Source organism: Gossypium raimondii, chromosome 7 (assembly GCF_025698545.1).
Source record: "Gossypium raimondii isolate GPD5lz chromosome 7, ASM2569854v1, whole genome shotgun sequence".
NCBI classification, from domain to species: Eukaryota; Viridiplantae; Streptophyta; class Magnoliopsida; order Malvales; family Malvaceae; genus Gossypium; species Gossypium raimondii.
This window is the reverse complement of record NC_068571.1, coordinates 27,918,908-27,990,996: the sequence shown is the minus strand read 5'-3', so window position 1 is coordinate 27,990,996 and position 72,089 is coordinate 27,918,908. Positions and strand designations below refer to the sequence as shown.

The 72,089-nt window shown below is 32.0% G+C and overlaps 1 protein-coding gene across 1 annotated transcript; it reads left to right on the top strand.

The window, feature by feature from the left end:
• Positions 1 to 45,942: 45,942 nt before the first annotated feature.
• LOC105797736 (uncharacterized) lies at positions 45,943 to 47,107 on the top strand. Its single transcript, XM_052633199.1, has 3 exons — positions 45,943 to 46,064; positions 46,182 to 46,307; positions 46,602 to 47,107. The coding sequence occupies exons 1-3, from the start codon at positions 46,003 to 46,005 to the stop codon at positions 46,882 to 46,884; spliced, it is 471 nt and encodes a 156-aa protein (XP_052489159.1). The 5' UTR covers positions 45,943 to 46,002; the 3' UTR covers positions 46,885 to 47,107.
• Positions 47,108 to 72,089: the final 24,982 nt, after the last annotated feature.

Sequence of the window (72,089 nt, the reverse complement as noted above, 5' to 3'; positions counted from 1 at the left end):
AGTCTCCATTAACACAATTCATTTTCAAATTTCAACTAAATTCAAGCCAAAAACAAAACCCACTAGGTATTAAAAGACCAACATAAGTTCTTAACTCCTACATTAGCATTTTCGATATTAAATTTGTTACAAAATTATTAATATTCAACAAACCTTGCGATATTTTATCGAAATTTCATGAAATTTAATATCAAAAATTTCGAGACATTACAAAGTTATATAAGCATAAATACAATTAACACTAGTATAGTCATGGAATAAATTTATGACCATTTGAGTACTTAATTATTCATTCCCTTCCAATCAATTATATTTAATCATATATATTCTAAAGTACGGTTTAATAGCAAAAATGGTAACAAGCTTTGCTGCCATAGTTTACCAAATCCTGACTATTATGTCTTACTTTCTTTTTTATTGTGCTTCCCTTCCAAAGTAAAAATGTCTCCTTTTTGTTTTGTTGAAACCCTAGCCCTCCAAGGGATGTATGACCACTGTCGTCATCTTCTCTGACCCAAATAATGGCACCGAAATGTGGCTCTTATTCCTCTTTCACCTTATCATGTCAAGTTTTGCTAAAAAACCTCAAAATTTAGAGATCTTCAAACGAGATACGAAGAAACGATGCTTCCATAAGTCATATCTTCCATCTAATGAACCTAACTTCAAACTATGTTTCTCTTTTCTCTTTTATTGGGTTTTTTATTCTTAGTTTGCTTCTTATATATTCAATTTTGTTTGGGGGTTAAGGCATGGGTCTTGAATGACTTTTCTTTTACAAATTTAGGTTAGATGGGGGATAATAGTGGCTATGGGTGAAGTGTTTGGTTGGGTTTGTGGATTGGTATTTGAGGGTAGGTTTATGGTTAAAAGGTTAAAAGTTAAAAATGATGGGATTGATTCAATGGTGCAAATGTTATTGAAAGATTTACGTAGTTGATATTATAGTAAAGCGAAGTTAGAAATAGGATAACAGAGGTGGCTATGATGGTGTTAAATAGGTAGAGATGGTATGGTGACTAGATTGTTTAGAGGGTTTTGATGATGTCCGGTACTGGTGGTGCACAAAGATCCGACAATGAGTTAACTAAGAACAACATACTATTTTTTTCTTTGAAAATTCCAATTACTAGCCCCCATTCTCTATTGCAAGTGTTGTTTTATCCCATTCTTTGAAAGTAATTGGTATGAGGTGCGGTAATTTTGTAATCTTTATGTAGTTGGCCAAAGAGTATTGCAACAATGGTGTCATTGGGGTGGCTGGTGAGATAACCACTTGCCCTAAATAGATAAAAGGAACCAAATTATATAACATAGGAAACTAATGATTTTTTTGTAATATTTGATTTTTTTAATTTTGTAAAATGTAGTAATATTTTAATACATTTAATCATATAAACCTAAAATTATATAAATTTAAAATTAAATGGCTAAAATTGAAGTTTTTATTTCATATTGAAATAAAATAAAATGAATTGAAATTTGAATCAAGTTTTAAAAATTTTAAAATTTCAATCCATTAAATTTACTAAATTTGTTTTAATTCTTATTTAATAAAACCTTCATATTATGTATTTTTTCCTAAAATGTGACAATTCTTTGTTGTACAAGTATATAAACCTTTTGTTGCTATTTTATAAAATAATATTTTTCATACTAAAATCAATTTTTTTAAAATTGTAATACAATATCATTTTTAAACGAAAATTGGTAAAAAAATTTACAAATTTATAAGTGTTTCTCATTATTTTATAAAATAATATTTTAATTGATAGTACAACTAAACTCATACATTGCATAGGTATGCAAATTAGTTAGACTATAAATATTTATAATATTTAAAGAATACTGATAAACAGAAAACCATACATTATTAAAACACCTTATCTGAAACTTATTTCTCAACAAAAGTTGGTAACAAAAATTTTAATAATAAAGATTGAAATTATAAGTAGTGACGATTTGTTTTACGAATTTGTTATATATAATCAATTAAATTATTATTTTTATAAATAAAAATTATTATAATAGATTTAATGTCAAAATTATCACCATTAAAGTAGTAATAGAATATATTTAATGAAAATTTCAGTAACAAATTTTTAAAAACAAACCACTAAAAAGGGGCAAAACACTAAAAAAAGCCCTTTTTTTTTAAATTTACCGAAATAGGCTGGTTTTTTAATTATTTACCGGAATGGGCCGTTTTCCCCGAAATCGCGTCCACGTCAGCGCGATGTCGGGAACGTGATAGTCATCGCGCCCACGCCGCCAGGTCGCTACCGACGTGGACGCGATGACACCCAAGATGAACAAGACTTCAACGGTCAAAAATTTGACCGCTGCCCCCCAACGGCCGAAATTTTAAACTATAAAAGCCCCCTACCTCTTATTTTTTCACAAACAAATCCTATCTCAATTTCATTCAAAATTCTCTCAAAGTCCTTCAAAATTCTCTCAATTTCCTTCCAAAATTCTCTTAAACTCTCAATTCCTTCCAAAATCCTCACAATTTCCTTCAAAAATCTCTAAACTCCATATTAAATTTCTTTTCCATTCAATTTCATTTTCTTTAAAGAAAATTTTAAATTTTTATTTTTTAAAATAATTTTAAAATTTTAATATTTTTCTGCAATGGCGAATCATTGATTCGTCTTGATAGGAATCACATATCGGTGGAGCAAATGAAAATGGTAAGTATTAAATTTAAATTTTAAATTTTATTTAAGATAATTTTATTTATGTATTTTTAGATAAATATTAATTTATTTTTTGTTATAATAGTCTGAAGATCGGGTATTGGAATGCAATATTCGGAATATGCATGGTCCTCCATCACCGTTAGTAGAGAACTACTGCGGGAAGCGGGATTTTGGCACGTGGCGACAGAGGTCGGGATGCAAGTTGGAGCCGAAACTGATCAGTGCACTCATCGAGAGGTGGAGACCCGAGACGCACACATTTCATCTTCCATGTGGAGAGTGCACTATCACTCTAGAAGATGTCCATCTGCATTTGGGATTGCCGGTGGACGGGCACCCAGTCACCGGGTCTGCCCAATCTAGCAACTGGGAGGCGTGTGTTACGAGCTTTTGGGCGCTGTACCGAATAAAATGGATGGAGGTAAGGTGGAGATGGGCTGGTTACGTGCCACCTTCCCCGATCTTAATAAAAATTCAATCGAAATTGAAAGAATTCGATATTCCCGATCATACATTCTTCAAATAATTGGAGGCTATCTGATGGCCGACACGTTACGGAGCCGTGTACATCTAAGGTGGCTGCTAAAACTCGTTGATTTAGAGCAACCGGTGAATTTAGTTGGGGGTCTGCCATCTTGGCAACATTATATCATGAGATGTGCGGGGCGACGAAACCGAGGAGAGCAAAAATCGGAGGTTGCTCGTCACTCATCGCAATCATGGGCACGGTTTCGCTTTCCATTTCTACGTCCTCGAGTGAACCACCCATATACATTCCCACTCGTGTCGAGGTAAATTTTATATTACATTTTGAAATTGTTATGTAGATTTTGTAAGAATAAAAGTATGCTAAAAATTTATTTAATTAGGTGGAACCATCCGGCAAGTTATCGTGGATTACCGACTGAACTTGAAGATATACGGCTTCTATTGGAGCAACGGTCGGAAGCAGAAGTAAGTATTATTGCAAATAGATATTTCCATACATTCGCTAGTGGATTAATATTTAGTATTTAGTATTTAGTATTTAGTATTATGTATATATGTAATATTTCTATCATGTTCATGTAGTTTCAATAGACACCATACGAGGATCCGGCAGTCCGGGCAGTAATCCCGGAAGAGTTTTTACAAAATCCGAACGCTTGGCACGTGAAAGTGGTGTTGATCAACTATGCAACCGTGGAGCCCCACCAGATAGACAGAGTCCTACGACAGTTTGGATGTAGACAATCGCGCAACCGGTGTGGTAGATCTGGAAACTCTAACGCATCATCAGCTGATAGATCGACATTATGCATGTGGGCTGGAGGTGAGTATGCTCTGAATCGTGGATCTTCTTCATCATCTGCACTCCTATCACCATCTTCACCTTCTGTTGGAATAGGCTCCGGTTCGGAAAATAATCCCACCTCTGCACCATCCGGCCCGGGCTCTCGAGGTGGATCCACATCGGACTCATCTTCTAACCCACAATCATCTGCAGCGTACGAGGTCCCCTCACCGGTTGATGTCGTAGGTAGTACGTCATCCCTTCTTCTGGGCATTTGATAACGTCCCCAATTGGATGTAGATTGCCATCCACTAGAACTTGATGCAGTTCCCCATCTCGTATTTCCAGCGTCAAACGTCGAGCCACCGACGTACATGTCCCATCCACCGACAGAGTGTCTTGGTGGGGATGTACATTCGACACCGCTACCGAACATGGGCTGTTCCGTATTTTGTAACCCGCTAACCGAGTGTCGGCCAGGGGTCGTGTATACATCTCGAACACCGGACGGAAGTACATCAGTTGGCGACGTAAATTGTACATATAACTCAATATAAGTTGCTCCGCTAGCAAGATGAGTTTGCACCATTGCCTCCAAGCTACGAGCACCTGTTATGTCGAACGAGTCATATGTCACCGGATCAACAGAAGAACAAAATCGATACGTGATTGACAGAACTTTCATTGGCGTCGTTCCGAAGATTTTACGCCTAATTCTTTTACGAAGTTCTGTCAAATCTATGTTTTCGCTAAATGACAGTCGCACCGTATTCTCTGACAAAAAAACAACACCATTCTCGGTGTGGCAAACCTCACCATCGTAGTAAATAACAGCACTAATACGTTCACTCATTTTGAAACTCTAACTTTCTTAGCCTCTCTAAAATGTTTCTGCTATGACTCATGCATTCTAAGAACATTTTCCACCTAATTTATAGCCTCATTTAAACTTTATCAGAGCAAAATCGCGTCCACGAGGGCACAATTTTACACTATTTGCTCGTAAACGTCAAAAAAATTATTTCCTACATGACTAATCAGAGCAAAATCGCGCCCACGGTAGCGATTTCACAATTCTTCTTATATAGCATCCCGGTATCGCCGATTTTACACTATTTGCTCAGAAACGTCAAAAAAAAATTATTTCCTACATGACCAACTGTTGCGAAATCGCGTCCACGAGGGCGCGATTTCACAATTTCTTCTCATATAGCATCCCGGTTTCAGCGATTTTATACTATTTCTCAGAAAACGTCAAAAAAAATTATTTCTTACATGACCAACTGTGCTGAAATGGCGTCCACGAGGGCACGATTTCACAATTTCTTCTCTGATAGCATCCTGGTAGAAGCGATTTTATACTATTTGACCAGAAACGTCAACTCGAAATAATTTTTTTCGGGACCCTTAAACCTTAAAAAAGCCTGCACCCTAAACGAAATAATTTTTTTCGGCACCCCTAAACCCTAAAAAAGCTTGCACCCTAAACGAAATACTTTTTTTCGGGACCCCTAAACCCTAAAAAAGCTTGCACCCTAAACCCTAAAACCCAAAAAACCCAATGTGAAATCAACGTCAAAATCGCGCCCCGGAAAACGCACTACGTGACAGGTCATCGCGTCCACGTCAGCGCGACATAATTTTAGTGTTTTGCCCACTAAAAAGTATATGATTTAGTTTATAGTTTTAAAAGCTTTAAGAATTATAATGCATGGAGGCAGTTATGAGTGGCTCACACAGTGTGTCATTGTAGTAGCACTGTTACAAACAACATAATTTGTTATTTTTGGAGTTAGCAATTTTTTGTAATAAAATTCTTTAGCTTAAATCATATTAATGTTGTAAAAATATGATAGCCTATCTATAAAAAGCCATCCATTTGAAACATATAACTTAAAGAGTAGATCAGATCAGATATAGCAATTAAATCCCTTGAAGTAAAGTGATTGGATCAGCATGGCATTGAAAACATATTTCCAATGATCCGACATTAGCTTGGACTTTTGTACATGCTATTTTAGTTTCTTTTTTATAAGGTAATTGATAATAATTGATCTAGTATGTTAGCAAGTCTTAAACTCTTATATATTTGAAAAGATCGCTTGTGTAGGTTTTGTATCGCAAGTTATTAATGTTTATATGTTCATTGAGAAACTTGTAATTGAGAGCGCATTGAGGTTGTAAACAAGTTTATTTTTTAGTTTACAGCTTAAATTTTCACAGGCTGTGAAAACTTAAAGGTAAGTAATTTAGATCTTTAGGTACAAAAGTGAGGTTGCTATACTAGGGTGTAATAAGACTTAAATCAGTTGTATTGGGATTAAAGATAGTGGATTATCTTACTTATCTACACTCCATAGATGTAAGGAAATCAAACTACGTAAACACAACAATTGTGTTTTTCTTTATTCTTGTTATAATGCCTTTTTCAATAAGCACTGTAGCCAACACTTCCATTTGCACGATCAGTTTTCTTTGCAATTAATGCATGCATTTTACCTATTATTCGACTTACAAGGTTACTCATATGAGTTAAAAATTTAAAAGAAAATATTAAAAATAACAAAATTAAAGTAAACGAGTTTTAAAATTTTCATTTCTAAAACAACTATTCACAAAAAGCTATTTAGTTATCTTTTAGTATCAGAACTCAAAAATAATTAATTCAGTAAACAACAAATTATCTAAGGAGATTTTGGTTTAAGGAATCTAAGATACTGATGGTAATCTTCCATTTTGGACTCACATTTTCATATTTGGATAAAAGAATTACCTTAAACCAAGAATGTAATATTGTTAATCTTGTCAAGGTTTGATAATATGAAGTAATCTTAATACCACTCTTCTTTAGGTAATATTATATTACTCTAATATGTGATATTTGTAACAAATTTACTTTCTATTTTAATGAGTTGTATTCATTTTATATAAACCAAAATGAAATAATAATAAAAATAATGAACTAAATTCTCTAGTTTTTTTTTATATAATTGTAACATCTCAAACCCGACCTAGACGTTACTATCGAATTTTGAAAATTACATTGGCCACCGAAATGACCTAGTAAACAATCAGTGTTCGTAAAACAGTCTTTTTAAAACATTTGCTAATTTTAGAAGAAAACTTAGTGTGTTATCAAAGGTACAATCTCTTTCAAAAACCGATTAATTTCAATGATTACTTGCAAAAGTTGATTCCCCATTTCTATATGTTTTCCAAATCTCATTTACAAAGTAGTGCAACGGAAAAGTGATATTTGTCATAGTTTTGATTTTAAGACCAAATTTCATGCATCTTTAATTAAATTCCAAAATTTAATAACCTATCTAATTTAAATGTCATGCATGCTGAGGTTAACCCAAAAATTAAAAAATACCATGCCACAGTTCGAATAAAACAATACAGTTCTCAAATAACAAAAATAATAAATAATAAGCCTAAAATAATTTTATATATATAAAAAAGGAGACGAGCCTTCTGAATGTCGAGTCTGCGTTCGAACATTGCGAGTTATCTGAAAGGATGGAAATTAAAGGGGAGTGAGCTTAAGAAGCTCAATGTGAGTCCTATCACAAAAAAAATTAGTGCATGACAATAAACAAAACATATGAAATAACAACTCACAGAATAATCACATCGAATAGCAAATCAGAGTATCAATTTTTTAGATTAACTCATCAATATAATATCTCAAAATTCACAATTTTGCATGTAAATGCTTATGAATGACAATGCAATTTCAATTTATCAGAAAATTCCCTACCTAACTCCGCTACACACCATAGTAAGATTCCCCAAAACTCATCCATTCATTCCTGCATACCACGTTGTGGATAAACCATCAATATTTTAATATAAAAAGTTTGTAGACAAACTGCCAGTAAGTTTGTGGATGAACCATCAGTGTCTGCAGATTATTAAACTACCAGTACTTCCTCTGTTCATATCGTCCCACCCCATTCAATGCAATATGTCATGTTTGTAATAGAACAATATAGAACAATAGTCATGCTTAACATGTATTAGGTTCAACAGTAACAGTAGGTATGTTGAACATGCAATTAGTAATAGAGTTGAAGAAATTAAAGTACCAGTTTATAAAAAATACAGTGGCAATAGGCATGTATCATTCACATATCATGCATATAATAATAATTCAGTCAATCAGATCAAAATTCCAAAATATACATAATATCAGGAACTCAATTGAGTGAAATAAAACTCTAAAATTAGTTTAGGGACTATACAGAGGAAGACCGTGTGAGAAGGCGAAGACCGTGTGGGATGGGTACATGACCATGTGGCTAGGCTGTGTGGTTCATGGACTAGCCTAGGATTTATAGGGCACATGGTCCTGTGGTCCACACGACTGTGTGGGAAACTGTGTGGCCTTGAAATTCACACGATTTTTCATCGATTCACTTGGTAAAGAACACACACCTTTCACCACGGGTTCAATAAATGTTCCCTATGATCAAGTCTGGTTCAGTTCACTTAAATCCAGTCCTTCGAATGAAACATTCACATGACTTAACAATTGGTATTAAGATTTTGGCAAGATTATCAAAGATTTGGCGAGGTCAAAAAATTGATTAATTGAACCAAAAAATTAGCGTAGAATGATGATATTACAAAAATACGAGATCTAACCATTGGAACAAATGATGTTATCGATTCCTAGCAAAGCTAACTGTTTATAATGGTGACAAATCTAAACACCGATAAGAATTAAAAGAATGGAGGAGAGATTCAATAGCAGAAAGAAAAAAGAATTAACAGTATTTAAAAGTTTTGTACAAGAATGAGGGAAAAGAAAAGAAAAAGAATATACAAAGGATAATTATATTAGGATTTTGATAAGGGCAAAGTGAAGACCATTTAGGAAAGAAAATTGATTATATACCTAGGGTTTGCAAACCCTATGGGCGTCATAGGCAATTTACCCAAACATGCCGAATTTAAATGAAAAAATTAAGGGGAATGAGGGGACTCAAACCTAAGCTGGTAAGGAGTATGCTCTACCACCTAACTATTTAGCTTATGTCTCATTTATTGTTTAATCCTAATTCCTAATCGTATATATTTTGATGCATGACTTTACCCTAAGTTGCTAAAAATAAAAATGGAAGAAAGAGAGCTTGAACTTAGGTCTCTAGGGAAGACTCTCTAACACTTAAGCAATAAGAATAATTCGTTTCTTGCTTAATTATTCCTACTCATCCCATTTATTTCGAGGTGTGACAACTCTCACCTCCTTAAAAGAAATTTTATCCTCAAAATTTACCTAGTTCGAACAGATTAGGATACCATTGACAGATCGATTCGGTTCCCACATAGCCTACTCGGTGCCATGGTTCTACCATAGAATCTTAACAAGTGGGATCCTCTTCCTTCTCAGAACCTTTACTTCACGATCTAAAATTTGCATAGGTTCCTCCTTAAAGAACAAATCCGGCCTCACCTAAATCTCTTTGATTGAGATAATATGGGAAGGATCAGATCGATATCGTCTTAACAAGGAGTATAGAATACGCCACGGATATGGTCCAGTTCATAAGGTAATTCTAATTGATATGCCACTAGACCAACTCTATTAAGAATTTTGTAAGGTTTGATGAACCTAAGACTTAATTTGCCTTTTCTGTTTGAACCTCAACACTTTCCTCCATTGAGACACTTTCAAAAAGACTCGATCTCCTATACTATATTCAATTTCCTTTCTCTTTAGGTCCATATACAACTTCTGCCTATTCAAAGCCGCTTTCAATCTATCATGGATTAATCTAATTTTCCCCTTAGACTTCTGTAGTACTTCAAGACCTAAAACTTTTCTTTCACCTAGTTCAGTCAGACACAGTGGTGTTCGACACTTACAACCATACAAGGCTTCATAAAGTGTCACTTGTATACTACACTAGAAGCTATTATTATAGACAAATTCAACTAGAGGCAAGTGTTCCTCCCAACTACCACGGAAGTCGATAATGCAGCCCCTTAACATATAATTTAAGATTTCGATAAACCACTCGGATTGTTCATCAGTCTACAATATTATTTAAAGGTTGAATAAGAGAGAACATTACAAACCAATGTGAGATGTAATTATATTTGTAAGTGTTGTACATAGAGTATGCCCAAATGTAACTTCGATAGGCACTATTACTAAATAAGATGTATTTCTTTAAAAATTTTGTATGTCTTAAGCATGTATAAGTCTGTAATATTAATGTATCACCCGAGATCCAGATCCGATAAATCAAGTTAGATTAAGGGCGTTACATGCACTCTTATAGACCTACTCTTTCACAGCATAACATGCAGAGTCATAAAACTTATCTTGACATGGAGTAATCACTGATAAAATCTGAGATCTCAACTTCAACTTAAAGAAATCTCTTCGGTTCCTCAAGCCTCAAATAACCATAGTTTTGAAGAAATAATAAGAGAACTCCCCTTTTCCAAACTTGAATATCTAGTATTATAATCTAGGTCCTTATTGGAACTTGACAAATAACACATCATTACTGAATTGTCTCATTAAAAGTCTACAACTTCCGAGAAACCTAATTGAGTATCCTATTTTTTTTAACTATCCTGGTTCAAAGTCAGTTGGTTCCTAACCAACTTACCTTGTAACTTAACTTGCACAGTACCACAGTTAACGGGCGCACTATATCCCTAACATGAACTCATACTCTTGATGCCATTTTACTCGATCGCTGGTCTTATTCCAACTAATATAGCCACATAACATGGAACCTTTATTAACTTAACCTCATAACTGTGCACGCCTACTCTATACGTCAAAAGATGCACTTCGGTGAAGCCTACTCTGCCAATCATACTTCCTTAGGACTATACACCAAACCTTGTACCTGCCAGAACTGGGGTGTTCCAATATCTCTGCCACGTGTATCTTTGAGTCCGCAAAAAATGTTGGATCTTGGAATCATCAGGAAATAACATGTAACCATGTGTATGAGTCTTTTTCTAAGTTCATCAAGATGTTTTCATTTTGTAATCTCATTCTTATTCTTTTGTAGCATAATTCAATATCTCCTTTTTATATACTTGACAAACCAAATCTGACTACCAAATTCTCAGTTATACAATTAAAAAATAAAAGAAAAGAAAATTAAGCAATGTTTATCTTGTATGAACTTACTTGGCGGAATGATAACACTCGACGATAGAATCTACTCAACAACTTTCCTTTCCCGCGATCTTCTCTCGACAGATTCAAAACTTGATCATACAATAGCACAAAACTTGGTCGAGCTTTCTTAACTTAACAAAGAAGAAACCTGGTGATGGAGAGGATGAAAGAAAGAAAAAAAATGAGTTTTCTTCCTTCTATCCACTGTATTACGGTATATACATACATCTAATCTAATTATTAATTAAAATTAACATCATTACAAGTAAGGTAAAGCAAACACCTGTTCAGCCACTATCTGGAAAAATGGATAAATTATCATTTTAGTCCCTAATCGATTAACATATTATCACTAGCAAAAAGAAATCCATAATGGTCAATTTTACCACCTTTACAATTTTATCCCTATATTATGCTCAATTCTCTAATCAATCAAATTTTTGAACTAAATTTTTATATAACATTATATTAAACCAATGACTATTAAATATTAATATCTACAGACTTGATCATCAGAGAACGGGGTTCTAAAACTACCATTTTTTGTACCACTAGAAATAGGTTGTTACAAGCAAACCCTTATAAAGATGGGAAATAAGAACAAGGATTAAAGACACCTCTCAAAGGAAGTACAAAATTGCTCACTGACTTACTTGTATCAATAGAAGTCTCCCTAAGTATCAATAAAAGTTTGGTGGATGGCTTAGAATGCTCTCTGACTTACTTCTACTGGTAGAACACCTCCCAAGTATAAGTATAACCAGAGATGTATCAGTAAAAGAGCCCCCCAAGTATAGGTAAAATTCTGGAAAATGCTTGGGGTGCTATTGGACTTGCTTCTACCGATACTTGTCTTATTACACTTGTATCAGAAGAAGTGTTCTAAAGTTGTAAAATTTGTTTTGAATCAAGATTTTTCAAAGGAATTTATAACTTTAACCATTTTGATGAATTTGTGAACACTTGAAAATAATTTTAGAAGTTTATATCAATTGATTGCAAATTTTGACTAAGAGAGAACTTTAAAGTTTGACTTTTTTATATTGAAACATTTGAAAAACTATGGCTAACAAAATAAATACCTAAATGTAAAACTCAATAAATACAATTTTGAGCTTCTATATAAACTAAATTAGAATTAAAAGTAAAAAAAAATATGTTTTAAACATGAATCAAAGTCCAAAACTTGTAATTCCTGCAATAATCTCGTTCACAAAATTATGCTTTCACAATCTTCATTAAAACGATCATAACTTGAGCTCTCGAACTCAAAATAAGGTGATTCAAATTTCGTTCCGAAGCTAAGAGACAACTCTTTCATGTTCAAAAGATATATCAACCCAGAAATGTCTGGATCTCATCAAAAAAATGCATTGCAAGTTACTTAATTTTCTAGACTTGAAAGTTGCCAACTTTAGTGAACTTAATTTAACAAATTTCACTCCATCCGTGCAAATACCAACTACCATAAAAATGATACATCTAGACACACTTTTAGTTGACCTTCCTCTTCATTGAATATCGAATAATCCACATTTTGTTGAATCCATAGATTTCATTCCTATACCTAATAACTAAAAAAAAACAAAAACATATTTATGTTCAACATAATAAAATTAATTTTAAATTAAATATTAATAACAAGTAAATATTAGCTTAAATAATCAGTAAATAGATTTTATCATATCCACGAATATCAGAGCAATATGATTCTCTTCCCACAAAAGAGCTATAATAAGGTTTAGAAATCAAAGGAGAAAAAAGGATAAAATTGTGATTTGCTCCCAAAATTATACCTCATTTCTAAATATGATAATTAAGGTTTTTCTTTTTTTTTCTTTTGCTCTCAGTTTGGTATCCATGATTTCACGTCATCTAATAGATCACCCCACGTGGTTATAGAAAAGTGATGTAGCACTAGTGACCAATAACAAAGTGACATGTGGCATAATATTTTTTTTTGCAAAAAATCAATTTTCTCCATATTTCTTTCATTCAAGAGGATAAAAGAGTTAATAACTAAAAATAATAATATTGCTTAAAGTAAAAATTTGATATTCTAAATGAATGTAAAAATAATAATAATAAATTTAGTTTTTTCCTTATAGTTTTAATGATGTGGAATTCATTAGATTTTCTTTTTTTAATTTTTAAAAATATTATGTCACATATTTTTTTTCATTGATTACTAGTGTCATGTCACTTTTCCATAGCAGTATAGAGTGATTTGTTAAACGACGTAAAATCACAAGTACTAAATTGAGAGTAAAAAGTTAAAAGTATAACATTGAGGAATCAGATATAATTGAGAGGATAAATCATTATTTAACAAAAAAAAAGATTTGAAGAGGTTTTTGGCTTAAGAACTTTACAGTGATGGGAGGCAACTTTTACTTGTGTGAAAAACTATATATAAATATGGGGAGAGGCATTTATAAGCATGGTAAAAGAATCAATGAAAATTTGAGATCCATGGGTTTTAATATTCAGTTAATACATTTATTAAGATTAAGTTTAGGATAAACAGATAAAATTCAAATAAAAAAACTCGATGTATTTGTATGTTAAATACAATTAAAAACTAACCTTAAGCTTTAAATGTAGATAAATTGATTTGTTTTGCAAACGACTCAACAGTAATAAGTGTGAAACCTTTTAATCATTCTATAGTAACTATTTAACTCCAATGGGACAATAAAAACTTGATGGCACAATACAATTAAGAAATTCGACATTTATAAATGTCAAGATGTTCTAAATAAACATATTTTGGGATATGTATGTATTTTGATAATAAATTATATTTTACACAATATTTATTTTATGATTAGGGAGAGTTTAGAAGTGGAGGCTGATAGAAGAAGTTAAGGTGAAAGACTGAGGCGTGGAAGCAGACACCGAAAGAAATATGAGGAGCAACAGAGTAGAAATGATCCTAAATTATGGAATTCTGGTGCAGATCTTTGGTGGTCCCAATCATCCATGGTTGAAAGCTAAGCCATTGAAGCATCTATTTTCCTTTTGGGCTACACTTTGGATGCGTGTGTTTTACCCTACACCCAAAAAGTTGCTTTGTTCTTGCCATTGCCAACGCCAACTAACGAATACTCTTTAGGTTCATACATGCCACATGTTGATCGCTGTTGAGGCTTTATCAATGCCTCGCCTTTCTGCTTAAATATTTCCTCACATTGGAGTGGGCTGAAAATCTTGGAATTAATCGTTGCAATATTAATTATTGTCTTTCAAAAATGTCCTAATTAAAAAATCAATTAAATTTCTAAACAAAATTTAGTAATTACTTAAAATCCTAAAATATAGTTTTCGTGGGAACCCATTTAGTAATGATGTGATAGTTGACATGACAATTTACGTGTAAAAATGATAACATGATATTTAAAGATGGAAAATGATGACATGAAAAGTTTAATTAATTTTGTAAAATGGTATAAAATGAATTTATAGAAATTATAAATAAATTATTAAAATTTATAAATAAATAAATAACTGTAGAAAATTTATAGAAAATTATTAAAACTTATAATTTCTATATCAGTTTTATTTTTAATAATATTTAATAAAATTTTAGTAGTTTATATAATTTTTCTATAATTTTCTAATTTATAATTATTTTTAAAAATTATAATATTTTAATAATTTCTAATAATTTTTAAAAATTGTTTTATAAAAATTTACTACTCCCTTTTCTTTTTCCTCACACATTACATTACATTGTATCTTAATCAATCCTTATTCGCTTCTCTCAAATCACCTCTCCTCGGTCAAAACTATTATTCATTACTCACCTTAAGCCACCAAATATTAAACTTATTGTCAGTCAAACCCCTTACTCAACACCTAATATAATTGTAACACCTCTAACCCTTTATCTGTCGCAGGAACAGGGTTACGGAGCATTACAAACTTTATGGTTAAATACAAAAATTTCATAACATTTAATATACATATCAGGAACCAATCATAAAACACTCATATTCTCCCTTGTATGAGCCATCGAGGCTCAAAATAAGCATTAAAAGTAAATCTGGACTAAACCGGGACTCAGAGAATTTTTCCCAAGATTTCAAATTTTTTCTTAGGTGCAGGGGACACACGTCCGTGTCTTAGGCTATGTGGACATTTAATGTGAGGCACACGGCCATGTCTCAGTCCGCGTCCATGCCCGTGTAACTTTCTGACTTGGATCACACGGCCAAGTCACACGCCCGTGTGCTAGGCCGTGTGAAAAAACCTGGGTATTCTGTTTCTCAATTTTAAAGATACAAGGGACACACGACCAGCCCACACGCCCATGTGCTAGGCCGTGTGTCAGACATGGCTGAGACACGCGCTCATGTCTCTGCCTGTGTGGACGAAAATAGGCCATGTTAAGGCCACTTTTCTCACCCATTCTTGATTTCAACCTACACATCTCAAATTTCATACTCATAGGCCATAACAATGCCTTCAAAACAACCAATTCTTAGTTCTAATATTGTCATATTATCACATATCCAAACATTCTAGTTTACCACCTTAGTCAATTCACTATATACCTATAAGTTAACCATCACATAACTACTCCAAACACATATACCAAACATAATTAAACCATACATAAACAAGTTGATTGGGAATATAAACAAAATGTAATTTTTAACTTTTACACAAACCAATCTAACCTTATACATGCCATATAAATCATAATATATGCTGCAAAAACTACCAGAACAAGTTGGATAATGTGGCTTGATGTGTTGATCTGATCCCCCGACCTCACGATAATCTGGGTTAAATTGTAAAATTTGCAGTAGTTCAGAGACTATTCTGCTAATTTCTCTTTTTCACGATTGTCTACGGACTCTTGATATGAAGCTAAAATATGAAAAACTAGCTTAAGGAGCTCTCTTATGGCTGTTTTTGGCTGGAGATTGATTAAGAAATGTCTAGAAAAATCTTTTAATTGCTATTTTATTTGTTTAATGTTACAAAATTTCCCATTTTGCCCTTTGTTCACGCTAATTTGTTATTTCTTCTACACTTATGCCACCTCAGCCAACCCATTTAGGCTTATTTACTCTTTAAGTCCTCCCTCATTTAACATTTAATCCATTTAATCATTATTTCTTCAATTAACAAGTTTTGCACCTTTTTTCAATTCAGTCCTTTTTAATTAATTAACTATCATAACGTTAAAATTTTCTAACAAAACTTTAATACTACCTTAATGGCACTCCATAAATATTTATAAAAATATTTACAGTTCGGTTTATAAAATTGAGGTCTCGATACCTTGTTTTCTAAATCACTTAACCTAATAAATCCTTATTAAACACAATTTACTAATTCAAATATCTTCTTAAAACCACATTTGACTCATAAATACTAAATAATAAAATTTACGAGCTTACTCGTCAGATTTGGTAGTCCCGCATCACTGTTTCCGACGCCACTGAAAACCAAGCCGTTACAATAATTTTCGAGCACCATCACACTTTAAGTTCTCGTTTCCTCATTACTGAAACTAAAGAACTCAAAACCTCAAAACCTCAAAATAAAAAAAATTATTATTGTTATAATTTTTTATAAGTTTTTAATAATTACATATATATTATTTTTATCATTCTAATAAATTTTATTTATTTTTATAAGTTTTTAATAATTTTTATATAATTTATAAAAAATAATGTTTTTATAGTTATTTCATATTTTTCATAATATTTTATAATGTTAATAAAATTTTATAGTTTTTCTATCATTTTTATAATTTTTAAAATTTATTATAGTATATTAATAATTTTTAGATTTAAATAATTAAAATTAATTAATCTCTTGGTATAAATACAGCTTCAATCGCCACATCATCATTTTTTCTTTGTAAGTTGCCACATCATCATTTGATAGGCTGTTAGGGAATTTAACAGAGAACTATATTTCAATGCTCAATGAATGCTAACTTTGGATTAGAGATTGCAATTTTCGATTAAGCGCTCAAATATTATTTTTAATTAATTTATGAGAATTCTTTTATATTTAAGCCTAAAAACAAAAGTTAAATTGCATTCATCAACTTAATTTATGTTTCAACCAATAAGACTAACATTGATTTTACTTTTGCATACCGCTCAAATAACAAGGTATAATTGTGGTTTTAATTCTTCAATTATGTTTAAATTTGATATTTAGTCTCTATTATGATTACACATAATTTAATTATCTATTTTACAATATTACTAATAGGTCTAAATTAATAAATATAGTAATTACTGCCGTTAAAAGAGCTAATGACTATTAATTGATAAGAATGTTTTTCTTCATAACAATGTTGATAATGTTAATAAATTTATGAAAATCCATATCCCCATTCCATCTGCAATAGTAAAGCATAATTAACCAAAATTGTAACATCCCGTTTTCAATGGTGTCGAAAATTGTGGTTCTGAAACCCCATATTCTGATAATCGAGTTAGTAAACATTATTTGTAACACCCCTAACCCGTATCCGTCGCCGAATTAGGGTTACGAGACATAACCAAACAAACACAACCATTTTTTTTTAAAAAACCAAACTGATCACAAACATGGAAATTAAACCATTTTCTCATGGCTATTTATATTTTACAATCCAAATCTAACCAAAATCATATTCAAACCTATACATGCCATAAGGTCGAGTTCAAAATTTTAACAAAATACCAAAAGAAGTCGATAGTGTGATAGACTATGCTGATGATCCCCGAGCTCTAACGCGTCTCCAAAATCTATAAATCAAATGGACGAAAACAATCAAAGTAAGCTTTCATAGCTTAGTAAGTCTATAGCATATCTAAAATACATATAAAAGAATATATACTTAACTAATACACATAAACAGACATATGTATAGACATTATATGCATATAATCAAGTTACCAACATAATCGTTAACTGCATATACTGATTTCTAGTGTATTTTTCGTTCGCACTTCATCGGATCCATTTATATATAAATTTCCAAATACATATACCAATAACATATTTTTATACTTATCAATTACATGTGCGAATACACTTATACAATTATAATCCACATATGCCGAATGCGTTCATATATATATATATATATATATATATCCAACAATTTCATGACAACCAATATATACACATACTCAATAATCACAAAGATTCAAACGTTTATACACTCATCAAACACATTGAAACAAATGTTCATATATTTGTCCATTACATATAATCAAAAGCATATATATATATATATATATATATATATATATATTTATACCCAATGCATATAATCACTTAATTTAAACAGATTCACTAGCAATTCATCTACTAGGTTTAAAGTCTAATTCAGTTCACCGGCACTTAGCCTGCTAGGCTTATAGCCTGATTTAGTTCACCGGCACTTAGCCTGCTAGGCTTATAGCCTGATTCAGTTCACCGGCACTTAGCCTACTAGGCTTATAGCCTGATTCAATTCACCGGCACTTAGCCTGCTAGACATATAGTCGAATAATTTCACGGCAATAAATCGATTGATCTTGAGCTTTAACAAAAGAATCTCAATTCACGAAGTTGTATCTCTTATTTGTATATAAAATCCACACAAAATTTAGCTCAATATTCATAACTTATATCTTTAAAAACACATGGATAAATATAAATTCCAATCATCAAATCTAACTTAAATAACTCAATAATTCAACCAAAACACATTTATGTATATATAACCTCATACTTTAGATTCCACTTCTAATATCATAAAATTTAACGTATAATATACTAGGTACCTTTAACATTTGAATTCCATATATACCCATACAATTTCATATACCATCTCAATACAGGACCTTATACATGTACATATATGCATATTGAATCTAACCAACATATATTACTCTATACTTATATTCAAACAAGAACATATACCTATATACTCATACATATTCGAATTTAACATATATATATATATATAAATATAATTTCATACTTATACTCAATATAAATATTTATTCATAAGTATATATACTTATTCACTCCAACTTATACAACTATTTTATACTAAATTCACACCTTATTCACACACACATACATATGTTCGAATATATCTCATACCTTTGTAATTTCATACCTAATTTCAATACAACAAATTTTCACTGAGCTCGGTCCAATACAATGGTGTACGACATTTACGACCGTACAAAGCCTCGTAAGGTGCCATTTTGATACTAGATTGAAAGCTATTATTATAAGCAAATTCAATCAAATGTAAGTATCGTTCCCACGTACCTTCAAACTCGAGAATGCAACATCTCAACATCCTCAAGTATCTGAATGATTCGTTCAGATTGACCATCTGTCTGCGGATGGAAAGCTGTGCTAAAATGTAGTTTCGTACCTAAAGCATCTTGTAGTTTCTTCCAAAATCGCGATGTGAATCTCGGATCTCTATCTGAAACAATAGAAATAGGCACACCATGAAATCTCACAATTTGAGAAACATACAATTCAACAAGTTTATCGAGTGGGAAATCCGTGCGAATCGGAATAAAGTGAGCTGATTTTGTCAACCTATCAACAATAACCCAGATTGCATCTTTCTTGCTCAGTGTCAACGGTAAACGGGATACAAAACCCATCGTAACTCGTTCCCATTTCCATTCAGGTATCATGATCGGCTGAAGCAATCCAGATGGTACCTGATGCTCGGCTTTAACTTGCTGACAAATTAAACATTTCGAAACAAAGTCAGAAATGTCTCGTTTCATACCATGCCACCAATAGTGCTGTTTCAGATCATTATACATTTTCGTACTTCCCGAATGAACAGAAAATCGGCTATTATGAGCTTCATTCAAAATCTCCTGTATTAACTTTGAATTTCTCGGAACACATAATCAGTTTCTAAATCTCAAACAATCCTCAGCATCAACTAGAAATTATGAATCAACATTTAAATCACACTGAGCTCGTTTTGCAATTAAATCATCATCAGCTTTCTGAGCTTCACAAATCTGTTGAACAAGTAACGGTTTTGCTTTCAATTTAGCTACTATCGCACCATCATCAAATATAACCATATGTGCATTCATTGCACGCAAAGTAAATAGTGATTTTCGACTTAAGGCATCAGCAACAACATTAGCCTTTCCCGGATGATAGTCAATCACAAGCTCGTAATCTTTTAGCAATTCTAACCATCAGCGCTGTCTCAAATTCAGATCTTTCTGAGTCATCAAGTACTTTAGGCTTTTGTGATCGGAATAAACATGACATTTTTCGCCAAACAAATAGTGGCGCCATATTTTCAACGCAAATACAATAGCTGCCAATTCTAAATCGTGCGTCGGATAGTTCTTTTCATGCGACTTTAACTGTCTCGAGGCATAGGCTACAACTTTGCCTTCCTGTATCAAAACACAGCCCAAACCATTTAAAGATGCATCACTATAGATAACAAACTCTTTACCCGATTCTGGCTGAACTAATATTGGAGCCTCGATCAAAAGAGCTTTCAACTGATCGAAACTTTTCTGGCACTTTTCTGACCACTCAAACTTAACGTCTTTCTGTAGTAGCTTTGTCATCGGGGTTGCAATCATAGAGAATCCTTTTACAAACCGTCTATAATAACCAGCAAGTCCCAGAAAACTTCGAACTTCCAAAACATTTCTCGGAGGTTTCCAATCAAGTATAGCCGAAATCTTGCTCGAATCAACCCGAATGCCTGATGCCGATATAACATGGCCTAAGAAACTGACTTCACGCAACCAAAACTCACATTTACTGAATTTTGCATACAACTGTTTATCTCGCAAAGTTTGTAACACAAGTCTCAGATGTTCAGGATGCTCGGTTTAAATCACGAGTAGATCAAAATGTCATCTATAAATACTACCACAAACCGATCCAGATACTGTCTAAAGATCCAATTCATCAAATCCATAAAAACAGCAGGTGCATTAGTAAGTCCGAAAGGCATAACCAGAAATTCGTAATGTCCGTACCTCGTTCGGAAAGCTGTTTTTGGCACATCAGAGTCCTTAACTCGGAACTGATTATAACCCAATCTCAAATCTATCTTCGAAAACACTAAAGCCCCTTTTAGCTGATCAAACAAATCATCAATACGTGGTAGCGGATACTTATTCTTTATAGTCACCTTATTGAGTTGTCGATAATCAATGCACATTCTCATCGTTCCATCTTTCTTTCTCACAAATAGAACCGGTGCCCCCCAAGGAGAGAAACTCGGTCGTGCAAAACCTTTATCAGTCAACTCTTGCAACTGTGCTTTCAATTCTTTTAATTCGGTCGGTGCCATGCGGTACGGAGCTATCGAAATTGGAGTCGTCCCCGGTACTAACTCAATACCAAACTCTACTTCTCGAATAGGTGGTAAACCCGGTAATTCTTCAGGGAACACATCTGGATACTCACATACAACAGGTACTGATTCAATCTTCTTTTCTATCACTTTACTATCAAGAACATATGCAAGATAAGCTTCACAACCTTTTCTCACATACTTCTGAGCCAACATAGAGGATATCACTGCCGATAACCCATTCAGATCATTAGATTCAATCCGAATAATCTCGTCATTCAGGCATCTTAAATCAATAGTCTTCTTTTTGCAATTAACCACAGCATCGTGTAAAGTCAACCAGTCCATACCCAAAATTATATCGAACTCGTCAAATGGCAACAACATCAAATCAGCCGTAAAACACAAATCTCGAATCATCAACGGACAATTCTTACACACTTTGTCAACCAATACACACCGACCCAGGGGATTTGATACTTTAATTACAAACTCAGTAGACTCAACAGGTAGAGTCTTACTGAAGACTAAGGTCTCACACACATAAGAATGAGTCGAACCAGGATCAATCAATGCAATAACATTAGTATCATAAAGAGTGAAAGTACCAGTAATAACATCTGGAGAAGAAGCCTCCTCTCGAGCTCGGATGGCATATGCTCTGGCAGGTGCACGAGCCTCAGGTCGAACTGTTGTGTCCTTTGTCCCTCTCTGACTACCACTTACATTACTCAAATGCCTTGGCGGTCTACCCCGTACTGACACATTACTCGGTCTGGTATTCTGCACAGTGTTTTGATCAGCTACCATCGGACACTCTCGAATGAAATGATCCTTTGAACCACACTTAAAGCAAGACCGATCATGTAATCTGTAATCTCCAGGATGCCATTTCCCACAATGCTTGCATTTTGATCTATCTTGTCGAACACTACCAACGCTAGCAACTAAAGTAGCTCGTGAACTCACAGGGGGTCGATCTCGATCATGCTTAGGAAACCCTGCAGTAGCTTTAGATCGGCTATGATCCTCTCTAGATTTCCTTGAGGCCGACTGGAACGATTTACTAAATGATCTTTTACGGGAATCTCGAGCTTCATAGTCAGCTTTTCTCTTCTCTTTCCCGAGCTCCTCGGCTTTACAAGCTCGTTCAACAAGTACTACGAACTCATTTATCTCAAGTATGCCCACTAACAGTTTAATATCTTCATTCAGCCCATTTTCAAATCTTTTACACATAATAGCTTTAGTTGAAACACACTCTCGAGCATATCTACTAAGTCTCACAAATTTTCGCTCATATTCTGACACTGTCATCCGACCCTGTTTCAATTCAAGAAATTCCTTACGTTTCTGATCAATGAATCTCTGGCTAATATATTTCTTACGGAACTCAGTCTGAAAGAATTCTCAGGTCATTCGCTCTTTCGGAACCACCGATACTAGTGTATTCCACCAGTGATATGCAGTGTCCCGTAGCAAGGATATGGCACATTTCAAGCACTCGTCAAGGGTGCAAGATAACTCATCAAATACTCGAATAGTATTATCAAGCCAGAATTCAACTCGCTCAGCATCATCATCAGTAGCTCTGAACTCTTCGGCCCCGTGTTTTCGAATTTTATCAACAGGAGGTTTAAGTAATCTCATCGGATCACTTACTTGAGGTATAACAGGAACTGAAGATGGATTAGTCGGGGGTGGAGGTTGTTGTGCAACTGGATTAGTTCGGACATATTGAGTAAACCAGTCATTCATCATTTGGTAGAAGGCTTGTTTAGCTTCTCCCTCCTGGTTACTCGAGGTCGGTCGAGAATCTACCGGCTCTGTCCCTTGTGCGGGAGCAGGTGCTATACTCTCAACATCATCGGCTACGGCTCGATCGGGATCCATTACTATACGAAAACACATTTTTACATATCAGAAGTCTTCACACTATCTCAGTATAAAATATGGCATGTATAGCTAGACTCATACACGCTACGTTAGTCCTAGAATCGACTAAATCGTAGCTCTGATACCAATAAAATGTAACACCCCTAACCCGTATCCATCACCGAATAAGGGTTACGAGGCATAACCAAACAAACACAACCATTTCTTTTTAAAAAAAAAAAACCCAACTGATCACAAACATGGAAATTAAACCATTTTCTCATGGCTATTTATATTTTACAATCCAAATCTAACCAAAATCATATTCAAACCTATACATGCCATAAGATCGAGTTCAAAATTTTAACAAAATACCAAAAGAAGTCGATAGTGTGATAGACTATGCTGATGATCCCCGAGCTCGTAACGCGTCTCCAAAATCTATAAATCAAATGGACAAAAACAATCAAAGTAAGCTTTCATAGCTTAGTAAGTCTATAGCATATCTAAAATACATATAAAGGAATGTATACTTAACTAATACACATAAACAGACATATGTATAGACATTATATGCATATAATCAAGTTACCAACATAATCATTAACTGCATATACTGATTTCTAGTGTATTTTTCGTTCGCACTTCATCGGATCCATTTATATATAAATTTCCAAATACATATACCAATAACATATTTTATACTTATCAATTACAAGTGCCGAATACACTTATACAATTATAATCCACATATGCCGAATGCGTTCATATATATATATCCAACAATTTCATGACAACCAATATATGCACATACTCAATAATCACAAAGATTCAAACGTTTATACACTCATCAAACACATTGAAACAAATGTTCATATATTTGTCCATTACATATAATCAAAAGCATATATATATATATTTATACCCAATGCATATAATCACTTAATTTAAACAGATTCACTAGCAATTCATCTACTAGGTTTAAAGTCTAATTGGTTCACTCAAGACTTAGCCTGCTAGGCTTATAGCCCGATTCAGTTCACCTAAGCACTTAGCCTGCTAGGCTTATAGCCCGATTTAGTTCACCGGCACTTAGCTCGCTAGGCTTATAGCTTTCGATTCAGTTCACCAAGCACTTAGCCTACTAGGCTTATAGCTTCGATTCAATTCACCTAAGCACTTAGCACGCTAGACATATAGTCCGAATAATTTCACGGCAATAAATCCGATTGATCTTGAGCTTTAACAAAGAATCTCAATTCACGAAGTTGTATCTCTTATTTGTATATAAAATCCACACAAAATTCAGCTCAATATTCATAACTTATATCTTTAAAAACACATGGATAAATATAAATTCCAATCATCAAATCTAACTTAAATAACTCAATAATTCAACCAAAACACATTTATGTATATATAACCTCATACTTTAGATTCCACTTCTAATATCATAAAATTTAACTTATAATATACTAGGTACCTTTAACATTTGAATTCCATATATACCCATACAATTTCATATACCATCTCAATACAGGACCTTATACATGTACATATATGCATATTCGAATCTAACCAACATATATTACTCTATACTTATATTCAAACAAGAACATATACCTATATACTCATACATATTCGAATTTAACATATATATATATATATAAATATAATTTCATACTTATACTCAATATAAATATTTATTCATAAGTATACATACTTATTCACTCCAACTTATACAACTATTTTATACTAAATTCACACCTTATTCACACACACATACATATATTCGAATATATCTCATACCTTTGTAATTTCATACATAATTTCAATACAACAAATTTTACATGTATATACATGTATATTCGAATATAATTTGTACATATATGTTCATACCTAAATTTATTTCAAAGTCATTCATATGCATATTTGCATATTCATAGTCATTCGAATCTAGCATATATATATAATTTCATACTTTCAATTCCAATTTTTATACTTTTAAAATCAACTCAACACACATACCATTGATATACATACTCATATGCTGATTTAATAAAATTAAATAGCTAATAGACTTACCTCGGACGATGGAAAATCAAAATCGGACGATTATTCGACTAATTTGGCTTTTCCCCGATCTAACTCCGATTTCTTTGGTTCTCGATCTAAATATATTCATAATAAGATAATTTATTTATTAACACGTTCAATTTAATCCAAAAACACATAATTTGGAAAATTACTATTTTGCCCCTAATATTTACACCTTTTTGCAATTTACTCCCTATTGCATAAAACACAATTTATACAAAATTTGCCCATACCACACAAGGGCCGAATATTCATGGTTCTCATACAAGTCCACACATTGCATTTATTTCACATTTTAGTCCCCCAAAAATTTAATTTCACAATTTAGCCCTATTTACTCAATTTCACTAAAAATTCCAATACAAAACATAATAATCTATCACATATCTTTCATTTTTCATCATCAACTATCACAAAGTCCAAGCATTCATCAATGGCACATTTCCAAATCATCAACAATTCACAAAATTAAAACATGGGTTTTGAAGAACACAAAGCAACGATCTCAAAACGTAAAAATTATCGAAAACCTAACAAAACACATACCCAATTAAGCTCCCAAAGGTGCGAATGTTTAAAGCTTCCAAAGCTTTATTTTTCTTCTTAGAATCGGCCAAGAAAGATGAACACATGCATGGCCATTATTTATTTATTTAATACATATTAATATACATTTTACAATTTTAACCTTAATGATTTAATTAGAAAACTATTTAATGGTTGTCTATTTTTGTCCATGCATAATTCTAATGATTAAATTACAACATAAGGACTCCATATAATAAAAATCATAGCAAATAGGTACCTTTGCATATAGCATGCTAATTTTGCATTTTACACGATTAAATCCTTTTAATTAAATCGAGCACACCAACGATAAAATTTTCACACGAAATTTTCACACATATAAATTAACATATTGTAGACTAAAAAAATAATATTAAAATATTTTTTTGACTCGAATTTGTGGTCCCGAAACCACTATTCCGATCAGGGTCAAAACCGGGTTGTTACATTATTTATTAATATTTACGAGTTAATTATATTATTATATTGGATTTTGGTCTAATGAATTTGTTAAGTGGACAGTTATTGAAGGTACAAGTGTATTGACCCTAAAGTCAGTGGTTTCAGAAATTGAAGTATAGGGACCTCGTTTCCTTAAACCGAGCCCATAAATTTTTTTATTATATATTTACGAAGTTTTTATTTAGATGAATTTAATTTTGAATGGGTAATTTTACTAAAATAGCGACTAATTAAGATATAAAGACTAAATCGTAAAAATTATAAAAATTAATCGCTAGCTTAAGTAATAGGAGGACCAATTAAACAATTGGATCAATTACTATTATACCAAACGATAGTGGAAGACATTCTGCAGCCACTAAAGTTGATTTAACTTAATTAAGAATAATATTTAAGATTACTTAAGCTAATTTAGTTAATTAGCAAATTAATTAAAGTATAGAAAAATAAGCCATTTTCTACTATTCATCATCTTCCACCGTAGGAAAAAAAAGGGAAAGGGTTTCAAACTCTTTGATATTCGGTACTTTAATTAATAGGTAATTTTAAGTCTTTTTTTTTGTAATTTTTATGTTTTTGAGATCTCGGGAGCTTAATTTAGCTGACCTATGTGTTATTTTTCAATACTGCTAAATTTTTAAAATGTTTTCATTGATGATTTTTGAGGTTTTTGATGTTTAATGGTAGGGTTTGAAGCTTAGAAATGTAATAGGACTAATTTGTAAAGTGAAATTTGTTAGTTTTGAGTTTAGGACCTGAAATGAAAATATTTTGAAATTGATATAAAATTTATGTAATTATTGAATTTAGAGGGTTGTACAGGGATGAAATTAAAATCGAAATGGAAAATGAAGCTTAAATGTGAAAATTGTGATAGTTTCGATTTTAGGGACTAAATTGAATAAAATACAATATTAGAGGGATTATTTGATAGATGAAATTAAATTGTCATATAACTTTAGTACGTTGTTAAATGGTGGTTGGAATTGATAATTGAATTAAATTATACTTTAGATCGAGATTTACAACAATTAGAGGATATAAATGGAAAAAGGAAAAATTGTTGAGTAGTCCCGACACATTATCCATTGTTGTTTTTGCTAGGTAAGTTCATATAGGACTTACTTTGTTAATTCATAATATAGTTGTAATACTCGATTTGTTTTAGTTTGAATTGTTAGGTATATATATATATATCGTTTCAATATTAAAATGATTAATTTGATAAGACTTGAAATATATGATAAAAATATGAAAAGATGCATAACATCGAATAGATGTAAATTGTATAAATTGATGAAATTGGTTTGGGATTGAGATGAAGCTTATTATGTTATATATATAATGATATTCTGATTATTGAATTGACAATATTGAAATCGATAAAAAAGGAATCGAACTTATAAATGAATCGAATAATTGTGTTATCATATTTACTGTTCTACATTTCGATGCCTACTGTTTTGCACTATGGTGCCTATTGTTCTACACTACGATGCCTACTAATTTACACTACGGTGCCTACTGATTCGCACTTTGATGCCTACTGATGTGGTGTAGCTATCGCGTATCTATAATTGTTCCTTTAGTTCATCAGGTCAACTGTTTTAAAGAAAAGGTATTATTTGATTCCGTATAGTAAATGGAAATGAATGTGTTTATATAGTTATATTTGTTCTTATGCTTGACTGAGCAAAATAATGTATTGGTTTGTTGGTTTTGATGAATTGATACTGATCTGAATGGTTTTAGCAAATTTACGGATTATATAGTTGTATATGAATTCTCATATTACGGTTGTAATATGTTATAACAGGAAACTTAGTTAAATTAGTTACTTTGGTATGTTAAATTATAAAACAAGGTATGTTTACCGTTTTATCAACCATGAACTTACTAAGCATATATAATGCTTACTCGGTTACGTTTTCCTGTCTTGTAGTTATCTTTTGCGGAAAGTGGAGACCAGATCAACTAGGAGTTCATACTATCCAGCTTCTGTCTTGGTAGAATTTTAGTCGTTCAAGATTTGGTTTCTTGACATGTATATAGGCTTGTTATGTATAAAAGTCATTTTGAATGATAATAGTTTTGAATATGTTTATAATACTTGTTTTTGAACCTTATATGGTATGTTTTAAGTCTTGCTAAATGGTTGTGTTCTCTTGAATGGTGGTATTGTGGTTCTAGCTTATGGCTAGTATATGGATGATTTATGCATGGTGATTAATGGAATGAATGTTTTGGTACAAATGTTTAGATGATTTAAGATGTTTCACTTGGATTGTATGTGATTGAGGTGCCTTGAGGCATATTGGTTAGATATAGGAAAATGTTATATCTTTGGCATGAATTTGTTCATTTTGGGACAGGTTAAAAGATTGGTTACTGCATGCTTATGACCTAAGTGAAATTTTGGTTTTAAAACTTGCATAATAAGGTACTTATGGGCATACACGGGCTAACACACGATCGTGTGTCACACACGGGTAAGTGATATGACTGTGTGCTCTGTTTTTATTTGGGAAGTTTTGGGTAACACAATTTCAGTTTGTTACATAGCCTAGCCATACGGCCATTATAAATTGATCCACACGAATTCTGAAAGTTACATGGCTTGGATACATGGTCGTGTAATCCTTATTTTACATGAGTATTCTTATCTTTTGAAAGTGTTTCAAATTTATCCTTATTTGTGCTCGGGCCAACTTAAGAGCTTTTGTAAACTTGATTAAGACTCGAATTTAATTGTATATATTATTTGAATGTTTATGACATGATTGATTATTGAGGGATTTAGTTATGTTATAATTTATTTGTGATTTTGGAAATGTTGCAAACTAGTCCTTGTTAAATTTTAGGTTGATACTAAAGCATACATAAGCTCGTATAAGGCATGAGAAAAAGTATAATTGGTTATTATGTATTGAATTGATTATGATTGTATGATCCATGTTTAATTTGAATGTTAATTGTATATTTATGAAGTAATTCCATGCTTATTTGAAATAATCGATGTGAATTGAAGGTGTTCTGTTTCGGCATTGCCTGTAGCACTCTGTGGCTCGAGTTCGACGATTGGACCGGATAAGGGGTATTATGAAAATAAAAATAATTAAAAAAAACATTTTTGTGATACAGATAAAACTTCTAATCGAAAATCCTTCTCTCCCAGATTAATATCAACTCTACAGTTCCATGAACTTAATATCCACAATTATCAAGAAATGGATCGTAAAAGATTCAACAGTAATAATATTAGAACAGGTATAAGATACTAAAATATTGTTATTCAATCTTCAATTCTTTCTCAATATTTTATTATTTGTTAATGTTTCTTAAATCATTCAAATGGAATGCGTATAATAATTGAATTTTGGTGTAATTATTTGTAATTATATATGTATAATATATTGTAATTGTTCAATTACACCTTAAAATGTAGAGAGAGGGTGAGAATTTAAGTAATTATGTAGGTAATATAAACAATTTAACCTATGACTTTTCAAACACATCTTTAGATGATTTAAGCTTAAGAAGTTGCTTTTATATGAAAATAAGGACTATAAGTTTAATGTTAGAGAGAAAATAAAGCAAAATATGAAATACTAGAGTAATTAAATAAAATCATATAGTTATTTATTTTTCTTATTAACTTTATTACTAATTATATTGTTGAATACTTTCTTAGATTAATCTATTACATATGATAAGTTGATTTTAGATTTCGTTCCTTATTTAGAGAATTTTTCCCTTAAGTATTATGGATTATTTTATAATAATGAATGGACTAGTGTGTAAATTTATCACTATACTTTAGGTGAAAATTGAAATTTGTCAATTATTTTCCTTTGATTGATATTTTTCATCGTTTTCTTGAGCTAAAGGTTAATTTACCATTACATTTTAACTTTACATTGAATTTTGGTTTTATTTTTATTTTATTGAACTTTTGGTGATTACACTTGGTAGGTCTCTAAAATAAAATCCGGATCAAATTATTCATTTTACTATTAAATGGATTAATTTAACCTCTATACCAGTAAAAAGAATTAAATAAATCAATTTCAACGAAGTTAACATCTTTTATTTGAAAAATATCATCATTGTTTAACATAGTTAACATTCTCAGAGTTTTCATGGCTCTATGCAAACAAATCAAGTTAAAATAAAGTAAAATTGTAATGATAAATTTATCAAACTTTTCTGTCATTAAAATCTAGGTTTAGTGACAAAATTCAATCACAGAAAAGTAAAATGATAAATTTACTTGTATTTTCAAATGTAATGATAAACATCAGTTAAAATAAAGTTTAATAGCAAATTTAAATATCCGCCTATGGTGGCAAATCTACATTTAAATCCATAATTAATTTTTAAAATTTTTAAATTATATAGACTACTAAATATGTCCTGAGTAATGAAATAAATTTTTTTATAATTAGCAAAGGGTATAATTATTATAATTTTATCAAATTAAGAGTAGAAACTCCGGCAATTCATCATGACAATGACAACGATTGAAGCAATTCCTTGATGAGTAGCCAAAACAAATTGGGGGCCTATATAATCTTTCCAAATATTTCTGGGATTTAATTAAAAATGGTTGAATCTATACCATACAACAGGAGAAGCATATTGACATGCCAAATGATTATGGAAGTAGATCTTGGAGAGATCCTTTAATATCTAAGGTTTGACATTACCCACCATTGGTGATGGAACTTCAGATTTGGTACCTGATATTATATATTTATTTAAATATGGTGCATGAATTTCTACTTTTCCAATCCTCTGAATATGATTTCAACCATCGCAAAATTATTTATACACACATGCATTGACGATTGAGAATGTTAGCCATAAAGTTGAACCGGTGACAGATGACTAGGCATGTCAAGCCTCGTAACTTATTTAATTAAAAAGCTTGTGGAACCGCCAATACAACCCTTATCCAATCATCAACTGTTGGATCCAACATTTTCTTTCAGTTGCTGCACATTGTAGGGATTATAAAAATGTTGATATGTCCTCGATTAAGACATTGACGTAACATTTAAAGTTGACAGGGAAACCCTAATCATATTTTTAACCAAATCCTTAATTAATTATATCATCAAGTGGACGAACCACGTCTTGATGTGCGATGAGAGTCTCCCTCCCATCACCTGTCATGTCTTTTTATGATCAACCCTTACACTCTCACACCACTCATCTAAACTAAACTGTGCTGCAAAATCCAATTTGTGGTAGGGATATTAGTGGCCTAATACTTTATTTAACCCCTTATTATTGTCAGGCTGTGATGAAACAACTAATTTGATAAACCTCATAATAAACCAACAGTCTTCTCAATTTTAATTTGTTTTAACATAATCAAGAGTTAGATTATATTTTATCTCTTTATTGAAAATGGGTAAATTATTCTTGTATATATGTTAAAAATTTCATCCATTTTTATTATTACAAATTGACTCTTGTACGTCAGCATGAGGTACATCAATCATGCTAGTTTTAATAGTAGAAATGGGTTAGTTTTTTAACAGAAGAACTAATGTGCTCTTTAATCTAACATACAGAGTTAATTTACCCATTTTTTAGTAAAAATGGCAAAATACAATTTGAGTACAAGGACCTCCATAATATTTTTACCGACTCAATTCCAGGACACAAATAATACGTCTTTTTTATGTCTGTTTCTTTTTATTATATATGTGATTTGAGGGATTGATAAATGTATCTGTTAGAGTTGTGTAACCTAAATTCTAAGAGATTGCTTGCAAGTCAAGTTAAACAAAATATATCTTTTTAGAAGATTTAGTATTTATGAGTATAATATATTTAGCATTTATTAGCATAATATATTTGACTTTGATTAGAATTAGGTTTTTTTAACCTATAAATAGATGTAGTCGAAACTCCTCTTGTAATCATTCGAATTTGACATAGTGAATTTTTTTCTCCTCTACTCGTGCTTTTTTTCCCAAAAGGGTTTCCACGTAAAAATCTTTGTGTTCTTTATTTTTATTTCTCTTTTCTTTGCGATATATTGTCATTACCGACGTTCTATTTTTACAAATTGGTATCACAGCTTCCGGGTTATTCATCTCGATCATGGTAATGGCGTCTTTGAAGTATGACATTCCGCTGTTGGATCGCAACACTAGATTTGCGTTATGGTAGATTAAGATGCAAGCAGTTCTTGTGCAGATGGATTTGGAGGATACCCTGCTAGGGATAGATAAGATGCCTTCAACATTAACAGATAAAGAGAAGAAGCGTAAGGATCGACAGGCGTTAACACAGTTACATCTACATTTGTCTAACAAAATTTCGCAGGATGTGATGAAAGAGAAGACCGTCGTTGCATTATGGAAGAGGCTGGAACAAATATTTATGTCAAAAACTCTAACCAGCAAGTTGCATATGAAGCAGCGTCTTTAAGCACGAGTCTCTCACAACTGATGAGGTTTATTATTCTTTGACCTCGTATGATAAAATAAAACATCTTGTGGTTAAACCCGACTCTAAGGGAGAGAGTCTCATTGTTTGTAAGAAACAAGAACGGAATGCTAATGATGATTTTGGAAGGACATAAGAACGGAATTCTCGCAGTAAATCTAAGGGTAAATCGAAGTCTTCAAACAGAGGTAAAACTTGTAAATTCTGCAAGAAGAAATGGCACATTAAATCTGAGTGCTATAAGCTACAGAACAAGACCAAAAAGGAGGCTGCAAATCAAAAGGGAAAACAACCAGAAAATTTCGATGAAGCTGATGTTGTAGAAGACTACAGCGATGGTGAACTTCTAGTCGCTTCTGTCAAGTGAACTTCTAGTCGCTTCTGTCAACAATTCTGTAGTGAACGAGGAGTGGATCCTTGATTCGAATTGCACCTTCCACATGAGTCCCAATCGGGATTAATTTACAACTTACGAAATAGTGTCTGAATGTGTTATTTTGATGGAAAATAATACTTCGTGTAAAATTGCAGGTGTTGGAACAATTAAAGTTAAGATGTTTAACGGAGTTGTCAGAACTCTTAGTGACATGCGACATGTTCTAGAATTGAAGAGAAAATTAATTTCGTTGAGTACTCTTGATTCAAAAAGGTACAGATACACAGCTGAAAGTGGGGTTTTAAAGATTTCCAAAAGTTCTCTCGTTGTGATGAAAGGGAAGAGAAAGACTGCTAAGTTATATGTTTTGTAAGGTTCTACTGTTACTGGTGATGCAGATGTTGCTTCCTCTTCCTTATCAGATGATGATATTACTAAAATTTGGCATATGCACCTAGGGCATATGAGTGAGAATGACATGGCAGAATTGAGCAAAAGAGGACTTCTTGATGGGCAAGGAATTTGAAAATTAAAGTTTTGTGAGCATTGCATTTTTGGAAAGCAAAAGAGAGTTTGATTCACTAGAGGAATCCATAATACGAAGGAAACGTTAGAGTATATTCATTCTGATCTGTGTGGCCCATCTAGAGTGCTTTCGAGAGGTGGAGCTAATTATATGCTAACTTTTTTTAATGATTTTTCCAGAAAAGTTTGGCGTTCTTCCTAAAGCAAAAAAATGAATTGTTTATCGCATTTAAGTCTTGGAAAAATATGATTGAAAAATAGACGGGAAAATAAATAAAATACCTCTATACAGATAATGGCCTAGAGTTCTGTTTTGATGAGTTAAATAAACTGTGCAAGTCAAAAGAGATCATGGGACACTTGACAGTTCGTCAGACTCCACAGCAAAACGGTATTACAGAACGATCATGGAGAAGGTTCGATTTATGTTGTCAAATGCCAACTTACCAAAGTCATTTTGGGCCGAAGCAGCCTCTGCTGCATATTTTTTTATCAACCGATCTTTATCCGTTAACATTGAGAAAAAGATTCCACAAGATGTATGATCTGGTAATCCTACTGACTATTTTGATTTAAATATATTTGGGTGTCCTGCGTATGCTCATGTTGATAATGGAAAATTGGAATCGAGATCCATTAAATGTGTTTTTCTTAGTTATAAAGCTGGTGTAAAAGGGTATAAGTTATGGTGTCCTAAAAATGGAAAAGTTGTGATTAGCAGAAATGTTGTTTTTGATGAAACTGCTATGCTACCTAACTTATCTCTTAAAGACTCTTTCAATAAAGAAAATAAAAAGCAGGTGGAGCATCAAATTAATCTATAATCTACAACAGAGTCGACTCCACAAGCCAGTACAAAAATTCAAAATAGAGTTGGTTCTTTACCACAATACTCTATCGCCAAAAATAGAACTAGAAGAGAAATTAAACCTCTAAAGAAGTATGTCGAAGCTGATCTAGTTGCTTATGCTTTAAATATGGCTGAAGATATAGGTGCCATCCAAGAGCCATCTAATTATTCTGAGGCAGTTAGCTGTGAAGACTTAGAAAAGTGGATGTTTGCTATGCAAGAGGAGATTGAATCACTCCACAAAAGCAGAACATGGGATCTTGTGAAACTTTCTAAAGGTAAAAAGACTGCTCGTTGTAAATGGATGTTTAAAAAGAAAGAAGAAACTCTAGGATTTGAAGAACCCAGATATAAAGCAAGGCTTGTTGCAAAGGGTTACAGTCAAATTCCAGGAGTGGACTTCACAGATGTGTTCTCCCCAGTTGTAAAGCATAGTTCGATTCGAGCTTTGCTTGGTATTGTGGTCATGTATGATTTGGAGCTTGAACAGTTAGATGTAAAAACTGTATTTTTGCATAGAGAACTTGAGGAGGATATTTACATGCAACAACTAGAGGGTTTTACAGTATCAGAAAAAAAGGACTATGTTTGCTTACTGAAAAAGTCCCTTTTACGGTTTGAAACAGTCACCAAGACAATGGTACAAGAGGTTTAATTCCTTTATAACTTCTCATGATTTGGAAAAAAGTATTTTTGACAGTTGTGTTTACTTTAAGAAAAACAGTGATGGTTTTTTTGTGTATCTACTCATTTATATTGATGACATGTTGATAGCAGCAAAAGATAAATAAGAGATAAGAAAGGTCAAAGCCAACTAAGTGAAGAATTTGAGATGAAAGATTTGGGACCAGCAGAAAAGATACTTGGTTTGGAGATTCTCAGAGATAGAAAAGCAAGTAAATTGTACCTAAGTTAGAAGGGGTACATTGAGAAAGTTCTTTGCAGGTTTAATATGCAGAGTGTTAAGCCTGTTAATACTCCTTTAGCACCCTATTTCAGACTTTCATTGGCTTTGTCTCCACAATCAGATGATGAGATTGAGTACATGTCACATGTTCCATACTCTAGTGCAGTGGGATATCTCATGTATGTTATGGTTTGTTCATGTCTAGATTTATCATAAGCAGTCAGTGTAATTAGTGGATACATGGCGAGTCCCAGTAAAGAACATTAGAAAGCAGTTCAGTGGATTTTAAGATACTTACAAGTTACTACTGATGTTTACTTACAGTTTGGAAGAACTAGAGATGGAGTCATTGGGTATGTTGATGTTGATTTTGCTGGAGACCTTGATAGAAGAAGATCTCTCATAGTTTATGTCTTTAAAATCGGAGGTTGTGCAATTAGTTGGAAAGCCACTTTGCAAACTACAGTCACTTTGTCTACCACTGAAGCTGAGTACATGGCGATTACTAAGGCTTGTAAAAAAGCTATTTGGTTGAAGGGACTCTTTAGTGAACTCAATGAAGACCTTCAAATCAGTACAGTATTTTGTAACAATCAGAGTGTCATCTTCCTTACAAAAGATCAAATGTTTCATGAGAGAACAAAACAATTGATGTTCAGTATCATTTTGTTCGTGATATTATTACTCGTGGTGATATTGTTGTGAGCAAAATTAGTACTCATGAAAATCCTGCAGATATGATGATTAAGTCACTTCCTATAACCAAGTTTGAGCATTGCTTAGACTTGGTTGGTGTTCGTTGTTGAAGTTAAACCTTAAGGGGTTTTATGGAAGAGGTGAAAAACCTGTTCATTAAGAATTCGTGTCAAGGTAGAGATTGTTAGAGTTGAGTGACCCAAATTCTAAGAGATTACTTGCAAGTCAAGTTAAACAAAATATATCTTCTTAGAAGATTTAGCATTTATGAGTATAATATATTTAGCATTTATTAGCATAATATATTTGACTTTGATTAGAATTAGGTTTTTTTCAACCTATAAATAGCTATAGTCGAAACTCCTCTTGTAATCATTCGAATTTGACATAGTGATTTTTCTTCTCCTTTGCCCGAGATTTTTTTCCCGAAAGGGTTTCCTCATAAAAATCTGTGTGTTCTTTATTTTTATTTCTTTTTTCTTTGCGATATATTGTCATTATCGACGTTTTATGTTTACAGTATCAAATATTAAAAAATATAAATATTTAAATAAAAAGGTTTTTTAATTATTTTGGTTAGTTGTGTTTACTGATTGTTTCCAAGTCAATGTTAAGTTATATTTGTAAATGGACATAATGAATTACAAAAGAATTTCTTCCACCAAAATCTGATAGTACAAAAAATTAAGTGCGTTAAAGAAAAAAGAAAAGACTGCTAAGGGAATTTGGGGCCCAACACATCAATTTCTAAAAACAAAAGGTTGAAGTAAAGCACCCCTTTGGCCCCCACGTGATGCTTATCAGCTTCATATCAGATTCTATGTTCTAACTCCTACCATTATATGCGTCTCCACTTCTCTCCTCACCCTTGGATTTTGCTGCCCCATAACGCTATTACGGGAATCAACTTCCAATAATATTTACTAATAGGGGAATCATTTCCTTTTTTCTTCTTTTTCTGCTCCCTTATTTTTGGTTTATTTATATTTTGTTCCCTAATTTTAGTCATTTATGCTTAGTTGACCCTTGATTTTTTCTTATTTATTTGGTACTTGAATAAGGTTTCCTTCAAACATATCCTTACAATAACACCATTAAAATTTATTGGCGTGGCATTGATTACCAATAGAAAAAGGGCACATGGTAACATCATATCGACCATCATAATAAACAATTAAAGTTTTTTAAAATAAAGAATTATAAAATTTATTTTATATTGAGAATAAACCTATACAAATGATTGTGTTTTGTCATATTCATTCTAGACTTTTTAATAATTTTATATATTTAAAATTGTGAAATATAAGATTTTATATTATTATTTTGAAATTTTAAATATATAAAATCTATTTTTAAATATAAATTGTTTACTTTTTAATAATTCTAACTTACTTTTTAGTAATTATATATATATATATATATATATATTGTAAAATATCAGGTTTTATAATATTATTTTAAATTTAAAAATATATAAAATTTAAAATTCTTTAAAAATATATAAAATTATTTGATGTCCAAAATGAACATAGATAAACATATATCCAAATTTCATGAATTTAAACCTAACTTTATTCATATTTATTCAATTTTAATATTTTTGTAAAAATAATTATATCAAAATATATAAAATCAAATATTAACATATCAATACTTTATAAAACCTCAAGTAACGTGATAATTATAAATAGTGCAAGTAAAATTATAAATTTACTAAAACCCACGTTTGGAATAAACTTTGGTAAATAAAATGACATCCAACAGCATATGAATTTGGACTTCTCTTCCTCCATATTTATGAAATAATTTTTGTTTATAAAAGTATACTTTTAAAAGAAATTAGATTTTATATATTTTTAATTTCAAAATAATAATAGAGAAAATGATATTTTATAAAAATATAAAATTATTATAAAAAAACGAGTTCATAATGAATTTAGAAATTAAATGTCCAGATTCATTTGAATCCAAATAATCATTTGTCTAGGTTTATTATGGACTTGAAATAATTTTATCTTTTATTAATATATTATAAAATTGGATTTTATATATATTTTAATTTCAAAATAATAATATAAAATTGATATTCTATTAAAAATTTAAAAATAAAAAAATAAGTACTAGATAAAATAGTTACCTAGACTTAAATAAATGCGTACAACAATTGTTGAAATTCATTCTCAATATATTAAAATTTTAAAATCTGCATGTATGATAATATAATACGAGATTACCACATGTGCTGTGAATGCCACAATTATCAAAATTTAACAATGTTACAATGGAAATACCAAATTAAGTAAAAAAAAAACAGAAATGGTGAAATTGAAGTGAATAATAAAGAGGAATCAATCATCCTATCGAGAAATAAGAATTGAGGGTTAAGATATGGAGAAAGAAAAGCAGGTTGGTGGATGTGCGGAGCAGAGGGAGAAGCATAGCTGGAGAGGTGGGGGTTGGATGATGTTGCTGTGGACTTTGTTTAAAAGCTTGATAAACAGTAGTAGTAGTGTACTTGGGGGATATTGATGAAGTTCCCTAATTTCCCCACTGGGGTTAATTTAATGACCCTTGCGTCCCACGCACCCTCACACCCAAGAAACAAGGCAGAAGAGAAGAAGCTGAACCAAGTTGACCAACATCACTTCCCAACAAATGCTACATCCCTCCCCACTCTCTCCCTCTGCGCGTGCCTTACTCCACTCTTTCATTTCTCCTCTAATATTTGTACGATTTCTATTATAATTTTTTATTAAGTTAGTGTCTCTAGATTAAATTCCGATGTAATTATTTTTTAAAAAATTAATATAATAATTAAATATAGTTTTGATTGAAATTGTAAAGTTAAATTGTTAAATATTATAATATTTTAAATTTAAATATATATTTATTTTTTAAAATTTATATGTAAAGATAAAGTTGACCTCTAAATAATATCCAATGCTTTGTAAAAGTAAAGGGTTTTTTTGTCATTTTTTTATTGAATTGCATCTCGATTGATAGGTGATATCAACTCAATCAAAATCATAAATATAGTATTAGATTATGGTACACCCACGATGTGGATGAAAAATTAAATTATATATGTAACAAATATATTTGTAAAAGGGTAAATTACCCAAAAATGCTGAAATTTTAGAAAAATTATCGAATTAGGACGATTTTTCTAAAATTTACTTAATTAGGCCAATTTTGGAGAGAGAGAAGAAAACATGTCCAACTGGACGCATTTTCCCTAACAACTACCTCGCAACGACTATCCCCCAAAGGTCGCTCCCCCCCACGGCTATTTTATTTTTCCTATTTAAACCCCTAATTTCTTACCTTTTCAATTTACTCTCAACTCTCTCTCAATTCATTCTCAATCTTCTCTCAATTCTCTCTTAATTCTCACTCAATTCTCTCAGTTCACTCTCATTTTTTTTTTAAATTGTATCAAGGTTTTTTTAATTCATTTTGTATTGTGAGTTTTTTCGTATTTATTAAATTTAGTAATGGCAAATTCTCTAATTCATTTGGATGGCAAGCACATTTTGATTGTTCAATTGCAAATGGTAAGAAATTTTTTATTATTTTTATTCTAATTTAATTTAATTATTTTGTTGTTATATTGAAATTTTAGATGTTGTATTTTTTTTTATAATTAGCTGGAAGATCAGATTTTGGAGACGTATGTTCGCAATCTATCCGCTCCTCCATCGTCTTTAATCGAACCATACTTAAGAGATGCAAGATTTTTGTATGTGGCCTATATGGGTAGACGGTGTAAATTGGACCCTCAAACTTGTAATCGTATTAGTGAAAATATGGAGACCCGAGACACACATATTCAATCTTCCATGCGACGAGTATACAATCACACTAGAGGGCGTGCAATTACGGCTCGGGTTACTAGTGGATAGGTCGGTAATGACTAGGTTAGTTGTCGCTATCAATTAGAGAGATGTATTCGAGCAACTTTTAAGGAGGGTTCCGGACACAATTTATAGAGCCCGAATAAATATGAATTGGTTGAAAAGAAATTTTGCTGGTCTCAATGCAGAATCGAGTGAAGTTGAAAGAGAACAACATGCTCGGGATAACATCCTTAGGATCATCGAGAGTCTCCTAATGCTCGATAAATCACAAAATCTTATCCATTTAAGGTGACTGCTAAAACTCGTGAACTTTAGAGAATCAAGTCGACTCAGTTGAACGTCAGTCGTGTTGGCGACATTATATTGGGAGATGTGTCTAGTGATGCAACCACATGAAATTAAAATAGGTGGTTACATGCTCCTATTGCAATTAGGAGCGTGGTATTAACTGTCATTTTTACGCGAGTGGACTACCCTTATACATTCGCACTCATAACAAGGTAAATTTCATTAGAAAATATATTTATCTTAATAAAATTATTTAAAATTTAAATTATTGTATTAATATATTATTTCAATAGGTGGAATCATGGGCCGAGTTATGTGGGACTATCAGAGAAGCTTCAAGATATACAACTCCTGTTAGATCAACAATCGGAATCGAAGATATATATTTTTAAAATTTCAATTATATAATATTAACGTAGTTGATTTAAAAATTAATAGTAAATAGATAATTAAAATTATTATTGTACTATAGTTTGAATGGACATCATACTTCGATCAGAGAATTCAAGTATGCATCCCATCTGAATTCTTGGTGAATCCCAACATCTGGCACGTGAAGGTGTCATTGGTAGTGTATACTATAGTTGAGATGCACGAATCTGATAAAGTTATGCAGTAGTTCGAGTTTAGGCAAGCAATTTTGTCGTTACCCTAAGACATCGAAGATCTACACAATATCAACTTGTGGGGGAGAACCGATGAAAATTGGGTTACATTCCACGTGTAATATATCAATATTTGGAAGCATAGGTACGACTTTATACCTCATCGCGAAACCATTATCGCTTGAGAATTAGCTTGCAATCCGAAGTACATGTCATGGTTTAGATACCATGGCAAGCTATATTTACTAACTGAGGAGGTGAGGGGTACGCAACGTCATACGAGGAGGCCACGATGAGCACCTAGTAATCCAAGGTCTGGAGTAACTGTCGAGAAGGGTCCATCATCTACACCAACGCGAGAAGAGGCATCATCTACACGTCGGTGCCATCAATGTATTAGATGATGAAAATTCTGATCACGACATATACGTCGACTATGCTTGCGACATTGACGAGAAGTTTGTATTTTCTGCCATTGGTGTATGGGACATAATATACTTATACGCTTAAGTCGATAGTGTTACAAACACCCCCGGGATCATTGTTCTATCAAGGTGAACCATCTTCGCAACCACCTATTCGTAGAACGGAGGAGACATGATGGCAACCGGGTAGTACACCATAATCAACCACGAACGAAGGCGAAGAAGAGGAAGGGCCAAAACCACAACATCTACCCGAGGGTGGAGGTGACGATAAAGACAAAGAAGAGGAGTCGGGTTTACAACTTCAACCAAAAAGAATTTCAACTCGCAACTGATGACCACCCCGTTGTGGCACACATTTTGCATGATGGCAAATGATTTTTTTTTGTACTTGCCATGTAAATCTTAATTGTTTAGCTAAGTTACAGTCAATAAGATTGTACATATATTGGATATGAAATGTTTTTAAATAAATTATATTTTTTAATCAAAATTGGTTGTCATTGTTATTTCATATTATTAAGCTAAGTTTTATTCGGTCATTTTATACAAATATTACAAATTTATACAATAATCCAATTTTCACGAGAAAAATAGAACAAAGTTGTATATTATATTATTCTCTATAGTATAATAAACTGATATTTACAAATTATAAAAAAATTAAAAATGAATGAAAAAAATAAACAAGTTATAGTTAAAATAAATAAATCAGTTAACGAGGTCTTGTCCTCATAGTATATTCCAATTGTGGATATAAAGACTTTGTATGTCCTAGGTTCTTACAATAACCGAATAACCTCAGTTGGTTTGCTCTCTCCCAAATATCCATGTCCTTGTGTATTCGAGTAGAGTTCGATTGACCTTTTGGTTTGTAACGCAATGAACTATTCGGGAACTACTTGAATGGAGCGCTCGATACCAGCAGCCACATACTTTCATCTGGGATCGATGGGAATTCATATTTCCACACATTATACATGTGTTGTAGTTTGTAACCTTCGTCCACAAAGCTTATGTAATCAAAACGTACCGAAGAACATGCTACAATTGCGTGAGTGCATGAAAAATGAAGTGAGTCAAATCTCCCAGAGCCGCAGGTCCGTTGTCTTAGGTGTACACGGTACGCTCCCCCAATAATACCTTGGTCAAGTCTGTTGAACTCTATAACCCGAAACGATAGGTTTTCGAGTGAGCGACACACTAAATGCGTACAGTTCATTCATTTTGTAGCCTCTCTAATTTCTTTCATTATGTCATCACACCAAACGTAGCTACCCTTCATCTGTCTAACATATTTTTCTGCTTACTCTGAAAATAATGTTTCCAAGTATAATGTATTTCTTTCACAACCGAGGTTATCAAAAAATGATACGTCCCATTCAATACGGAATTGATGCATTTCGTCAGGTTTGTCGTCATGTACTTGTGTCATGGACTCCCGTCAGACAATTGTGTCTATTGGTCGAAGGGAATGTTAGAGAGGCATCTCGCACCGGCACTATTAGTGGCCCACAAGTTTTCTAACATTTTATGAAAATGGTGTTTGACGAGCTCGTACCCTATCAAGAAAAGTAAATAGTTTATCCATTAGTCCCAACATCTGAAAAGCGATTAAATATCAGACAATTGAAATATACATATCCATATTAATCGCTTGTGTGCGTTGAGTATCAGAATCGTGTTGTTCGTGGTAGTTCGCCACCACATGTCTTAAACAATACCTATGGTGTGTGCGGTCTAGAAGGCTTCCCTACCATTCAATTGCACAGGCCAACCGATCATTGTAGTACGTAGGCTCTATTTCTAAATCGATTATACAACCTGGTATGTACTGATCCAATATCTGAGACTACTACCACAAATCATTGTACGACGCGTCCCACCCATTATGCATCTTCTCTAAGGCCTTCTACTTTGTGATCTATGCCTTGTGGTACGACATGTATTCGTACTGGCTACGCATATTTTCAATTAAAACTGACATGGAAATCATGTGACTCGCTTTCACCATAGGTAATATTATGTTCGTGATTATCTCCGAATCCAAGTTCAGATGATCTTGTGTAATACCTGCAACATTATAAGTACATTAAAATTAGGAATTCAATACCACAAATATAAAAAAAAATTTAACGCATTACCCTATCTTTTTCTTCAAAAAAGCCATGATTTTCCATGCACATCTGTTGTTTCACATTGTACATTTCGCCTCAAATTTCTCCGATCAGAATTTAACAACATAGAAGTTTACCTTGTTCTTTATGTTGTATCACTTCACTGCTACAGCAAAAGCATTTTTAGAAGAAAACTCCTTCCCTGTTTTTAAATCACTCGAATCCAACGAAGAACTCACATGACATTGTCTTATGTGTAAGAGTTTAAAAAACTCCAACCTACATTCTGCTGAGAGGTCCACATTATTCATGTGGGTTAGAGGTGAGTTTTCCTTGAACTGCGAATCTTCTTCAGCATCTTCGTCTAGACCTTCACCATCAGAACCTCCATGTTATGGTTCAGTTAGAATCGACTCTAGTTTAGAAAATAATGTAATTTCAGAACCATCCAACCCAGACTTTAGGATTGGATCATCATCGGATTCAATGTCCTCTTCAATCTCAACCCCCAGTATGTCTAGGATTGGATGTCCCCTCGCTGGTAGAGGTTGTACGGAGTTCATCATCCCTTCTTGTATAGTTATCAGAACAACCGAAATCACCTGCGGATTGCCCATCGGTGGAACTTAATGCCATACCCCTGTAAGTGTTCCTAACGCAAAACATCGGTTGACCGAAGTTGAAATCAAAATCACTAACTGAGTGTCATGCCAGGTCTAGTATTTTGGGTTACCGCCAAACCCTAACTGCTGGATGTTTTGCCTATCACGGTTGAAATCTAGGGCTGAAACCGATGAGTGTCTTCCCATTGATGATTCCGAGATATTATAATAGGAACTTTCTAACAAAGTTGTGAACCCACCACACAACTGTGTCATCAGACTCTTAGCTTGCTCTTCTATTCTAACCTCTCGAATGAAACATATGTCGACCTCCGACCTCCTTCATCTATATTTTCAAACTCCATATATAATTAGAGTATAGGTGATCCATTAGCAATATGCGTCTGGACCAGTGCCTTCATCCCCTTTGTGCCTTTGATATCGAAATTCTTATATTTGATGGGGTCGACCGAAACACAGAATCGATATTTCAATGACGATACTCTCATCTGGGTGGATTCAATGATTTTTCGCCTAATTCTTACACGAAGCTTTAGCAATTGTATGTTCGAGTTGAAAGCCAATCGCGTTGTGTTTTTCGATGAAAAAATGACCCCAATGTCGGTGTCACGAACTTCATCGTCATAATAAACAACAACATTAATTTGTCCACTCATTTCAATGAAATAACCTGTTTCACATACTGTAAACAAAAACATTATGCAGAAAAATAGAGTTGTAATTATATATGAACAACAAAAATCGAACCTTACTTGATTCAATTACATGTTTGCTCGAAATTATGCCTTACGAAATGTCTTGCGAACTTCCTCTTCGTGTGATTTAGCATGCTTGAAATTGACTTATAACGCTGATGTTGAAAATGATTCATTTATATAGTAGGGGTAAGTGGCAAAATGATTCAGAAAATATTATCTCGGGATATTTGACGAGTGAGTGGGAACTTTGCAGCAGTTGAAATCGAGAGAGTGAAAACACTCCCTACAGGGTGCTTTTCAGTGACATGTTAAAAAAATACATTGAAAGCACGCGCAGTTGGAAGCGCTTTCAGTACCATGTCAACTGAAATAGTTGAAATCAATTCTATATTATTTTTAAATATTTAAAAAATAAAAATAAAAATTTATTATTAATATAATATTTGACTTGGTTCAAGAAAATCAAGTTATTCATTAGAGATTCTTTTTCAAAAAATAACTCACGCTTATTTAAAGAAGAAGTCATATTTCAGGAAAAAAGAAAAAAAGGTTTTCTTTATGTTGATTAATTAATATTTTCAGTAAAACAAATAAAAAAAAGGATAAAAACATTTTTTGTAAGTATTTTTTATGAATCAAACATTACCCAAGTTTACAACTGAAATCAATTATGTATTTGATATTTGGACAATTCTTTAATCTTACTTATAAATAATCATGAATATTTTGTTTTAAAAATAAAGAAATGAAGTTTGAGGTATGTAGTGCGATGGCAAACATGTTTCTTAATATAAATGGGAAGGAGAGGAGCGTGGGGTAGCGTAGGGGCTCATAAGTTGCCAACAGTAAATGGCAAAGGAACAAGAACCAGAAAAAGTTTAATTAATTAATTAATTAATATAAAAGGAAAGAAGACAAAAGATGGGAAAGAAAAGGTAAAAAGAAATCCCCAAAGGACATAAATGTCATTTTCTTGCACATAAATTTTAAGGTTCACATCTTTCTCTCTCTCTCTCTCTCTAACTGAAAACGACTGCAAGCAACCTGTGGTCTACCTATGAAGATATATAAATTAATCCATTTCTTTTTGGTATATAAATGGTTAAAAAATTAATGTATGGGATTTCATACACCGACTCTGAATTCTGAAACCATCCTCTTTCTTTATATAGATATATAGTATGGCTCTCTTGTAGTTATCTTCATCCTCCCCCCCCCCCTTTCTTGCGCTCTTTTCTTTTTTCTTTTTTTTTCAAGTCATCTTCTTCTACCTCTTCTTATTCTCTTGTTTTTCAGCATATATAATTCAACTCCTCCTTCAGTAATGGTGGATCTTCAAACTGTCTGCTGCATGTGCGGCGACGTTGGTTTTCCTGACAAACTCTTCCGCTGCAACAAGTGCCACCACCGCTTTCAACACTCGTATGTATTATTCTCTCTTTCCATCATCATCATCATCACGGGGCTTGAAAGCTACCCCTAACTGAATTATCTTACCGAGTAGATAACTGGATGCCCACCACATCTCCCCCAAGCACCACCAACCAACATGGTTTCGTAAAACCCCAACTCAACATCCTAAGCTATCATCATCTTATTATAGATAAACCATATTTCATCTTTTTCAATACCCAATTTTTTTTATATAAAAAAAAAAGAAAAATCTTTTAAGTTTCTCTTATTGTATGGCTCGAAACGACTTGTTTATCCTTGCAGGTATTGCAGCAACTATTACAGCGAGTTGGCAGAGCCAATTGAACTGTGTGATTGGTGTCAAAGCGAAGAAAGAAACTCAAGGCATGGAAGCTCTTTAAAGAAGTCATCAGGTGGAAACGGAAGTGGAATAATCGTAAACCGATCCGAGTATTCGGGTGACAAGATCAAGCAACACGATCGAGACGAGAGTAGTGGTGGTGATCACAAAGGGAAGAGCAGCGGCACTCCTTCTCCCAGGCCTACCACACGCAGGTACAAGCTTCTCAAGGATGTCATGTGTTGAGAAAAAAGAACCTCTCTTCCACCCCCAAAAGAATGAGTAAAGAAAACCAACTTTTTTGGTGTGTTGATAGTAGCAAAATGTTTATAAGGTGTGTTTTCTTTTGAGGGTTATGGATGCATTTTGTTGACAGTATGGTTTTCAGTTTCACTTTTTCCCTGTAAATTGTTAATAAAATAATGTACAACTTTTTTTATCAAATTGGATCGGTGGCACAAGTTTTTAAGCTTTTTTCTGTTCCTTCCCCCGTTTGTCCTAGTGTTAGATTTGGAAAATTAGAAACAGGTTTCCTGCATGAAAAATGTTGGATATCACCTAATTAAAAATGTCCCAATAAGTCACTCTAATATAACAAATTACATGAGCCTTGTTTGGATAAGCATGGGGGAGTTTAGGGTGACTATTATTTATGTAGACGCTAGGGTTTGTTTGGTGACCACGAAAGGGTGAGTGGGGGAGTAGCACGTCCATTTCCTTTCACTTTGTTGAATCTCTTAAGGAGAATTCAATGCACTTAATTTGTTTTGTCTTTTAGATCAAAGAAAATTCATGGCACCTAAAGCTGCAAACTTTTATGGATTCATTCAAGGCCTTTAATTGCGAGGCCCTCCTATGATTAGTTTTTAGAAGAAAAAGACAAGATGAGAATTGCCTGCAAAATGGGTCATTTTATATATTATAAAAATGTCAAACACGACCTTCCGAGAAGAAAATAAAAAAGCATGGTAAATGTTTTAACATTGAGGTTGAAGTAGAGTATAGGAGAGGACAGATTGGCTGAGCCATTCATTTAAGTCATTCGCTGTACATATATATTTTACATGCTTCTACTGTTGTTGACATGTAGCTCTATAAAATATCTCCAAAGTACACACAAACTCATAAAGTCTCTCCTCCACTGTGTCTGTCTGCCCATTTATGACAAACCAACAAACCCTCTTTTTTTTTTCCCTTTTTCATTGGGGCTGTGAAGTGACAATGAAGCTGAATCCATAGACGACGGCCTCCCTTCTTCTTCTTCTTCTTCTTCTTCTTCTTCTTCTCCTAGTTATTCAACTTTTTGGTCTGACCACTTTCATGTGAAGTTGATTTGAAGAAGTGAGCATAAATAAAAACAATGATGTCCCAATTTCCTATCTGTCCAAACTCCCTTTTTCTTTCCAAAATCCAAACAATCATCAACTTCATCACATGGTAGTTGCCTCTCCAACACCTTCCATTATCCAACTTACAAGCAACTCATCTTTGCTGATTAACATGCAACCAATAGAATATGTAGTTATCTTTCTGGGCATCTTAAAAACAAAATATTTTCCTTCTTTTTAAGTGCAAGATTGATCTTACAAATATTGCATGTGAGAACTCATATTAATTAAATCCATCTTTTCTTAGGATGTGTTCCATACAAGACGTAAAATAAATATATCTAGGTGGAGTTAGATGATCTATTTTTGCCATGTGGACCTAAAATTTTCTTTATAAACTCATTGCGCATTATATATGCTTTACAACTCCAGATTTAATAATAGCAATGGTATTTGAATTTAATGGCACATTTTTCACAAAATAAAATTTATTTAAATATCACAAACTTCGATATTAAAATAATTTTATACCACATCTAATTTATAATTTGAACTTATGAGAAATGTGATATTACAACTTAAAATTTATAATTAATAAAAATAATTATAAACGAAGTTTTACCACTAATTTTAAATTATAACAAGACAATATACATAAAAATGTAGAAGTAGTTTTCTAAAAGGGATTACAGTCCAAGTGAAGAGTTTTTTTATGCAAAATCTAAATACATCTTTAAAAAATGTTAATTATTTTATTTAAAGAAAATATGTTGTTAATTAAGTTATTTTATTTTCGCTTAAATCTGTGTCAAATGGATGTTTGAAAAGAACTTTATCCACTACTTCATATAAATATAAAACATAAAGTAGTGTCTATTAGCATAAAAAATATTTTAAAAACACTACCCACATTTTATTATAAAAATAAAAATAAATATAATTTTAAAATAATAAAACATCATTAAAAATTTTAAAATAGATGGTGAAAAGAAAATGAAAAAGTTTGTGGGGGTGGACTTTTTGTAAGAAAATTTATAATCACAAACAATAGACGTGGATAAAAGGAAAAATGGACACCTGGATGGCATTAACATGGCAATTGTCCACCCTGTATCAAACTTTTTAAACACAGATTGGTCAATTTGATACTAAAACATAACATGACATGTTGATGTTGGTCAATTCTCTGTTGCCTTTAATAAACTAATAATATAGTTGTACAGCAGGATTATTATACAACTCTTGCTTTTGGAATATAAGCTGTTTTGTTAACTTATATGTTTTATATTTGAAGTTGTTAAGAGGAAGGTGATTGGGAATGGCTCAATCACAAAAAAAGTTGAAATGGGGTAATCCCGATAAGGGCATCACTACCTCTACTTTAAATCAATCTATGATCTGTTAGACAACGTGGATTTAGAATTGAGTTTTGGTTCTACGCTTATATTTCTTTAATATAGATATTGTTGTCTCAACTGCTGCCTGTGAATCACTAATATTTAATTTCATAGTTTCAAATTGGAGCAGTGAATGCCTTTGTCCAATCAATAAATGCTTTACTTTTCCCTCCATTCAAAGGAGCCGCCGTCCTCCAAGAAGCACGGCCGCCCATGTTGATCACTTCCCTAACTACGGCAGACTTGACTTTCACTATGTCATACCATAAACATGAGGAATGGCTTGCAAGACAGAAAGAAATGTAAAATTTCTATACCCGGACGGTCAGCTAACCCTAACAAATGCATGCTACGTACGGACCCATTGAAGATTCCCAGGATCAGCGGAAGTAGTGCAAGTATTTGATGATCTCCGACATGGCTACCTCTCCAGGAATGGAGGAATCTAGTTTTTGACAGTTGCTCAATAGAAGTTGGAGTAATGGAGTTGGCACCACCAGGTACGGCTTCAAATTGAAGATGAGGCCAAGTGGACGGCTGAACATGATTGGAGGAGGGTGGAACCCTGTAAAATGAGCATTATTTTAAAGAGAATCAAATTTGTAATTATGAGATCGGTCATTATGTGGTTATAGACAAAAAAGGAATATATACTAGTTAAAATTTAAATTTAAACATATATTTTCATCCAAGTCGTTTTTTATTTTCACCCAAAAAAGTTAGCACCCCAATCATCACCAAAGTAGTCACATGATAAGGGGACAAGTGTTTTGGTTTAGGATGGAAAGTACAGACTGGAGTAAGTGGTGGATGGTGTACCCAAACAAGGGAGGCATGTTGTCAGGGCCAAACAAACTCTCCTTGGTAGTTTATGAAGCAGAGGAAAGTCTTGCCATTTTTCTCCGACTTATCAGTCACAATTGCCTTATTACTTGTTCATACGTATGCAGGGCTAATAAAGGTTTTATATTTAACAAACATATATAAAAGAAATGTAACAGCTGTGAAGACATGCATATTCATATGATTTGTACCCATATGAATATAGACGATCGATGAGTTTCGAAATTTTATACATTAGAGGCCGAAACAAATATTAAAGAGTTTAAAAACAATTTCACCAAATCAGAGGGGGTTAAGCCTTGGCCTGATGACGTATCAAATTTATAAAATTCCAATAGCTTTTATTGTTTAAGGTGATTACTCGCAATTTCTCACTAATTTGTATTAACAAAATGTTGAGATGAAAATGTTTTAAAGAAAAATTATAAAAAGGCAAAGAAAAAGAGGAAATCATTGAAAGAATAGTGGATCCCTTTAGTAACATGATTTACACATCTGTATTTTATGCATGTTTATGTATATGAATTAATAATAAATTAATTTAATTAGTAACATTTAGTTACTCTCATGACTTATTTTTAATAAAGAAAAGGAAAATTTTTGTTTAGCTAGAAGAAGTCTTATTTTTTCAAAATTATTACTCATCTTTCTAATTTCAAGTTTAAATTTGAACTAACTATTTTTTATTTTATATCTAACTATTATAATACATAAGTAATAAATAAGCTTTTTTTTTCATGCTATTACGAGGCATAATTGTTTTTAAGAAAAAAAGAACTTAGATATGAAGGTGTTTTGATGTATTAAATAGACAAATAGACTTGATCATGGGTCAAGCCATCTGCCCAAGCACGAAGGCTCGTTTGAAAAGTGAGAGGGTTTGGACTAGACTTGTTCATGGATTAGGCTACCTGCCTAGGCCCAAAGGCCTATCTGAAATTTGAGAGGGTTTGGCAAAAAATTAGGCCCAAAAAATGTGTTTGGGCAAAAAATTAGGCCCGTTTAAAATATGGGTTGGGCTCAGGCTTGAACATTCAAGGCCCAAGCCTGGCCCAAATCGATCCGGTCCATTTTTAAGTTTATAATACTTTATATTATGTTTATTTTATATAATATATAATTTAGAATACTTTAAAAAAAATAAACTTATACTAAATATTCAATAATATGTACTCTAATGTAAACATTAAAATAATGTTAAAATGACCATATAAAAATTTTCAATAAATAAAAAATGTAAAAAATTATTAAATATTAAACTAAAATAAATAAATATATTTTTTTAAAATAATATGGTGGGCTTAAAATGAGTTTGGGTTAGTCTTTTGCAAATATGGACGGGTTTAGGAAAAATTTTAAGCCCATATTTCGGGTCAGGCTTGGGCAAACTCGGCCAATTAGCACCTCTAGTTTGGATAAAAATATAGGCTCAGAAAATGGATTTCGACAAAAAATAAGGCCCATTTTTAAACGGGTCAGGCCTCGGGTAGGGTTTTTTTGGCTCAGGCTTGAGCCCGACCTGACCTAAATCAACCTAAACTTCTTTTTTGTTGTTGTTGTTTTGCTGTCATTTTGCTATTATATTGTTACTATTTTTGTTGTTATTGTTTGGATATTATATAACTCTTGTTTTATTGTTAATATTGCTACTATTTTAGAGGCATTTGCTTGTTAAGTTGTAACTCTCTTAATGTTATTTAAGTATAAAGACTTTTAAATATATTTTCAATTTGTTCGGAAACGTTTATTTTAATGTTTTTTAATGTATTTGATATATTATATTTTTTCAATTTAAATTTTTATATACAAAATTTTAAAAAAATTAATACGGACTGGCTAGATCGAGCTTGAGTTTAGCATTTTTTATTTGAGTCAAGTTTGATAGAATTTTAGGCCCATTCTTCAGGCCAAGCCTAAACCTAAAAATGGACCTAAAATTTTAGGTTATTCTGACCTGACCCATGATTAGATTTATATATAAATTTCAGAGTTATGATTTTAGGGAACTTTCAAGTTGATGTTATGGTTGAAGTGTTGGAGAAATCGGAGAAGAATGTACATTAGATACCAAAAATAAAAGAAAAAATATGTATACATTCAACATGCAAAAGAGTAGAAATTTTATGATGGGCAGAGCAATAGATGCTACCAATATGATAGGGCAATGGCCCATTAAGGCCCAAGGCAAGTTTAAATCAAAACCAACATGTCCCTAAACCCCACAAGTAGAGAGTAGAGAAATTCAATGGGGTGTTGGTAATCTCGATGCCATTGGTAGGTGTAGTGTGGTAGCCCTGAATCTACAACTGCTTTGCTCAATCATGAAACCATTTTCAACATGTAATCAGGAGACAGGTCCTCAGGGACACAGAACCTGGACTCATCCTCACTCGCCTTTGTGCCTTTCATCACCCATTTATAAACAATTCCATTTTACATTTATAATTATTTATCAAATTAAATAAATATAAATAATAGTTTATCTATTAGATAAATCGAATGTTTATTTATATTTATAAAGAATAAATATGTCTATGATTAATCAAAGCTAGTTTAATAATTCATTTATTGTTTAATTATTATATAATTAATAGTATTATTATAAATTATTTTACTTATTAATATTAATATTTGTTTATTTATATTTGAAAATAAGATATTAAATTTATTTATGAACATATTCAATTGTTTTATTAACTTAAATTATAGAATATAAACTTATATTTTAAATAAATCAACATAAATTCAAATTTAAAATTCTTAAAAATAAGAATTAAACAAGAATAAGTTTAAATTTTTTTAAAAAGAACATAAGTTGGCTTGTTGAAATTTAGTTCATTTTAAGCCTAATGTAAACATAACTTGTTTTTTTGAAATGTGAAGATATCACTTTCAACCTGTTTTAGGTAAAAGTAAGTATAATGGAGGTCGTTGTATTAGGAGTTAGATTGTATTTTATTCATTTTATTCAAAAAAAGAAAAAATTTGTCACTATATGTTAGATTAAAGAATAAACTTGTCATTTTTATTAAAAATTTTATTTATTTATATTGTTAAAAAATAACATAACTAATAAAATAACCAAAGAACGAGGCATAGGACAAAATGGCAAACACCCAAAACACAGAAACAAGTAGAAATAATATGGAAAAAGAAATGGTCCCCTCCCCATATAGAATTATGTTTGCTTCAATAAAAGTAACAACATACAGCCTCTCATCTCCCCTGCTCTGTTCAGGTATAGGGGAAATGGATCCTCAATCAACCATTCAAGGTTGAAAATGTACACGTGTCAAAACACATTTTTGAGCATGATGCATTATCAAAATTTATTAACAGTACTTGTATAAATAATTGTGTATTTCAAATTTAATTCTCTTTTTTATTTTTTTTATTTTAAAATGAGTTAATTATTAATATCATTAATTTTTTTTGTTAAATTCAGGTTGGTTATAATAATTTGTTTTTTTGTTATATAGCTATTAAATGAGTTTTTTTATTATTTCAAAATATTACAGTGACAAATTTAATAGAAAAATTAATGGTATTAATAATTGAATTTGAATTTTAAATTTAAAATGTAGAAGGACTAATTTATTAAAAATCAAAATAAATAACTAAATTCTAAATGTATAAAGAGTGCAAAGACTTAGAACATAATTTGACCTATTCAATAATACTGAAATTACATAAAAGATTGTAAAACATTATTATCAAAGATTATAAGATAATTAATTTAAAACATTAACAAAACTATATTTATAATGCTTAAAAATAAGATAATTATTTCACATACTAATAATAAAATTTTAATTTCATTATTATAATTAAGAAATCGTACATATCTTTAAATAAAATAAATAAGTAAAATTTTAAGCCATTTCACCGTTAAAGGTCATAATTATGTACACGTAGCATTATAGATAAATTATTTTATGGATTTTTTCACCATATCATCCATAATTCCTTTCGAATTATTTAATGATATTTCAACAATTTTCTCATGTCATTGATACATAATTTTGATAATCTTTTTTATCTTGACCTCTGAACCTTGAATCCCGAACTCAGAATCTAACACCCCAAATCTTGAATCAGAAACCCTAAACCCTAAATTTTAAACTCTAAATCTCGAACCATGAACCCCAAACCCACATGTTGAACCTTGAACCCATGGTTTGGGTTCAAGGTTCAGTGTTCGAAGTTTGGGATTTAAAATTTAGAGTTTGGGTTTCGAGTTCGGAGTTTAGGGTTCAGAGTTCAAGATAAAAAATTACCAAAATTATGTATTAATGACATGAAAAGAATTACTGAAATGTTATTAAATAATTAGAAAGGATCATAAATGATATGGTGGGAAGAAAAATAAAAATAAAAAGTCACTAAATACTAAAGTTATTTTGAAAAGTCACTACCACTATATAAAGAGTTGCCAAAATCAGAGTTCATCATTTTATAATATTAAAAAACATATGTTTTTGAATAATGATTGTTTTAAGAGTAGACTATGATTCTATTAATCATTTTATATTAATAATAAATCTGTTATACTAAAAATATTCATCATGTATTACCTGTGCGGATGAAAAAATGAGATATTTTAAAATAATAAGATTTGTTAAAATAATTATATTCAAAAAGAAAGAGTAAATAATCATTTTTAATAATAGTTATATTTTATAGATAAAAGAAAATTTTAATAACTTAGGGAAGTTGTTGTTGTTTTTTTTAGAGTAGATATATGTATCCGTATTTGATAAGTTATAATATTGCAAAAAATAAAACTATTTATAAAAGTACTAATTTGAATAAACTTTTAAATGGAAAAAATATTATTTATTATCTAGTATATTATTAAATTGGCATTCAAAATATTTTTATTTTAGTATTTTAATATAATAAATTTTGGATATATTAACTATTAATAATAGCTAAAATAATTTCAACTAATGTCATAAATGTAAAAATATTAGATTTATGAACACCTAATCTTGGCCAGGATTTACGATCTCGATTGGACTTTAAATTCATTGATGGACTACGGAAGTTTTTGCAAACAAAATAAATAAAGTATAATGAGGCTTAATAATAAAAATCGAAATAAAATAGAATATGGAAATTTCAAAAGAAAAATAAATTAGTTAATAGGTTGATAACTCTAACATCGGACACTACTTCATTTTTGGTTCTGAACTAATAGATTTCACTCTACTCGATGATCATTTAGTTACAAAGATCATAAAATAGGTTCAAACCTCCAATTCTTGTGTAGTGGAAATAGTCCGATCACTAACTCTTGCAAAACAAATAACTTTGAGATAAACCATTACAATTTAATGGTTAAGCAAGTTTATGAACAAGAAAAAGTCTCAGTAACTTCCTTGACGTCCCTTAACATCATCCAATCGAATCACACCCATTTATTCTTCGACAAAATAAAACAATAATTATGGGTTGAATTATTTTAACAATGCTATATTGCTCCAAGCATCAAACAAAATGATATTACGATTCTTTCTCATCATCCGAAGATGAAGAGTGAAGCACAGTTTCGGAGCTCCCAAATCTTAACATTGAATTTATCCATCTTAACTACCCATAAAAAAATCAACAATAAAAATAATAAAGATTGGAAATTGAAACTGTGGTGGAGAACTCCACCAACCTCAACCACAAAAAAGAAAGAAACTAAAAAATCCCCTTAATTGTTGTCCTTAATGATGATTGCAGAAAGGAGTTTCACCCTTAATTCAACTCTTCTAAGTATTTATCTACTTAATAAAATTAATCTTAATCAAACTTAGTAAAATATTTTATAATAAATAAATCATAAAAAAATAACTATAAAAATAAAATAAATTCTTGTACCCCAATTTCTTGTGCCCATATGCCCATGGTAACATCTCCAAAATCTCCTTAGTCATAAATTGCATACGATAGATTCTTAGTGAAATAAGGTATAATATCAAAGAAAGTGAAAATCATAGGATACCAAAAAATTTGAATCAAGAAGTATAACATGATGTATTAAATTAAGGAATGGACTAAACTGTAAAAATATGAAAAGTATTGTGTCTTTAGTGTAAATATTTAAAATTATGAGGAAAGAATATAAATACAAAAATTATTGAATAAGTAGAAAAATAAGAGGGATTAAATTGCAATTTTATCAAAATGAGAAATGGCATAAAAGTAAGTGTTGAGATATTACAAAGGTAAAATGGTTATTTCTCAATTAAGATAATTATCATGAAAGATCATGATGATAATTGATGAGTATTTGGTGTTGAAATGTGATTGGTGGAATATTTTATTATTATAAGATATATTGTATTATATTTTAATATTTTAATTAATTAAATTAATGAAAAATATAGAGAATTCTCTCTTCTTTTCATGCTTCTTACGTTAGCCTATATATATATAAAGAGGAAGTTTTTATTTTGTTACAGTTAGGTCCTTAGTCATGCCATTCCTCTATTCCACCCCAAATTCTTGAGAATTTCCAAATGCACCCAAGAGTAAAAATGAAGTAGAAATTCTAAAGAGTATGATCAACAATTTAGAAGCAAAAAATTATTAGATGAAAGTGAAGAAGACTAGAAAAAAAGAGAAGGATAATGATGAAGTTGAGAAAGAAATGGAAGAGAAGCAAAGAGAAGAAATTCTTGTCAAAAGAGGTAAGTTTTCATATTAACTTTAATTGTATTCCAATGAGTTGAGTTAAATATGTTATGAGAGAAATGTATGATGTGTTTATTTTAATTAAAATAATAGAGATAGAAAGTATTTGATGAAGTATGGTATGTAGAAACACCAAGTTTTCAAGTGAAAGAGAAATATGATTTGTATTATGAGAAGTATTAAGCTAAAGAAATGAATATGTTATAAACATATAAATCTAAATGATCAAATTGAATCATAATCAAAAGTATAATGATTATGTATGTTTAAATGAAAGTTAGTGCAAAGAACCATGGAAAACAAATATTTTTACTGAAACAATTTATGGATAACAACAGAGCTTAACTTTGAAAATTCACAAAAATTATAGAAATCAAGTTAAAGGATGAACAAAATATGAAATTAAATCCTATTGAGTCTAGTTTTGTACATAAGAAATGATGTAAATAATGGAATTGTAGATTATGAGATATATTAATTTTAGTGAGATAAGGTCAAAATGATTTGGGTTCCCTATTCGATTTTGAAAAATCATTAAATATTATAAAAATAATTAATATTACATATATGTGGGCTATACTAAAAGCCAAATATTTTCATGTATATATATACATACATGTACATATAAGGTGTGGAATGGAGAGGAGGGAAAAATAATAGAAGAGTTCTAATGATCAGAAATTAATCCAAGAGATGGAAATACTGATATGTAACAGAAGTTAAAATGAAATTTTGAAGATTAGATTGACCTTTTACTAAAATTTTAAGATTGGAAAGTGGTCGAGAATTTATGAAATGAAATAAGGATGTTTAGATGTTGTTTCAGAAATGTTTACAACTTTGAATTGAGGATCCCTTGTTCTAGGTCTCGAGACATAAGAGCCAAAGTCTCGAGAAAAGTCAATTTCTAATCTAAAATACTACATTCCCAAGGCCATGTCTTGAGACATATGCACTTTTGTCTGGAGACATTTTGTCTCTAGACAAGCAAATTTCAAACCAAAATTGCTACAATACTAGAGTAACATCTTGAGACATGTAGGTTCTTGTCTCAAGACATACAGACTGTGACTGGAAATTTTCTTGTTTTGCTTTGAAAAGGACCCCTGATGACCTCCATTCAAAACCAGGTCAAATGGAAAGTTTAGAAATGGTACAAGAACATTTAAATAACCTAAAATAGGCTTGAATGGTGAGTGGGGCGTGAATGAATAATTTGAACTTTGGTGAAGTGATTGACTCGAAAATGTGACATTCTTTGCTTGGGATTAGTTATGAACTTTTCATAATATTCAGGCACTTAATTTACTATTATTGGACACAATTTCAACTTTTGAAATTCATTTTCATATTTTATATCAAAATTTATACATATATCCACCATCCGAGCTTATTCATAGCCTTAAAAATTAATGTTACTTATTCACACTAATTTATCACAAATTTGTATACACAACTTAAAAAAATATTCCAAATCACATACAGATAACAACCAATCAAACATACTGATTTAAAATTTCTACTATTTGATTTCATGCATAGTCATTTATAAAATATTTCATGGAATTAAGTATATAATTGTAACATCCCAAATTTCTAGTTTGACACGTGGCATTATTCGATAGTAGATATAGTAAATTATTGAGAAAATTGGAAAATTTTGCAAACAAAATAATTTTCATGAAGATAAAATGATTATGGATATGAGATTTAATGAAAAGAATTTTGGAGGTGAAAATGTGATGAAATGATTAAATCACAAAATGAAAAGTTCAATGACTAGAGTACAAATTTAATCAAATGGGAAAAGTGAGTTATTAGTGACAAATTGACATAATTATAAGTTGAATATGTATTATCGTGATGAAAATCACTTTTAGGACTAATTTTGAAAGATTGGAAAGTACAAAGACTCAATTGTAAATTTCCCAATTTCATTAAGGAAAGAGCAAAGATGCAATTAACATATTCCATGGAAAGAGCAAAGATGCAATTATAATAATTTGTAGACTCATTAAATTTTGCAAGTAAATTATGAGGTTTGGGATTGAGAATTTCCATTATTGAGAAGAAATCAAGCAAATAGTAGAAAATGAGTAAAATGGTAATTTTTCCATAAAAGGGTAATTGGTCTTTTCTCTAGTATTTTATTATGGAAATATTATTTAGATGATATATTTGATAATTAATTTTTTTATGGACTATTTGGATAATGATATAAGTATATAGGTTTCAATTCAGGGGCTGGGACATGAAAATTAACATGTGGGCTTAGAGGACCATTTGGTGTATTTTTAAAGGGAAAGAAAAGATGAGAAAGAACCCCATTCAACCTTTTCCCTTGTTGCTGTCCCACTCATTCTCTCGTGGCTTCTCTATTCTTTTCTTCATTTTCTTCACCCTTCTCTTCAAATTTCTTAAAGATCCAACAATTGAACTTTAGATTTTGTTAAAAACTCTTAGAAAACAACCTCTTAAACCCATTTCCAACATCAATCTCTCAATTTTTAGCATAGGGTTTCATGGGTTTTTGTGTGAGAAAATGAAGATAGAAGGAGAAAGCTTTAATAAGGTAAGAAAAGGCTTCCTACACATTTTCAAGTTTTATTTTTGTTATGGATTGCTTTAAGAAAACATGAAAAGATTATATGTTAATGTTTTGATATATTTTTGGTGTATGGAAAATGTTGAATGATGAGAATGGGGTTTTCGAGATTGATTGATGATGGATTTGAACTTGTGGAAGCTTGGATAAATGTTGTGGAACTTCCATTAAGGTAAGTACCATTGGATACTCTTATTTTTCTTATGCTAAGATGTTTAGGAAAATAATGAATTTAAGTTATTAATATGAAAATAGTATAAGAAACAAGAGATTTATTATATGAATAAACATGAATAGTGTTAGAGTTGATTGACTTGAATCCTTATTAAAATAAAATACAGTGGTAAAATAAAATAAAAGTAAAATCCATATAGAACTATACTTCTTTTATTTTACACTATTAGAATAAGGTTTTTCAACCTATAAATAGATGTAGTCTAAACTCCTCTTGTATCATTCGAATTCGATATTAGTGAATTTTCTTTTTCTCTACCCATGGTTTTTCCTGAAAGGGTTTTCACGTAAAATCTATGTATTCTTATTTTTCTTTTTTTTTTCTTTGCAATCGTTCTATATTGTCATTGTAGACGTTCAAATTTTACAAACTGGTATAAAAAGCTTTTCGGGTTGCTTGTCTCGATCACGATAATGGCAACAATGAAGTATGATATTCCGCTGTTGGATCACAACACCAGATTTGTGTTGTGGCATGTAAAGGTGCGGACAGTTCTTACGCGGATGGATTTGGAGTATACCCTGCTAGAGTTAGGTAAGATGCTTTCGACATTGATGGATGAAGAGAAGAGACGTAAAGATCGAAAGTCTTTAATGCAATTACAGCTGCATTTGTCAAATGAAATTCAACAGAACATGTTGAAGGAGAAGACCGCCGCTACATTATGGAAGAAACTTGAGTAGCTATGTATGTTGAAAACCCTAACTAGCAAGTTGCATATGAAGCAATGTCTTTATGCTCATTGATTGGAAGAATGCGTCTGTGCATGAAAACTTAACTGTGTTTAAAGAAATTCTCTCAAACCTAGAGGCCATGGAGGTTCAGCATGATAAAAAAGATTTAGGGCTAATTCTACTTTGTTCATTGCCCTCGTCTTATTCAACCTTTAGAGATATAATTTTGTATAGCCACAAATCTCTCACAGTTGATGAAGTCTATGCTTCCATAATCCCGTATGACAGGATGAAGCATCTTGTGGTTAGATCTGGCTCTCAGGGAGAGGGTCCCGTTGTTCGTAAGAAATAAGAACAAAATACCGATGATAATCGTGGAAGAACATAAGAACGAAACCCTTGTAGTAAATCTAAGGATAGATCGAGATCTTCAAATAAAGGTAAAACCTGTAACTTTTGTAAGAAGAAAGGGCACATTAAGTCTGAATGCTATAAGTGGCAGAACAAGATCAAAAAGGAGACTGCAGATCAAAAGTGAAAACAACCAGAACAATCTAGTGAAGTAGATGTAGCAGAAGACTACAGTGATGGTGAACTTCTAGTTGCTTTTGTCAACAATTCTAAAGTGAGAGAGGAGTGGATCCTTGATTCTGGTTGCACGTTCCATATGAGTCCCAATCGGGATTGGTTTACAACAAATGAAACTATGTGTGAAGGTGTTGTTTTGATGGGAAATAATACTTCATGTAAAATCGTAGGTATTGGCACGATCAGAATTAAGATGTTCAATGGATTCGTCAGAACACTTAGTTGCGTACGACATGTACTAGAATTGAAGAGGAATTTGATTTCATTGAGTACTCTTAATTCAAAAGGGTACAACCACACAAATGAAAGTGGAGTTTTGAAGATTAACAAGGGTTCCCTTGTTGAGATGAAAGGGCAGAGAAAGATTGCCAAGTTATATGTGTTGCAAGGTTCAACTATTATTGGTGAGGAAATTGTCGCTTCTTCTTCCTTGTCAGATGATGATGCTACTAGACTTTGGCATATACGTCTAGGGCATATGAGTGAGAACGACATGACAGAATTGAGCAAAAGAGGACTTTTTGATGGATAAGGCATTAGTAAATTGAAGTTCTGTGAGCACTGCATTTTTGGAAAGCAAAAGAGAGTTTGATTCACTAGAGGAATCTATCACATAAAGGGAATGCTAGATTATATTCATTCTGATCTTTAGAGACTATCTAGAGTGTCTTCGAGGGGTGAAGCTAATTATATTGTGACGATCATTGATGATTTTTCCAAAAAAGTTTGGGCAGTATTCTTAAAGCAGAAAAGTGATGTGATATCCATATTTAAGAATTAAAAGACTATGATCAAGAAGCAGACAAGAAAATATATAAAGCACATTCGTACAAATAATGGTTTGGAATTCTGTTCTGATGAGTTTAATGAATTCTGCAAATTAGAAGGGATCGTGAGACACTTAATAGTTCGCCATACTCCACAACAAAATGATGTTGTAGAATGAATGAATAGTACAATCATGAAAAAGGTTCGATGCATGTTGTAGAATGCTCATTTACCGAAGTCGTTCTGGGCTAAAGCGATCTCTACAACATGGTTTTTTTATTAACCTGTCTCTATCTATTGCTATTGGGAAAAATACTCCACAAGAGGCATGGTCTAGTAATCTTGCTAACTATTCTAATTTGAAGATTTTTGAGTGTCCTGCATATGCTCATGTTGATAATGGGAAATTGGAGCCTAGATCTATTAAATGTGTTTTTCTTGGTTATAAGGCTAGTGTTAAAGGGTATAAGTTATGGTGTCCCAAATTGAGGAAAGTTGTAATTAGTAGAGATGTTATTTTTGATGAAACTGCTATGCTGCCTAACTTACCTCTTAAAGACACTTTCAATAAAGACCAACAAAGTTCAAACACACATGTGAAGCAGATGGAGCTTTAGATTCACCACAGTCAGTACCACAATATTCTATTGCCAAGAACAAACCTAGAAGAGAAATTAAACCTCCAAAAAGGTACGCCGAGGTAGATCTAGTTGCTTATGATTTAAACATGGCTGAAGATATAGATGCAAATCAAGAGTCATCTTGTAACCTCCTAAACCCGGTCTAGACGTTATGGCTAGATTAAGAAGGCTACATTAGCCACCAAAATGGCTAAGCTAACTTACGTTATTTTTGAAGACCTTAAATAAACTTATTTTAGAGAAAATCGTAATTGTACTTTAAGTTAGCTTAAAAGCATTCATTCAGTAGGTCATGTATACTTAGGATTCATGTTATTGTTGATAGTGTTGTTTTAAAAAAACTATTTGCTTGTTGCTCTTCTTAAAGAAAAAAACAATGTTAAACTAATGTAGCGGAAAAACCATTTTTCAAGTCATTTTAGAAACTTAGTTGCCTTATCAATTTATTTTTCAAAAACAATTCCTCTACAATGCAGTGGAAACTAGGAAACAATATCAAATTTTACTTAAGCCCGATATCATGCATTATCCGAATATTATGCTTGAGTAATCCATGTATGCAAAAATCCCAGAAGAAAAGTTACCAATCCACGGACTAGAAGTCATTAAAAATTACAAACCAAAACCAATAGAGATTGATTAATACTTATTAAAAATAGTCTGAGGTCTAAGGTGATTCTCCGAATGCCGAGTCCGGTCCTAATTTCGAGGTTTACCTGAAAAGTTAAATGCTATTGGGGGGTGAGCTTATGAAAAGCTCAATGTGAGTCGAACAATTATTTAAACAAACAAAAACATAAATATCGAATATAGTGAAACGTATTAGCATTAACAGAAGAACACAAAACCATCATTGAATTCCAGATCATTACATAGCCATTATCAAATTGATGCCAAACGGTGTATGAGTATGGGTCATCATTCATTCGAATAAAAATCATTAATTTCAATACCATTCAATACAACAAAATACAATACGCAGTATAAATCAATAGCATTTGCATATATCGTGCACATGATGCAATGTAAAAAGGTTCCTACCCATACCATCCTCTACACACCACGAGTTCCTTAGAACCCGTCATCCGAACTCCAAAACATTATGGGATTAATCCCGTTATGGTTAAAACCACTGATAAAAATATGCAAAAAATCCTGCTAGTAAAAATGTAGACAAGTTGCCAGTAAAAATGTAATAAATCGTCATTCCCCTCGATACTCTAGGTGCAGTGCACTGACTACGAATAATGCGAACTTAATATGTAGCCGGTACTCCACGGAACTCCTCGTCAACCATAAAATCCCAACCCAATGCATATGCAATATGTCACACAATCTCATACATATTCATATCTCAATACTTTTCACATTCATTTGACATGCTCATCATGCCCGCGATAATCATATATTTTCAGTAAATGGAAACAGTGTTCCAATATTTCAAATTACCATTGTCTTGCTATCAATCAATATCATTCAATTTCACATAATTTACGGATTTTCATTGTGCATAAATAGCATCCTTTTAGTACAAAATATAACAAATATTTCATGCGTTTAAATCATACATAAGCTTAATATCTCAACACATTATATCATTCAATTAAACATTCTCATCTCTCATAATTCAAATATTCAATTACAAACTCAATCAAACATTCATACTATCAAGCTACCAACTTTTCCAACATGTTAATCTTTTATGGCTCGAAACATTCCTAGTTCGACCACTCAAAAAATCAATAATTTGGCTATTAATCCAATTCAATCAACAAGCTAATTTATCATATATAACATGATATTTAATATTTTCAAATAATTTTATGAGTTTAGGACCCACACTTTATTTTTCTCTTCATCGCAGCATACTAGCAAATATTCCAATTTTCCTTAATAATTCCTTAAACGAACCTAAACCGAAATTCAGTACAAACTTAATAAATTGGCCATTAAACCAGCCCCCATACACCCACTTATGAGTTCGGACAAATCATTGAAATTATAACTATTTTATGAATCCAAACTAGTTAGATTCCTTACACTGTATCGATGCGAACCATACGTACAATCGTTGTTTGTCTTTACAGATGTTTTGGGGCATTTGTGTCAGCACCTAGTTCAATAATATACTGGAAAATAAGTATCTAATTAATGATTAAATTCCTTCATTTAATCAATTCATAACCTTTTCCTAACAACCATGTCGAAATAACAAACTAGTTATCCTTAATTGTACTTACGCTTCACGATTTGTGGGATCCGATTGGCTAATTGATCAAGAACGTCTCTCCCTAATTAACATGTGATTAAAGGATGATTAGGATGGTTCAAGAACACAATTTAATGCTAGAAAAAATTGGGCAAGACCCAAGAAACAAAACAACCACCTTTCTTGCACATAGGCGCACGCATCACCACCCATGGTGGCCAAAATTGGGGATAAATTTTTAAAAAAACTTGAGATCTCATTAAAATATAGAAAATACCTTTGAAATCATTTAAAATTCCCCAAATTACGGATCTAGAAATTTTGGTTTTTAATTGACAAGATTAATCAAGAAATTGAAGAGAAAAGAGATCTTACCTAAGCTAGTTGAGAGAAATGGCAATGACACTTTCTTGGCAATGTTCGGGATCGATCTTGGGGTTCAAGATTTCAGATTTAGGGCTGATTTATATGAGGATAAATGGTAGCAATAGAGTGAAGGAGATGGTGCACAATCTTGATGCAAAAAGAAGAAGAAAGAGATGGTAAAATGGGAGGTGTAGGTGGCGACAACAATGGGAGAAAGAAAGAAAATTGAAGAGAAAAGAGGAGAGGAAGAGGGTGAATGGATAGGGTAGGGAAAAATTGACTTAAAGGCTAAAAATACAATAAAAATTTGTATAGGGTTCAAGGGTATGGGTGACACACACATTAAAAGAGGGATTTTGCAAAATTTAATTATTTCGCAAGGGAAATGATTCAAACTTGGGACCTCATTTAATTTCCATGCATTCTCATATTTCTTTTAACCATTAGGATTTTTCCTCATTCTTGAAATAATTTTTTAATAGTTATTTTAAAAACAAGGCATGTCACATAGTAGGGTTTAAGGCAAAATTTGCAAAATAATAAAAATGATGCGAGAGAAGGGATTTGAACTTGGGTTTCAAGAAACATTTCACTAACACTTAACCAACAAACTAATACCTCATTTATTTCCTAAAAATGCATAGATAATATTAAAAGTTAAGGTATGACCATTCTCTCTCGATTCATAGATCTGATTCTACTGACCTACGATTTTTGGGATGTTACACATTTACTTATTTCGAGGTAGTTAGCTGTGAAAATTCAGGAAAGTAGATGTTTGCCATGGAAGAAGAGATGTAATCACTCCATAAGAATAAAAAATGAAACTTAGAGAAGCTTCCTAAGGGTAAAAGGTTGTTTATTGTAAATGAGTGTTTAAGAAGAAATAAGGGACTCAAAGAGTTGAAGAACTTAGATATAAAGCAAGATTGGTTGCAAAAGGTTATAGTCAGATTCCAAGTGTAGATTTCACAGATGTGTTTTCTCCAACTGTGAAGCATAGTTTGATTCAAGTCTTGCTTGGTATTGTGACCATGTATGATTTGGAGCTTGAGCAATTAGATGTAAAAACAACGTTCTTGCATAGATAACTTGAAGAAGATATTTACATGCAACAACCAGAGGGTTTTATAGTCTCAGAAAAAGAGGACTATGTATGCTTGCTGAAAAAGCCCTTTTATGGCCTAAAATAGTCACCAAGAAAGTGATACAAGAGGTTTGATTTATTTATGACTACTCATGATTTTAAAAGAAGCAATTTTGACAGTTGTATTTATTTTAAGAAAAACAATGATGGTTCTTTTGTATATCTACTCATTTATGTTGATGACATGTTGACAGTATCCAAAGATAAATGAGAGGTAAGGAAGGTTAAAGTCCAGCTTATTGAAGAATTTGAGATGAAAGATTTAGGAGCAACAAATAAGATACTTGGGATGGAGATTCTCAGAGATAGAAAAGCATGTAAATTGTACCTAAGCCAGAAAATGGTACATTGAGAAAGTTCTTTGCAGGTTTAATATGCAGAGTGCCAAGCCTGTTAGCACGCCATTAACATCCCACTTCAGACTTTCATTGGCTTTATCTCCATAATCAGATGATGAGATTGACTACATGTCACGTGTTCCATATTCTAGTACAGTGGGATCTCTCATGTATGCTATGGTTTGCTAACTACAGATTTATCATATGCAGTTAGTGTAGTTAATAGATACATGGTGAACTACTGATGTTTGCTTACATTTTGGAAGAACTAGAAATGGAGTCATTGGGTATGTTGATTCTGATTTTGCTGTAGATATTGATAAAAGAAGATCTCTCATAGGGTATGTCTTTACTATTAGGGGTTGCGTAATCAGTTGGATAGCCACTTTGCAAACTATAATTTCTTTGTTTACTACTGAAGCTGAGTACATAGCGATTACTGAGGTTTGTAAATAAGCTATTTGGTTAAAGGGACTCTTTGGTGAACTGCATAAAGACCTTCAAATCAATACAATGTTTTGTGATAGTTAGAGTTTCATCTTCTTTACGAAAGATCAAATGTTTCATGAGAGAACAAAACATATTAATGTTCGATATAATTTTTTGTGTGATTTTATTGCTCGTGGAGATATTGTGGTGAGCAAAGTTAGTACTCATGAAAATTCTACAGATATGATGACTAAGTCAATTCCTATAACCAAGTTTGAGTATTGCTTGGACTTGGTTGGTGTTCATTGTTGAAGAACACCCCTTAAGGGGTTTCGTGAAAGAGGTGGAGAACTTGTTCATTGAGTTCGTGGTGAAGAACTTGTTCATTAAGAATTTGTGTCAAGGTGGAGATTGTTAGAGTTGAGTGACTTGAATCCTTGTTAAAATAAAATACAGTGGTAAAATAAAATAAAAGTAAAATCCATATAGAACTATACTTCTTTTTTTTTACACTGATTAGAATAAGATTTTTCAACCTTACTACACTTCATCTATTTGACATTGATTAGAATAAGGTTTTTCAACCTATAAATAGATGTAGTCTAAACTCCTCTTGTATCATTTGAATTTGACATAAGTGAATTTTCTTCTCCTTTGCTCATGGTTTTTCCCGAAAGGGTTTCCATATAAAATGTGTGTGTTCTTATTTTTCTTTCTTTTTGCTTTGCGATCATTCTATATTGTCATTGTCGACGTTCAACTTTTAGAAATTGTTTTATTATTGGTAAATGTGTTTAATATGTCACTTGAATGACTTAGTCAACAACATGTGGGTTAAAACAATTTTGGACAATAGCAGTAGTTTGACTTTGAAAATTACCAAAAAATTGTATAAATCGAATAAAAATTTAAGCCATATTTTGGTTGAAAGCTTACCAAGCCTAGTTTTTATTAAAACAAATGGAACTTGTATCTGAATTATTCAATAAGATATAAATTTGTTTAAGTGAGGGAAGGTTGAAAATGCTAGTAACATCCCTTATTTTGATTTTGAAAAATAATTAAAAATTATATAAAATAAATTAGAGGATAATATTTATATTTTCAAAAAACTTATTGAGTGTAGTTTCTAACGAAACAAATAGAGAATTTATCGAAATTACAAAATAGGAGAAAAATATTTTTTGGTGAAGAGAGGTCAGAGCTATTGGCAACAATTTTGTTCCGACTTTAAAAATTTGCTAGCATGTGTGTACATGTGTTATGGGCGGCGAATCAAAACTCGTGAAGAATGCACAGAAACCTTACCATGGAGTTCAAGTAATCAACTGGGGCTTATTTAATCCACTTGAACTGACTCGATTTATAGAACACATGGAGAAGCCTATTTACTTGAAGCCTTGGTGGCTTAGTGAAATACTCAAGTAAAAGTAAAATTACCAAGGGAATTATTGTAAATCCCAAGTGATAAAGATGTATAGAGTTTAAATCTCTTAGGACTCTCATCTTGTAGATAAGCACTAATCTCAGTCATTGATGTAATTCAATCTGTACCATTGGATTTAGGGGAGCTCAACTATAAATAGAGGACTTCCCCCCATTTGTAATCACTTCATCCCATTGTACTTTATTCTTGAGTTAAAGAATGTATTTAAGAGTATTTACCCTAACACCTTGTGTACATAGTTTTTTTGTGGCTTTTCTGTTCGGTTTGAGCTCTTTTTTCTTTGAATTGCTTTTGCTATATTTTGGTGCCTTAGAAAATTTCTGTGAGAATTCTCATCTTTCAAGAGTTAAGATGACTTAGGTAGATTTGAAGTAAATAAATCGCCTATGACCGTACAATTTTCCAGACTAAAGTTTTATCCCCATGTCAATTGGCATATGAGCTAGTGTTCCAAGGCACTGATTAATATGTCAAAAGGAGTAGATGAGCAAGTTGAGCCTATGGAAACCCGTGGGAGGTGCAAGAAAGCTAGTAGCTTGAGGGATATACTATAAGGTTTGGAAGGAAAGGTTGTAACAACCCATGCCCAGCTCGATCGTCGCATCCAAATTGTCGGATCAAGGGATATACTATAAGCTGAAAATTTACTAACATATTCTTTAATGGATATTCTGCCATTCTGACTTAATACAGTTATTATTAAGATACAATTATCTAATTGGCTACACCAGATGAATTTACACTAACTTGTAACTTTAATCTAGGATACAACTTATTTTACAAAATAGTTTAAACATATCAAATATTTACTTAGTTTGGAAATAATATTATTATCAAGACTAATTAAAAATAAGACTTTGACCCTAAGACTCCACCACTGGGTCTCCTCGCTATATGCATATTATGACTAGGAAGCACAACCGTTTGATCACGATGGGTTTTAGACTGGTTTCTATGAACTATCGAATTCCCTTATTACCTACAATACATAATGTCACAAAACGTAAGTTTAAATGAACTTAGTGAGTTATCTATACCTTATATTAGCAAAATACTAATAAGTTAACACTTTATGATTTTGAATTAAAGTCTGACTGTCTATACTACAACAATTCGCCAATCTCATTGGTGTGGTATCTACATCACATGATCTAACTCACTTATACTTGGTACATCATCTTGAAAGACACCATTGCTTAATTACATGTACAACTTGGATATCAATTCATCTTACTCGATTGCCTTTAGTCTATTATAGACGACTTGAAAATAGAGATTTTGCAATCAGCTATCTAAAGCCTTGCGCATAAAGAGCTCTCACTGATGAGACTTCACCATTACAATATTAGAATGCCAATAAATGTTTGTCCGCTTGGTAGATTATCCTTGCGCATTTTATCTTCATTAGTTGCCTTTGCAAACCCATATGCAACTACTCTTTGAGAGGAAATCTTTACGGATTTTTACTTGCGGACGTATAAAAGAAAACCTATAGTACATTTTGCACCAATATATACAGGTAATTAGATAAGACAATCTCGTCGAATAAACCTTGTTGTGCACTGTGATTAGCGGTTCGTTCTAACAAACTCAGATTCGTATTATAGTTCTCACGGATTCCTATTTCAGACCTAAGTCTGTGGATTCATGCTTTATGAAAAATATTGGTGGATTCATAATGAAAAACCCTCATAACAGGTTATTAAAGAAAAACAACATATCTTAGTCAAACATACATTTGGTGGATCATAGTATTCTGCCTCTATCTTGCAATAACAAGTAATCTCATTCATAGAAACATATAACATGTTGGCGGATACTTAAGAGTGAATTTCCTAATATGAAATCATTCAGGTAAGGTAGTCCTAACGGACTGTCATATTTTGCACATACGAACTAGTATAAATAAATAGCTCATTCTTGGTAGACTTCTCAATTAAATCAGGAGGACTTGCATATCTTTCATAACTTTCATATGCCATGGCTATGGACTTACTTACATATATGACGCTTAAAGCCTTAGATTTCACAGAGTCTCATATGTACATAGAACCCACATTGGGTTACATATTTATTTGTGAATATATCCCTATACAGTTCATCCAAACTTCCGCAAACCCAAAAATCATTTATATACATTCTCTGTACTATTCGTCCAAACCTCTAGAAAGCCAAATAACACATGGCATAGTGTACAACATGACATTTCTTCATCTTTTATCTGCTAAAGCAACCCTCCACAACCCTGCTTAATTGAAACTTATGTATTTCATACACAAACATTCTACCAACTTTACTATTTATGCATGACACATATTACGCCAAACATTTCATGCATTTTTTACATCAACAAGAACAGCAAGCCTCACGATACATCAATATTCAGTTATGGAGTAACTCATCATTTACATAACATCTAGCCATAGGATGACACATGATTTGTTCAACATTCAACCAACATAACCATCAAACATCACGCCAAACATTTCGCTTAAATCTCATAGATAGGCTTACAACCAGTCATATACTTTCATATCTACACACATCATGCATATCGATATATCATCATTTAGTTATGGAATTCATCATCTTGGGACAAAAGTTATAGACCCAACAACAACACCAAAACATAAACATCCATTTAAGGCTTGAGTTCTGGAATTCATCTGAAAGTTGACGCCAAAACCTTCTACTTAGCTTTTTCCTTTGCTACACAAGCCTCTAGCTTACAAAACATAATAACTATTTCAAAATCTTCAACGAAGATATTTCATCATCATAAAAACCATAATTTGTTTACATGCAAAGACCATTAAAATGATTTTTCCACAACTTTAGCCTATACAGAAGAGAATCGATGGATATCTAAAATCCTTAACTTTCTTTCCTTTACTTAACTCTGAGACACAAAAAGGTTAAGATACTTACCAAGTTGATAAATTATCCATTACTTATGCATAAGTTTCACGTTTTTCCTCCATGTAGACTACTCTTAATCTTTCCTTCCTTCAACCAAACTAATGAAGAAGATGAAGAAATAATAGAAAAATGAAGGAATTCCACCAAAGAAAATATCTCTCCCTTATATACTACTCATACATTTCCTACACCGATCTCAAACTCAATAGCCAAGTGTACAAGTCCAAAATCATCATGTCTCCTACTAAAATATTCCTAGTTAAAACTCAACGGAACCAAGGTTGAAGACCAATCTTTTTAGAACTAGTCTGTCCATTTCTCTTATTTCTACTAAAGCCCGCTCAATTTGTAAGCTTTCAAATTGATCCTTAAAATTATCGTTCTAACCTTAACTTTTCAGGGTCTAACAACTCTCCAACCTTTAAAGAAAATTTTATCCTCGAAATTTCTTACACAAAATCAAGGAAAATATAACCCACACTAGGGTGACATATAATAACGAAATCCCAGACAAGATACTTCAACGAAACTTCGTATTCTTATACCTGACAGATTATTGTGTACAAATCATTATGCGGCCAATGCTGTGAAGCCTTTGTGCAGAATGCTTCTTTGAACAGGCACTAGCGAATAGTTGCATTACAATTAGATTCCCATAATTAGACGCTTTGGTGGATAATCTTATTGAAGAGACATAAGATACAGTTATGCGGAGTGTCGAAATGTATAACATTACCATAAAGTTGCTTTTACAAAATTAATTGGTGAATACATATTAGGTAAAACCAGATTGGTAGATACTTGCTTACGTGATCCATATTGGTGGATAGTCC

Bases quoted from the DNA above. Each gene is read 5' to 3' on its own strand.
- LOC105797736 (XM_052633199.1), top strand. From the start codon at position 46,003: ATGGGATTTCATACACCGACTCTGAATTCTGAAACCATCCTCTTTCTT. The intron at 46,065-46,181 runs GTATGGCTCTCT...CTTGTTTTTCAG, and splicing joins TTTCTTTATATAGATATATA to CATATATAATTCAACTCCTC. The intron at 46,308-46,601 runs GTATGTATTATT...TTATCCTTGCAG, and splicing joins CACCACCGCTTTCAACACTC to GTATTGCAGCAACTATTACA.